Source organism: Diuraphis noxia, unplaced genomic scaffold, assembly GCF_037042655.1.
Source record: "Diuraphis noxia isolate RWA-SAM2 unplaced genomic scaffold, SU_Dnox_SAM2 contig0003, whole genome shotgun sequence".
Classification (NCBI taxonomy): domain Eukaryota; kingdom Metazoa; phylum Arthropoda; class Insecta; order Hemiptera; family Aphididae; genus Diuraphis; species Diuraphis noxia.
Window position 1 is genome coordinate 45,123,660 of NW_028301713.1, and position 58,120 is coordinate 45,181,779.

General features: G+C 26.5%; 2 protein-coding genes across 2 annotated transcripts; one reads left to right on the forward strand and one right to left on the reverse strand.

Moving 5' to 3' along the window:
* The first annotated feature begins 18,463 nt into the window (after positions 1-18,463).
* Positions 18,464-29,511, forward strand: LOC107164952 (uncharacterized). Its single transcript, XM_089222018.1, has 12 exons — positions 18,464-18,706; positions 20,252-20,532; positions 21,102-21,700; positions 21,801-22,023; positions 22,091-22,310; positions 23,848-24,121; positions 25,756-25,771; positions 25,965-26,240; positions 26,581-27,179; positions 27,276-27,498; positions 27,566-27,785; positions 28,367-29,511. The coding sequence occupies exons 2-12, from the start codon at positions 20,292-20,294 to the stop codon at positions 28,644-28,646; spliced, it is 3,171 nt and encodes a 1,056-aa protein (XP_089078144.1). The 5' UTR covers positions 18,464-18,706; positions 20,252-20,291; the 3' UTR covers positions 28,647-29,511.
* A 9,257-nt stretch (positions 29,512-38,768) lies between these two features.
* Positions 38,769-52,354, reverse strand: LOC107164949 (nose resistant to fluoxetine protein 6-like). Its single transcript, XM_089223406.1, has 15 exons — positions 52,343-52,354; positions 52,231-52,301; positions 51,029-52,047; positions 43,556-43,794; positions 42,524-42,741; positions 42,359-42,456; positions 42,080-42,261; positions 41,849-42,006; positions 41,593-41,761; positions 41,329-41,522; positions 40,649-40,790; positions 40,218-40,407; positions 40,003-40,148; positions 39,663-39,780; positions 38,769-39,180 (listed from the first exon to the last, which is right to left on the reverse strand). Exons 1-15 carry the CDS (start codon positions 52,352-52,354, stop codon positions 39,101-39,103), a joined length of 3,036 nt encoding a protein of 1,011 aa, XP_089079532.1. The 3' UTR covers positions 38,769-39,100.
* Between the last annotated feature and the right edge of the window lie 5,766 nt (positions 52,355-58,120).

Genomic DNA, 58,120 nt, shown 5'->3' on the forward strand with positions numbered 1-58,120 from the left:
TGCTATTTTAAATAAGTTAATTAAAATTAGTTCGATTAAGAACATTTATTAGGTCTAGATTTTGTTTTTGATAAGGCCCAAGCGTGGCGTCAAGATGGTGGGATATTCTGCAGTTTTTCATCCGATCTGGAGCGTATTTTAAACAGCCTGGAATGCGCTTAACGGATTTAACCTCCACAGAGAAGCTTATTATATTGGCACACATTGGCATACGAGGGAGTACTTCCGTCCTTTTGCAGTAATCCATGAGTGATTTTTATGTATCCTCTGCATAGCATACGTTAATACAAGTTGTTCCTTCCATTTGAGGATATATGATTTTGCCATTGATCTATTTCTTTAATAATGTGTGTATTATATTTTGTATAGTCAATGTATATAAATATATTTCAATATTTGTAGTGAAAAAACGACGCTTTTGAGCATTTGTATGCAGCTAATGAAAAGTCATGAAAATAAAAGGAATAAAAACAAAACGACTGTTTTCATCTAAGAATCTAGAGATTTTATTTTTTTTTATTAAATTATATGAAATTCAATAAAATAATGCATGAAAGTAGGTAATATTTTTTTAAATACAATATTTTTTACGCTTTATGTATTATAAGTAGGGATAAGTGTAAATCATTAAAATAAATATTATAATATACTTATACTACTTTTTAGACATTTTGTGCATATTTTAATACTAATAAAAATATATAATGGTTAAATAGAATGCCGATTTATTAATTAAAATAGTATTAATAGTAGATACTTACAAAACGTATATTATTAATATTAATATTTTTTCAATATTCATTACATACATATTATGTTTAACTCAAAATTAGAGTTTTTCCATTATGAAAACAAAATATAATACTATAAAATGACAAGTATAGGTATGTATATTATAAATAATTTTATAAATATTTTATTTTTATTACAAACATATTATGCAATATATACATCGATATCATTATAGGATATTGAAAACGTATTAATATTAGATTAAATTTGTACACGAGGGCGCTGTCACTGTAGAATTGCAATTTACTCTAATCTACTGGCCATAATATTATATTATGATATACGCTGTACATAATTTAATATATCATTGATATTTGCATTATTTATGAAACTTATTGTATCTTCCAAAATAACAAAATAAAATTCCTTATTATGAAATGTTGCAATTGCTAGTTAGTAGCTGTAGCTGCTAAACATTAAAGAAAATGTAAATATGCTTCATGTTCTATGATACAAACAACATACTTTTATTTTAATTATAGCAAATTGTACCTATAACGTAAAAATGGAAGCAATAATGTTTTTTTTTATTTTCTTATATGTTATTTTTGTTCTGCCTTGCATTATTCTATTATTAAATAAACGATTAGAATAATACAATTAATAAAATGTTAAGTGCGTTCTATCATCGATATCATAGGACGTCACATAATTTGGGTTCAATAGTTTAAATTTTAAAGTACCTAATTCGAGTCTTTAAATGTAAATTTTATATTTTAATACTCAGTATCAGTCATCAGAATATCAGATAGAATATTTGAATATTTAGTTGAGAAACAATATTTAAATCGAAAGAAAATAGTATTATGTTAGATCATTGTCGATATTTAAAATGCACTAGTATGCTATTGAATTTAAGTAAAATTATTAAGTACAGTAAATTACGTAGGTACCTATATTACTATCAATAATACGCTAGACTAGACATTCTATTATAGGTTTTAGAAACGCATGTACAATAATTTACGTAGATTGATTACAACAATTTATTTTTTCGTTTTAACATAAATTGTTTTTTTTTATTAGTTTTTACGTACTTATTATACTACTATTGTTACAAATTCAAACTTATGATGATAAATTTCATGAAACATTTTTACAGTTTTTACTGTAGGCATTCCGTGAAAACATTTACCTACCTGGCTACCTATACCAAAATAGATTTAATAGATTAATTATATTATTATTTAATGAGTGTTCATTAGTTATTGTATATGGTGAAGATAAAGTTAAAGTTGAAGACTTTAGTGTCATAGTCATAGTGTCTAGATAATAAGTTGAAATTTTGTAATAGCATTACTTTTATGAATTGTCATCACTCATCATTGTTGTTTTTCAATTAATTCTATAGACATATGCTTGTATATTTTACTACGTTTATAGGTTTTTTAAAATGAAAATGAAACCATGGTAAAATATTTGCATGGTAGTCTTTCAGTGTATGTTAAATACCGTAAAAAATTGTTTTTAGTATGTATTCAATTTGATAGGTATCTCAACACAAGTAGGTATTATATCTATTCTTAAAAATGCAATTATTCAATATTTTAATATTTTAATAAATGCATAATTTAAGCATCATGATATGTTAGATGTGTTTATAAAATAAACCTGCAGTAATAGCTACGTATTATTCACATTCTGCCAGCACATATACATGTATATGGTCAGTTTTATTTTTTAAAACAAACATTTTTGCATTTAATGTATAACAATATAATCCATCTCAAAAGTTATGGCCGATTATTATTGATAACATTTTAAAGAATCCAGAGCCTGATATTACTATGTAACCCTATATTATTATAGTAAAGTATTCAAAAACAAAATTTCATAGGAGTTTTAACTTACTGTATTATGGAATTATAAACAGCAGCTTCGATATGTTATCACATCTTACTTTCTGAAATATGTTAATGCTATAAGATCCTAATACAAAAATTAAAATTAGAGACATTTGTTTACCTCTGTTTATCTGTGTAGAATATATTAATATATATATATATATGTTATTTGTATATAATTGCTTCTTTACTCTACTTTAATGTTTTTGTTTAAATAACATAAAACATCTATATGGATGTCAGTGTGCCTCGAAAGCTAGGAAGCACAACATTAATTATAATGTGGGGGGAGGGATGATTAAATATATGTGTGCCAGTGTACCCTAGAACGGTTAAAGAAAACACTTAAGCGTATGTATTAATGACACGAAACAAGCCATTACATAGTAAATAACATTTATTGCAGGGAATTATAATTATAAATTATTATTTATTTTTAATTTATACACGTTTTGTAAAGAGAACATATTATTATTATTATTATTATTATTATTTTTATTGCTACAGTATCCACATCATAGTTATTAGCTTATAACATACTAACACCTAACGAAAATTTCTATCCTGATGTAATGTATGTACGATTTATAATTGAGTATATGACAGTTATAAAATAATTTTTTTACTTTTTGAAAAAAAAAATATTTACAGTGTCAAAAATATTACAATATTTAAAGGAAGAATTGTGTATAAGCCTTGATTTACTTTTATGAAGGGATGGATGAGATGCCAATTATATGGGTTCATATATAATATATAATCTTGCTTTAAATAAATACAAATGTAATATGAAATATAATTTTTATTATTCTATAATAGACATCACTCATCGACAATAATAATAAAATTACATTTGAGAAAAATTGTTTTCAGTGAATAGGTTTCATAGCGTCGTGTGAGAATTTTTAGTAGTTGAATTATTTATCTATAATAAATAACATATACAATTTAAAATAAAATAATAATAATCATAATGTTGATTACCGTTTGGTTATAGCAAAATTAAGTTTCCAGTTGTGTAATGCATCTAATTAATATTGTTTAGTAGATACTAAAATCTGTTCAAATATTACAATGCATAGAATTTTTATTCCCCGATATGATTTAAAATATTAAATAATTACAAATAAAAATAACGTAAATGCATTAGAGATGAACAACTGTTCAAGTAGTTTCTTTTATTTTACATAATATACTACATATACCCGCTGCTCCAATATTTTTCCTTCACATAAACAGTTGTTCGATATTTGTTGCTAATTTAGTACTGCATATCGACTATTTACCGTAGGTATATTTATTATAAACGTTGCTGAGAGAAAAATGGAGATTGATTGACAGGATATTCTGTATTGAACGTTCCAATTCGACTGTTGTTTTTTCGCTACCGGAGAGTCTGTTAGGAAGAAAAAAGGTTCAAAACCCATTATAAAAATTTAATTTTACATCACCCAAAGTGTGGAGGTGGTAGCATTTTTTTTTTACAACCGTTGCTCAGTCAAGTCGGTTAACACCCATTTCGCTTAGCAGAAAAAAAAATACATCCTCGAAAATGTATTTTCCTTGTTGGGTGGGCAATTTTATATACGTGTCAAAGACTAAGTTACAGGTTTCAATGCGCGTAAGTATAGAAAAAAAGTACGTGTAACGACATCGGTTGGTATTTCTTTTGATGACTAAGGAGAAGCGATCATTAAAGTTACGTCTCCGATTTCAGACGTTATATAGGTACACGAGTGTATTTTAGTTTTTTTTGCATTCAATCAGGACACAGTATATTGTTCATTAGGGAACACACACAAAAAAGAAAAAAATACTTTTCATCCGTATCAAAATAATATATTATACCGTTTCAGCTGTGCTGGGTTGAAAATTTTGCAGCCTGTTATAACAAATATGATATATATGCGTTATACTTGTATAATATATACCTAGGTAAGATTATAAACGTATTATTGCTTCAACAAACATGTAAAATTAAATTTTAAAGAACTGCTGGGAAGTGACTGATACTGATGTGAACCATAGATTTTATTACTGGAATTTTGTTTTGCATAAATCCATTTACCTAAATTTTTTATGAATGCCTGAAGTTTATATTTTGAGAATATTGTACATAAGGATATATAATAACAATTTATCCTCTTATTATTTTTGTTCTTTTGTTACAATTCAAAAAATATAAACTGTAAAAACTTAATACATTCCACTATTATTTAAATTAATTTTTTTTGCACATTTTAAACACTTTTAATTTTAAGATATTTATAAGTGTTTGACATTTTTTTTTGTGCTTATACAATTTTTATAGATTCAATCGATAAGTTTAATAATTTAATACAAAATTTCATATTATAATAATTTTTCTTATATCAATTTAAAAATATTATAAATAGTTAGTCACGCATTTTTTAAAATTAAGATTTGAAGTTTAAATTTTGATGGTATTGGATATTCAATCGAAGTATGATGATCTTAATTATTTTTTAATAATTCAAAAGTGTTATTCGTGTGAAATTGAAGCTTTTCAAATATTCCTATATTTTATTATTAAATCTAGTGGCGTGCCCAAGGGGGAGTAAGTGGTTATATCCCATATTGAGCTATAAATCCCCTCATTTGTGTCTTTGGTACTACCCCCTAAATTCTTTTATATGTATTATTACTTATAACATCTCCCTCCCATTGGAATTTTCTGGTCATACGAATTGTTTTACCCAATGAAATTATCAATATATTTAGATTAATTTTAAGCTATTTATATTATGTACGTATTTTAGCATTAAACAGTAAATCGATAATCGATAATCGATATTGATTAAACAGTTAATAACAGTATATTACATTATAATTTTATAATAGTAATATGTGAATACATAATTAATAAAATTAGTATTCGGAATCGCTCAAAGTATCATATTATACTTTAATATTATTATAAGAAACAAATAGTTTCGCCTTAATAACATTTTAAATAATAATGTAATATTAAAATAACTATAAAATATACATGATGGGTATAAAAATAATTAAATATCATTATGTTTAAAATACATTATTTTGATAAGATTATGTCATGTCGTTTAATTTCTTTAATTTCATTACAATAATAACTTGGTAATACGCCAAACTATTTTTTTGAAACGAGAACATTTTTATTATATTTAAATCTATTATTCTTTTTAATATGATTTGACACTGTGCAAAAACAGTGTCGTGTTGCGTGGCGTCACTATTTTATTTATCGGACCGTGGACCGTGTCCAATTCTTAAAAAAAAGTACAACTAACCTCTGTCTGTCTTATTTTAGATTTCTAAACATAAGTAGTTTAGAACAACTTATATCCCCGCCGTACCCGTAAATTGTATATCGAGTTATAGTTTACTGAGTCATATTAAATTATATTTAGAAACTAGAAATTTAACGTGGTCGCAGAGTGCCTTTTCCTAACTTGTTTTTTGTCTAAACCAGTCAATCAATCATGAGTGGAGTGTAAATTTTTTGTTGAATACGAAATGGCGTGCGTGAAACTAGACTGAAGGGTTGATACGTACTGTTAAGGGATTGATAATATCATTACTGTTGAGTTTATATTAAATTATTATTTACATTAATTGGATTACACAATTTAAGCGGTTTCCCTATAGCGACAAGTGACGGCGGTGGTGGCGGTGGTGGACGATGGCATACTAAGCGAAACATTTCATCTGTAATTTGGCCATTGATTGTACCTATGTGTTAACTGTACAGTACTCATTCGATCCGTTTGGATTTAATACCACATAGCTATTAACGATGATTGCCACGGATTATATGTGTTGATGGCATATATCGTTCGGCTCGTGTATAAATAATATTCACTTAAAATTTAATATTATGCAGCTGTAGGTCTGGAGCAACTACATTATCATTATTGCGATACCTACGTCTAATGACTGCGAGACTGAATATGCGAAATAATTAAATTGCAGTATTAGTTATAATATATTATGGTGTATCTAAGAAGTTTGAAATCTCTGCACATTTACAGTACGAATCTGCACATATGATACATGTGATGACATGCGACATATATGAACTCAATTTAATTGAATCGACGATAAATTTAATGTATTATCTGTTATCGTTGCACGTGTCGTATCGTGACTACAAAATATGTATGGATAATGTTTAAAAACTTTTTTGATTTCAATGTACATATTATATACATATACATGTATACGCACACATACCTATTTCGATGGATTGATGAGTGGGTTGGTGGAGTGATGGTGAGGGAAGTGTTTGGAAAAGTATAGTCGAGGCCTCGAGGGGGGATGGATAAGTGATATCAGGGAGAAGACAGACGTGTCATGGGGTAACGATTGTCGGTTAGGTGTGAAGAAACCCCAAGATGGGGCGCTTCTCGGGGGGCTAACTATACGCGTGTCGTGGCTCTGAGCAATTAAACACCATCGCGTGGTCTTCCGGGTGGCTGTGAAACTTCCGCTAATAACACGATAACGGATAAAATACAATGTGTAATGTTTGAAATTCACCTTTTATAGTACACATTATACTTTATTATAGTGTGACTACATATAGAGTCGAGTTTGTGTAGGGAAATTGTGTAAGTTATAACGTTGTGTGATCGTGAAATCACGACGCCGCGCCGCAGACAATTTTTTACTTTAAAACTTCATTTGGTAGGTTTTATAAGTAATAGGCATACCTACCTAAAATGTATAATATACGTTTTAACCTAAGCTGCTAACGTACTTGTTTTACATTGTACTTTGTCGGATAGACACAAAGAGTTAACAATTTTTTTAAAGATGCTTTTTGTCATTCATTTTGACAAAAATTACCTAATTTAAAAGTGTACTAAATATATATATATATATTAGTAAAATATGTCAGTATTTATATATTTCATATATTATATACTTATTTACCATCGTGTAATTTAGCACGCCGCTGATTGACATATATACATAATACATACAGAGCTCATATTTGTTATTTTTGTATTGTTTTATTTTTGTGTTGTAAGTAAGTTATATAATTATATAGATTAGGTAAAATTTGATATCGGCTCACCGGTGTGTAAATCCAACACTGACGCGGATTCCGAATTCCGAAAGTAGTTCGTTCTACGGTTTCAACCAAGGAACCAGCATTATTATTCGAGAGTTGCGAATCGCCACTTTTTATTTATATCATTTATTGTAACTAATTTATAGACAAGATATGATAATTTGTAATTCTATTATCTTCGTTGTTGTGTGTGTCAATATTATTTTTTAAATAGCTATAGAACTAGCTGGCTAGTCTGCCGTGCTCCACAATCTGTGAGTTTTTATATTATTATTTTGTTACCTTATACAGAGTGTCCCGTGTGGATATATCCGTTAGCCATAGAGTGGGACTCGCCACCCGGATAAAAACCAGTTTTTCACCGTTTTATCCATAAATTACAAAATTATTAAAAATCACGAGATTAATGACGAATGGTTAACATTTTCAGAAAAATGAATTCTATAAAATACATGTATAGATCTTGTCTATGCGAGAGTCTAATAGAAAAAAACAGATTTATTACATATTTATTATTTCAGGAGATATCGCAATGGGTAAATCCTCGTGGTACTCCTTGTATATTGTTGAACCAGAAGGATCATATGGATCAGTTGGTTCCAGGTCAAAATATCTCCGACAAAATATCTCCGATTTAAAATATCTCCTGTTAAAAATATCTCCCATGAAAATATTTTAATATTTAAAAAAGGGGGTCAAGTGGATGTCGCTGTGCTGTACAGTAGGTTACAAGTAGTTCACTGTAATGGATGGTATTAAATTTGAATCCAATTATATAATATCATTGTATACGAAAAACCTATGATATTACTAAGTATTTACTATTTGATGATATTATTGTGAATAAAGTAATTTATATATTATAACGTATTTACATGGAGCCTTGTTTTGAATTTTCAATCCTTAACTATAAAAGTCGAATATCTTATACATTTTTAACTACAAAATAATTTGAAATTTGAAACATTTTGTCAAAATTTGAACTTTAAATGCTTATAAAAAAAAAATTGTGCCTATGTATTTTAAATATTTTACATACATCAAATTATAATTTAAGGTTGTGGACGATTGAGTTATGTAATAAAATTAAACAAAATTAAATAAATTAAGTAGGTAATTAATATAATAAAAATTAAAAAAATTAAATTATAGATAATACAAATTGGTCAGTGTGACAGTGTAATATTGTGATTAGTTATTATTGCCTATGGGATGATTTTCTAAACATTATTACTAGAAAATATACTTACTTCGGTAATCACTTTAGACATAAACATATTTTCATGGGAGATATTTTCTTTAAAAACATTTTTAACAGAAGATATTTTGTACTGGAGATATTTTGACCGGTCACAAGAATATTCTTTTGATAAGTGTTGTTTTAATCTTATTCTATAAATATTGCATTGCGTCTTTTTCTAATAGCTCAATATGCACCGTCCACTATCCAGTGATCTATACGAGTACACGACTACACTATAGTTTGGTAGTCTAATATATATAATTTTTTATTTTTAAATCATGTCATTATTGACACAAGTCGCTAAGGTAAAAGTTTATTTAACAATGAGTGATTAGAAAACAATAATTTATCATAAACTATCGATGTATAACTTTAGGAGTGTGTATTACTTATACAAAGTATTTTTTTTATTATTAAGTATTTTATCATTTATATAAAAACATTTAATAACTCAATAACCTCACAGAATTGTTGTTTTTTCTTTAATACAAAGTTTTGTGAAAATTATGATGCTACTTCCTAACCAAATCTTTGGAGCCACCTCTGACAAATAGGTACACACCTCACACATCTCTACATCACAAAGCTCACTAGTATTTGTTCCGACGAACCCAACCAATTCTAGCTGTGCTATAACACCACCACACACACACCACAGGTAGGTCGATGTGTGATAAGGTGCGTTTATAAGCATTTTGGTGCCCAGCGCACAGGCTACTATCGTTGGTTCCCGGCCCCGACAAATGCAAACATCATATTATTTTAAGATAAAAAAATAAATGTCATTTCCGGTTTATCCACGTATGACGTATTTAACTATTTAAGTACTATTATTGATTAACAAACTTAATTTATGTAATATTTATTACCATAATAACACACGCACATCCAACATACCCATATAATATCGTTTATCCATTTATTATTATTACATTTTTATAAAACATGTATGAAATATTTTATATATATATTTTTTAAATTTAAATTGTAATTTGTAGGATCTTCATTGTATACCTGTATAGGTACCAGACAGTAAGACTAGTCGATTTTTAGATGAATATTAATCAATCATATCATGAAAGATTAATTCTTCAATGTCAGTTGATCATGTGTGTAGTTTTTAACACAATTTTATGCATTATATATAAAATTTATCAGCGATGGAAAACATACAATTTTCAAATGGAGAAATTATAAAGAAGAATATTATTAGATATATAATTTATTATTATGCTGCATGTAATAATATAACCTACCTAAATAAAAAATAATCGATTACTTGCAGATACTTAAAATGTAAGCCTCAGCATATGCATATTGTTTTTTATAATAAATATTTTAAATTAGTAAGTTATTAACATGGTAGCCATATGAAAATATTCAACTCTAAATTTTGTAACGGAGTCGCCGGAAGCGAACATTTTACCCTTGTAATACATCTAGACACACACACATGCAGAGGCTCCATTACTTGTAAATACTCGTCCAAAAATTATATATCGGCTTTAGAAAAACGGTTAACTTTAACAGCATCACATATCTTATACAATTTAGCAGGGCTCATTTTAAAATGAATAATAAGAAATTTCATAGCATTAAACCAGGGATTCTAACAGGTATCATTAGGAGTCTTTAAGTATACATCCAAATTGGTTTTAACCATGTCGGCTATTTTACTAGAACGGTTCTGTTTGTTCCAAATAGCTTGACATTTTGCAAATGTAGATGCTAAAATACTAAAATCCTAAAAAAAAAATATTATTATACTATTAAAGTATTCCGAATATTGTATTTGGAATACTTTCGAAGGTATTCTGAATACTGCATAAAATACTTTTAGGAAAAGTATTCTGAATACCTAAATAGTATTCCGAATATTACCCAAGACTGAAAACTAATAGCACTTTCCTCGCTCGAAATGTATGTGGTATATATATGAGATTAATATACGAGATTGATACAAATAAAAATACCACAAACCCGGACATATTATGTAGTTTTGCTAAAGATTGCAGTAGGTACTGGGTACAGTACATCTTTTGTGTAGGTACTTCCTATATATAATATACCGCTTTCAAAATCGATTATTTTGTAAAGGAAATTGCCTTTGATTTGGTGCAATTCTCCATCAGTGAACCATTTAACTACTCCAAGAATAATAGTTAGATTCAATTTTTTTCGTTTGTTGAAATAATATTCTCAAAATTCATATCAGGAATCATCATTATTGACAGTTCAGATACAACTTTGAGTTAAGTACATTTTATTCAAATCAATTTTAATTGATATTATATCATCGTTAACACTCTCAATACCTACCATATTAAAAAGTTGGTAAGTGTATAGTGAGTAACGATCTGCTGTACAGTTTGTGTTAAAAGAATCATTGTAATGGATGTGTTAGATTTGAATTAAATTGTATATAATCATTGTATACGAAAAACGATTCTGAGCAAAAGCGGGGTTTGTCGATCTGTAACATTAGTATAAGAATATTTAATGATGTTATTGTGATTAAACTAATTTATTTTAATATTATACAGTCATTAGTACCTACTGCAGTAAGTTAAATTTATTTTTGCCAAAAAAATTTAATTTGAAAATTTAATTGTTTTTATTAAATATAATACACTCTTAAAGTTTCAAGTATCAATGAATAACATTTTTAAATTACAACAATGTAACTTTTATCGTTATTCTTGGGTTTAATATCTATGTAATTTCGTTCAAATTGAACTTAGAATTCTATGAAAAAGTTTTGTATTTTATAATGTTTTTAGATTTTTTTGGTTAATGTATGAAATATTTATTAAAATCTCTGTCATAGATTTTGAGTTCTTAGCTATGAAAATTAAAAATTTTATGGTTTATTATCCTAAAAAATAGTTTAAAATTTTTCGAGATTTTGATAAGTTTTGTCAACATTTGGACATTAAATACTTAAAAAAAAAAATCAAGCCTATAGATCTTTAATATTTATTAATAACTTTTAAAGACTCTTATAAGGAACTTTGTTTTTTAAAATTATTTGGCTTGATAAATAACATTTAATTGACATTAATTTTTAAATGTCTATCAATACTCAAATCGAGTCAAAATATTTTGAAAATTTAATCATGTATAGAAAATGAAATAAAAAACTTTTGATAGAATTTTCAGGTACCTAAACTTAATAGTATTTAAATAATAACTAATAAGAAAATAATAATAATAAGAAGAAAATAATAATAATAATAATAAGAAAATCGTTTTATGAGAGGTTGTTAATTTACGATTTAATATCCAGCGTATAACTTCAAACGCTAGTAAAAAAATAATTTGACTTCTAGTAAACTTTTTTTTGTAATCGTAGGATAACTTGAGGTCAATATTGTATACAATTTTCAAATTTTATGCATAAATGAACAATTTCTATGAATTTATAACTCAAAATAATTTGCCAATTTTCTTGATTTTTATGAATTTCGTCAAAATGTTTATTCAGACGCTCATAAAAAATTATTGTAGATCTACGCTCAAATTTTTTTTTTAATTTCCATTAAAAATGTCTTTATATTTTCAAGTTTTTTGATCAGGTGAAAATTTTTTATCGACAATAATTAAGAAAAACTAATAAAACTTACATTTTATGATACCTGTAAAATGTAAATAGATCAAAAAGAATTATAATATTTTGAAAATTTTACAGTAAATGCTAATACAAACATTCAACAAACATTTCATGTTACGCTAAAGAACAAAATTAATTTTTTTGAAAACTGGTTTTGCATAAAAACCTCAGTTTTTCTTCAACTATATTTGTACCTATACTTTGATCTCCAAAGTACCAACTAGATTCAACTCCCTTCCAAAAGAGATGCTGTTGAAGAAAATCGAAAGGCACTCTCTCAAAAATGATGGCATATATGTACAAAATAAACACAAATTGTTAAATCAATATATTTATTACTTCGCTCAGAATTTATAGCAGAATATAGGTAGGTAATGACAATATTGTTTTAGTGTATAATAAATGATAAATAACAAATAATATGATTGCAGTGAAATGAGTAATGGCGTTGTCATTTTAATTATTTCTGTCAGCGTATCTACATTGAAATAACATTTGAGAGAACGTATTTTCACTATAAGTGTCTAATTTTAATTGTTGGCACGGAACGTGAATTCTAAAACCCGATAATTACTTCAATAGTGTTTTTTATTTTATTGTTTTTAGAATAAATAAAAACCGCCACGCGTTGCATTAACAAAACTTAGTTGAAATATTATATTTTTGTATAATATTTGACTCTTTGAACGTTAATTGATCGTGTTTTAATAATGAACGGATCACGCAAAACTACGAATACTGGCAGTCGACAATCGATTCAAATTTATTTTAAAATATATTTGCCTACTTTTAGATTATATGTTATTGATATCTCTAATAAGGTAGATACAAATATGGATGCTATAAAATAGGTAACTGAAATAATACCAAGGTGACAAAATATTTTATTATGTTACTAACGCCGTCTAACATTATAATATATGACTTTATTTTTAAAGTTAATAAATATGATTGATAAAAAAAAAGTTTTTGAAGTTGAAATAACACAATTTTTTTATTTTATTAGAAATAAACAATCTATAATACAAGTATATTGTACATATACATGTACATAAGCTTATGTGCTATAAGAGCAGACAGGACGTGATAAATTGATTAAGAAGCCGCCCACTGGCAACACTTAGCATGAATTATTATTAATTTATATAATATATTTTGTTTTTTAATTATTGATGGTTGGAATTGTATGTATATAATATATATATATTGTATATTTTAACTTGATAATTGTAGGAGGTCACGACACCTAGAACACAATTAAATATATTAATATGTATGTTACATCAATATTTATTATTTATCTATAGACACTATTGAAACAATATTTCATCAAACGTTCACTATAGTTTTTAAAGATAAGCTTTGGAGTTTAAATATATTTTTCAAATAAAGTAATTAAAAAAAAATACATTCAAAATCTCAATCTCAACTGACCTAAATTCACTCGGACTATAAGCCTTGGTAATGCATCTTAAAAGCATTCAGTATTGTTGAGAATATATAAAATTAAATAATAATGGATAATTACTAGTTACTACTTAGTATTCTTAATTTAATTATTATAATTATTTTTTTTTTAATTTACTAAGATATAAACTGAATGTTTTCGTAGTTTAAAAGACTTATGTATAAAATATAATGTTTATAGAACATACTTGGTTTTATACTTAAAGATTTCACTTCTATTCAGAAGTCAAAAATTAGTTTATGTCCCTACTAAACTTTTGATCAAAAACCATTTGGGTTTTTATTGACCTTAGAACTGAATTATTTATGTTGAAGTCTGTGCAATAATTTAGTTGTATTGGCCAGAAAACTTTTTTGCTAAGGTGAGTAGAAACTCATAAACATAATCGACTTTTCCCATTTTTAGACCAACCCAGAGGTTTATTTTTTTAATCAATATATCGTTTTGTCATCAAGAATAACTTTTATTTCTTTTTTTATCTTTAAATTTCCATATATTTAGGATAGTTTTATTTTATCAGTTTCAACTTTCAGATATTTTAAGCATTTTAAGAAGGTTAAAATCTATTCAATACATTTATAACATAGCTCCCACATACTATATTATATTATTATGCATTATTTTCATTGCACGTCATCAGACAACAGATTTAAATTAAATTATAAATATTCAAATTAGCTTATATATTTGCAGTATAACAATGAAATCCTAGTTTACAATAATTTATTTTATTTCTAATCATTTAATTATCTATTTGTTTTGGTACGATAGTGATAAAATGTTTAATTTTATTTAATTTATAGATTGATAAATAAAAACGAGTGGTAGCTGTAGGCCCTTCGAAAACGTATTATTTTTTATTTTTTTGAAAATAGTGACTAAATACTAAAATATTGCAAAATAAGTAATATTTATGCCCATTTTTCTAATTAAAATTGTGTTTGGTTTTTTTGTTATAGACTTTTCATAGTAAGTTGTTCTATATGGACTATGATTTAAAAAAATCAATTAAAATCAATTTTTGTTGCTATATGATTTTTATTGCACAGTTGTGGTTTTTTTAGTATCTAAGAACTAAGAATTGATCTATTGGTAATTAATTTAAGATTGACCAGTAATAAGTAATATTATCGACACCAATTGTTAAAATCAGTATTTTTCTAACTCATTAAACAGTAAAATAATACACCTAAAATATGTGTGTAAGTAAATAACTACTTGTTATTCAAGAAATTAATTATTAGTGTCAACGTCTATTGAACTACGATACTTTAATGTAATTGGCTAGGAAATAATATTAATATAAACATGATTTTAAGATAAATATTTTTTATTTTTAGTTATCATAGTATCTAATAACAACACTTATGAACCTTTTTAAGGTCTTCTTAGTACAATTATAAAAAGAATTAAATGTTCAAAATTATAATTTATTTGGCGAATATTTTCACTAAAATATGAATTACATATGAACATTTATTACCAATATTATGCTAAACGCGTTCAGTGGCGTACACATGGGGGAGAAGAATTAGATGAATACAATAAATTTTAAAATTATTGTGATGTATGCATATATATGTACATATAATTTTTTTTATAGCCCCCTCTCATTGAAAATATTTATGAACGTCACTGAACACGTATGCGTGATATTATTAAATAACCACATTATAAAAAATGTTGGAAAAATCAGATTATTATTATTATTATTATTATTAATAACCATAAATAATTTGGTATACAAATACACTTTCACTTTATTTTAGCTGTTAAAATAATTAACAGAAGTAATAATGTAAATTTTAAATACTTATATGATTATCTCAAATTTTTATTAACACAAAATCAAAGTTGCATTTTATTTGTTTTGATTTGACTAAACATACTAATAATATCTTTTTCTATTTAAAATATTATTATTGTTGTCGCGTTAGAATTAAATAGTTAAAATAAATACCTAGTCATGCAAAAACTATAGAAATTTCAATTCTGAAGACTAGTTAGGTATAAATAGAAATTGTGTTAATTCGAATATTATAATCATGTTTCATTATTTTAAATTAATTTAAATGTTTGAACAAAATTTTATTATTTTGAAATTATTTGAGTAATTATAAAGTATGTATAATAATAGTTTATAAGTATTTATATGTTCTATATAAATAATTTAAATGATGTTATTCAACTTACAAAAGCTAAGTGCTTAATCATTAAAGTGATTATCGTTAACACGTTTTACCATCTTATCATATAATAAGTACATTGTTTAAATAATCAATGAATAGGTAAAATGATACATAAATACCTGTTAGTTATCACTGTTTTAATAGATGCCTTAGCTAATGCGATGAATAAACATATTGAAATATATACACAAAAATTATAGAATTCATTCGCTCTGCTGTATTTTCATTGACTCGATCGCTGATCGCCATTGTATCAATCACTGTATCTAGAAGTGGATGAATTCAATTTGAATTTATTGCTAAACAATTTCATACGGATACGATTCTGAATAGAGAGGTTTAATTCCTCATTATAAGCATCTAAATCTAATGATATTTTTTAATTTACTTATGTTATTATCAGTAGCATAGAAGGTTGAAATAACTTTGTGTCTAAAATATCACATAATATAATGTTAGGTCAATAATATTTAATTATATAATGTTATATAATAGTCGTTACCTAACTTATAACTTTTAAGTCAATTTATACGTTTAGTAGAATAATGTAAATATAAGGTTACAGGTTCGTGGTATAAATATTTTAAAAATATTTTGAAAATGTCAATTTAATATTAAATAATAACATAAGAATTGGCGAGAAGTTTCAAGTTTTTAGGATTAATATTTTTTGAATTACAAAAAAATAACTAAATTAGTTAGACGAATAAGAGTTTTATTTTGTTCAGTATCCTATTTTTTCAAAATTTAAATTTAAATGTTTTTGGAACTATTTACCTCTCAACGAAAAAACTAAATAATATTTTCTAGAAGAAATCAAAGACAAATTTTAAAATGCAAAATCCTGTAAATAAACTTCATTACTGCTTATTCAATAGTCATAATATATTATAATAGTAAATTATAATCATACAATTTCAATGATTTACCATTATTTTTTATACCGGTAAAGGTCAATGCTCTATAAATATTTTACATTTTCCCTGCCTTATTAACAAGGTACCAATAAATAACATGACTATATGACATACCACTGATCATACACAATATGTGCATACATTTTGTTTCCATCTGTTTTTGTCAGTGATCGTTATCTTTTTATTTTAATAGGTACTATGACTAATACTGAATTATAAGTTTGAAAATTGTATATTATATGTGAACAATGTACTTACCTACATAGATTTTTATTCATCATGCTCACTATTATAAAGACAATTTGTTTACCTTTTACTGAAGTATCGTTTTGTAAGTATTTTTTTAATTTTTCTAATATTATAGTGTATATCTGTAGGATATTATGTATATTTTTATACTGGTTAGATTAACTTTTATGTTAGGTTAAATAATACAAGTTAGGGAGTACCTATATCCTTATCGCCTGTCGGGTCAATATAAAGGAATAATCAATAAATACATTATTTATACATTATATATATATATATATATATTATATACAATAAATACATTTTTTTTAAATACTTTTTTCCCTTTTGTATTCAACTACTTTGTAAAATTTGCAACATGTTTCATATTGATTCATAAAATCAAAATAATATAAAAATATAATATTAAATGTAGCTACTAGATTTTGAGCAATCATTATTTACTATAAGATAACTAAGTACTTTTAAATCGAATTTAAATGAATCTCAAGGTGATCATATTTTCCATTGAAAACTTGTATTTTTTTAAACTATACTATGTTAATGTCCACGTTTGGCTAAAAATATATACATCAGTACACTATACGCGTATCTTTTTAAATCAAATAATGTTGCGTATTATATTTATTTTATGTTTAGGCATGATTGTTATCTATTTATATATAATAAATTCAAAATATAACTATTTAAATGTCATAATAATAACTTATGGCCGTACACATTCAACATTCAACAACATTATTACTGAATACTGCAATTAATAGTTAAGTAAAATTCATTAATAAAATTCAGTTTAAATATACATGCAATGTAGTACTGGGATATAGTTAGTATCGACTACCAATGCAATAGAATAAATGGAATAGTCTGTGTAAGTTTATTTTATATTTGAAAGTTGGTAGTTTTGTATAGCATCTGCACCGCCGTCATAAAAGCAAACTAATTGAGTCGAATTTAAACTCTTTTTACACATACTAATACTTCTGGTTGATACATGTATAAGGACCTAACGTAATAGTAGAATTTTAGCCTTGAACTGCTATATAGTAAATAGTAATAACTGCATCAGTGAGTATCATACAAAAGCACAAGAGAGATGTTCGTTATACGATCAGTAACATTGCTATAACCATGTGATTTGATTTGTGATTATAATTTTTTTAATTCGTTTTTACAAAAATTAATTAATGAAATGTTGCAATATTTTGTTTTTGTTTTTAAATACGTGTATGGTTAAATACGCAGTATATTTTACGTGTATTAAGTATATAATATCATAGAATAAAGTGTATTCAAACAATCTACAGAACCATAAAAGTAAAATAAATGTTTGTGTTATCTATTTTCTATTATTAAACACGATACGCGTATTAGGTGTCGAAATAAAGTGAATGTTTAATTTTTAGTTTTTATTTTCTAGAAATAGTATTTTAATATTATTTGTTCTATTTTCCATAATATTATTCATTAATTTCAATATTAATTCAAATTATGTAGCAGAATAAGACTAAAAGAAAATGTCTTTTATAATTATTTATATTAGTTAAAATTTCTATGTGTATTATGTATTTATTTAAATGTTCTGGGAAATACTGGTGTTCCGTCAGGATTTATCCATCGCGATATCTCCCGAAATAATAGAGATTTATCAAAATCCTGGTTTTTTAATAAGATTCACAGGGACAATAACTACAATTATTTCATGTTCTAATTTATTTTAATGTTTTAGTAAAAAAGTTTAAAAAAATAATTTTTTATCAATTTCCAAAAAAATTTACTAAAGCCATTTTTTAGGGTTTATTTTGCTTGAAATATTGATGTTTCTAAATTTTATTTTCATAAATTTCCTGATTTTTAATTTTTTTTTTAGTTTCGAGAAAAATTGTAAATTATTTAACACCGTACTGTTATCTCTTATCAAACATGTTCTTGTACGGCCGGCCGAACACTTTTAGTATGCCTAGTTATAATCATATTTTATTTTTTCAAAACTAGAAATAATATTAAAAACCATGAAATTAATGAAAATACAATTTTGGAACGTCAATATTTAAAAAAAAACATATATATTTTAAATTTTTTACCAAAACATTAAACTAAATTCATATTTGAAAAAGTTGTAAATAGTTGTACTTTTTATTCCTGCGAGTTTTATTATAAAACTAGAATTTTAATACCTTTCGTTATTTCGAGAGATATCACAATGGGCAAATCCTTGCGGGACACTCTGTATATTCTTTTTAAAATATGAAATACAAAATATAAGTTGCTATTAAAAAAATTAAATTGAATATATTAAGTAAATTATTTATTCAGGAAGTATAGTTTTAAATATTCTTAATAGTTTTTATACTTGTTAAGAAAATTGAAAATTGTAATGCTTTAAGTCGTTTTTGAGAAACGTCAGCAAGATTGGTTTTAAATTTAGACCTGTTTATATACGACATTTTTCAATTAAAAAAATAATAGCAATAATAATAACGGATTGTTTTGATTGCACAAAACTGTATTTTGATTATTCAAATTATTCGTATTATGATATTTGATACTAAATTTACTTAAAATAAGTTGTTCAGTCCAATGTCAATGAATTCAAGTTTATAATTTTTTAAATAAACCAAGAAGATATCCGAGATTATTTCTTTTTACGCCGATATGAGATTGTGTGCAATGGGACATTGATAAACATCTCATAAATATACCTATTCAGTATAATATAAAGGATTTTCCTTGTTTTTGTTATTGTTCATAGTATTTTAAATTACATACTATTAATAAATATTCTATGCGTTTTCTATAAGTTATTAGGTAGGTACTCAATAATAACATTAATAAATATTCATGTGGTTATAATATTTTCAGGTTACACATGAAAACTGAGAATATAAAATAAAGCACTATTATGAAATACATTACGATATTGGTAATTTTATTAAACTTTTATGTACGTGCAATAAAAAGTTCAAATATACTTGTTTTTGTGCCATCACCATGGAAAAGTCATATTACTTCTTTCCAACCATTATTCTTGGAGTTAGCAAACCGTGGTCATAATATAACAGTGGTATCAAAATTTATAGTTAAAGATCCACCACCTACATATACACAATTGATTCCTTCTTATGAATTTGATATTGATGGAAGTAAGTTAAATGTATTTTCAAGGCCATCATATCTACATGTGTTTTTTCCGTCTTACTAATGCATCATAGTATATTTTAAGTTCAGAAGGATCTGTTTTATTTTATTATTTTTAATATTACATTAAATTCAAAAGTAAAAATATTAACCAAAGTTTCATTAGCTTTTATACAATTTTTATTTAGAAGCAAGTTCTCATAACTTAAAGTTTATAGTTTTCATTTATATTTTAAAATCTTTTTAATTGGTTTAAAAAATCAAAATATTATAAAAATTCTTCGCCAGGCCTTAGAATAATATATTATCACTCACTATTAAATTTTTATAATAAGCAGATTTACATTAATATTAAAAATAACAAAGTAAAATTAATTTTCTGAGCATTGAATTTGCATTGCTATGTGTTATAGGCTATTATAGCAGTAAGACAGAGTCAACAAAATTCATAGAAATATTTAATTAATGCCTAATATTTATATTGATTATTAATAATGATAAAATATTATTGATAATTACTTGATATTTTTACTAAATATTAATTTTGTATATTCTTTAAATAATTGATTTTTAGGATCGGATTTCTTAATGCGAGATCGGAGCATTCATTACTCATTTTTCGAAGATCCAATAACACGTAGCACAATATTAGTCGACACAACATATATGTTTTTATCTGACCCAAAAGTGCAGAAATTTATTAGATATGATCAATCAGCGTTTGATTTAGTCATCATTGAATCATTTTTTCAAGAGTGCACTGTAGCGCTGGGTCATAAATACCAAGCACCAGTAATTTCAATCGTTCCAGTAACTCCTTGGGTAAGCGTATCTCGATGGACAGCAAATCCTACAGATTTTTCATACATTAAGGATTTTATGCTGGATGGAGGTAAGTCAATGACTTTCTGGGAACGATTCACTAATTGCTATATTGGGTTTTACTGTCTATTTGTTGAACTCATTACGTATATTCCGAAATTGGAAAATATAATGGATACTTATTTCCAATACCCTGGATATGAAAACCGGCCTACAATGTCAGAGATGCTGAAGAACATATCGCTCAGTTTAATTGACTCTGATTCAACAATTTTTAGTCCACGACCATATATTCCAAGTTTTATTGAAGTATCTGGTATCCATATTAAACCTAAAACGCAAATGGACGAGGTATTGATTATTTTTTTATTCCAGTATTTATTTTTTTGACTACCAAGCAATGATAATTTATTGTTTTTATACAAAACATGGAATTTTTCGTATAATATAGAGACTACAAGACTTTATGGACAAAGCTAATACCGGTGTTATCTATTTCAATTTTGGTACAATATTGAATGTGACAAGTATACCTAAACTGTCTCTGCGCAGTTTGATTAATGTATTAGGCCGATTAGAACAAAAAATTGTGTTTAGATGGATTAATAATGACACTAAAAAATTTCCAGCAAATTTTTATGTCAATTCTTGGCTCCCACAAAGAGAAATCCTAAGTATAATTTTATTTTAAAATAATAATATTTAGTAAAGACTTGACGTTTTTAATATAATTTATTTTAGATCATCCAAATTGTAAAATTTTTATTACTCATGGAGGAGTTCATGGAATTATAGAGACAATAGATGCTGGGATTCCAATTATTGGATTTCCTGTTTTCGGGGACCAGTTTCAAAATGTTAGAATCAGTCAAGAAAATGGGATTGGTATTATGAGTAATATTTTTACGATGACAGAAGAGACATTTGAAAAAGATATAAAGCTTATAATCAATAATAAGAAGTGAGTAATTGTAAATCAAATATAACTTTATTGTTAAGTAAAAATACATTTTTTAAATAGAAAGGAAGTGACACGGAAGACATTGAAAATTTTTGAACTTTTCAATTTATACAATCATAATTTATTGATTTAACCTTTGGTTATAAATTACGATAGAATTTTTAATTTACGGCTTAAGCACTTTTGAATCAGTAACATACTCCAAAGACTTTAATAGACTAACTTTATACATTTGAAGTTGAACAAAGATTGTATTTTTAGAAAGTTTATTTTTAAATTTTTCTGTAATACCTATTCGATAAAATTAAAAAATATATATATATATATAATAATAATAGTAATAAAGATAAATATTGAAGAAATGAAACAAACTACCGTTTAAAAATTTCTCGATTTAATTAACAACATATAATGATGAGCTATAGGTATTACAAAAGAAGTGAATGATTGAAGTGGTGTCTATGATTGTAAAACAATGTCTTAGAAATCCTCTCCAATTTATTTATTTTAACTTATTATCATTTCATTAAACCACTATAACTTAACCTAACCTTTGGTATCATTTTTGTTGCCAAAATTCTATTGATTAAAAAAAAAAAAAAGAAAATGTCTAATAGGTATTTATAAATAGCTTAAAAAATATAAAATATTTTTAAAATTGTATGAAATACAAAAACTAATTTTGCATAAAATTTCTTATTTTTTCTTAATCTATTTTTTTGTTTTTCCTAGCGTTTTTGAAAATGTTTGCATGAGTTTTTAATATTCAATCTTCAAAAGTACCAACTAGATTCAATCTTATATTAGAAACAATAGAAACCATAAATTTGAAAATCGAAGTTTTTCCTACTATTTTTTGTCTATCCATACACAAAAAATAAAGTAATAACAATAATCATAAAAATACAACATCCATTTTATAATAAAGACATTTATTGCTCCACCCAGAATCCAAAAAAATATACAATTTTACGAAAAACTGATATTTGTGGTGTATATTAAATAATATAGCGTTAAAAATTTTTAAATCTGTCACTTTGAAAGAATGAAAATTTGTTTATAATTAAAAACTTACTATTATAAAAATACACGAACACACACGCACACAAATATATATTAAAGTGTTGAATTTTAAATAGTATTAAATAATAATTTGTTAAATTATAAATATTATAAATTCAATGTTTTAATTAATAAATATTTGAATAAAATAATACTCCCCAACCGGGCATGGCAGAAACCCACGGGTGCCCACTCAAAATTCTGCCAAAAACCCACGAGTTAAAACCTTACAGTACCTTCCCCTACAGTTCCCCAGGCTAATGACCTCAGTTGTCGAAGCCCTAATCATAAAAAAAAATTAAAAAAATAATACTCACGTTTAAAAATATTTAATAGTACGATATTACATATTGTATCTATGCTATATTATAAAAAGCTTAAGAGTTATATTTATAAATATTAAATATATTATGATTTCTGCTTTAAAAATGTAAATTTTTTGTAAAATTGTTTTTACTATAAAATGTTATTAAAGGTTTTCTGAAAATGTTAAAAGAATGTCTTCCATATTCCATGATCGATCGATGTCAGCTATGGATACGGCGGTATATTGGGTAGAATACGTAATCAGAAATAAAGGAGCTCATCATTTACGTTCTACTGCAGTAGGTTTAACGTGGTACCAGTATTATTTATTAGACGTTATTACATTTTTTATTATAGTTTTATTGTTTTTTATTTGTATTTGCTATTTTCTTACTAAACGGATTATGAGTGTAATGTTTAATTTGTTCACTAAACCAAAAATAAATTAACGTTTTGTGAGATTATAAATTATTTGTCTTACATGATTTCATATTATAATATATTATCACTTGTTTATGACGTTTAAAAAATATCACAAAATATAGTAGCTAGGTATAACTTATAAGGTGACAATTTTATTGTAATAATTTGCAGATGTATACTAACTATAAATAACTAATAACTAGAAAGTTCTAGTTCTAACCAAAATCATCTAATGTTATACATTTGTACATTGTAATAGTATTCTTATAGATATAAACATATTATGTATTTTGTAAGTTTGGTTGAAACGTGTTTCAAGATTATATTACTACTTTACTATGTGTGATACTACCTAGTTAGTAGTTACTCTCAGATGTTCACAGATCTCGGTGGCCTTCAAATTAACCAGGCCACCGATGTTTTTTTTTCTTTTCAAAATTCAATTACCCATATAATATACTTATATATTATTCTATTACCGAAAAGTTAAAATATAAATTAATAATTATAATACAGAAAAAAGGAATTATATGATTTTAACTTCAGGCCTACTTTTTGTTAGGGCTTGCCATTAATTGCGTCAATCCATACATGCATGAATTAGTTTTTAAAATTTTCGAAACAGGTATCGATATCATATTATTTATTATCTGTAGTTTTTTGATAGAAATAGTAAGTATTTCGTTTTATGTTTATTCGGTATGGCTTAATAAAAAAAATTTTAAATTTTAAACGAAAATATATTTCAAGGTCATACGTATTTTAGATTTTGATGTGGCATCTGACCTACTATTGTTCTTATGTTAGTAACAGTCTTCGCACTACTGCTACTTTGATAACATCTCATTTATGTTCATATTTTCAAGTTCTTACTGTTTAATTTGAATTGTTGGCTTATTGACTGATATATGCTGTTTACAATCATTAAATCAGTTATGTTTTAGCTTAAGACATATGATTTATTTTACAATTTTTGCACGTAAGTAAATAAATTATTATTAAAATCAAATTTAATTAACAAATTATATTTTCTGAAAAGATCAGATTTATATGAATAAGTACTTACGTATTTTTTTTTCTTAATAAAGACAAATAATTTTTATCCAGAAAGTTAAGTATAGTTAAAATGAAATAAAACATTATAAATAAATTAATGATTATTTTAATTTGTTTTTATCGTTTAATTCTTCGTAATCTATTATTCTTTAGAAAGTAAAGTCAAGGTGGATTTATATTATTATATTATTATCCACCTTGAGTAAAGTATAAGCGTAAAACACTAAAACCAATTATCACATAGATAGATCCTGTCTATTGTCTACGGTAAAAATTTGAATGATAACAAAATTATCATTTATCTTTTTAAATGTTTTATTCAATCTGTTGCAAAGAAGAAGAACAACAGTAAGTAAAAGATTGCAATAAAAAAATAAATAAATGAATAAATAGATAAGGATTAAGGATAACAGAGCGTAGAAGCCTCCCAGTTGAGGTACTACAATAAATTATTTATTGTTTAAATATTTAAATAATTTTTCAAAAACGATTATTTTTGTAATAATTTAACATGTGACTTATCTTATAGTAATCTGTTATACACTTTGACTTTTTATAAACTATCATTATTATAAATGCTAATTTTGGTTTCTTTTAGGTCATTTACGAACCACGTTGGTTTATCTACGTTTTAAATGAGATGGTTAGATTAGTATAAAATATGAAAACGAATATTAAAATAACAGAACACCTTATTGTCCAAAGTCTAATATTATAAAACAATTTTTTAATTGTTATTTATTTTATTTTACTAGGTAAATTATGATTAAAAAATAAATAAATATGTTATCTTATCATTAAATGTAGATTATCAGAGAACAATTTGGAAGCATAAAATAAACATGAAATTTATTCCGGTATTGGTACTTATATCATTTTATTTTACTCCTGAAATAAAGTCTTCAAACATATTGGTTTTTGTTCCATCACCTTGGAAGAGTCATATCGTGTCATTTAAACCATTGTTTTTGGAATTGGCACATCGAGGCCATAATGTAACAGTGGTATCAAAATTTTTTGTAAAAAATCCACCAGTTAATTTTACACAAATTGTTCCCAAATATGAATTGGATTTTGAATCAGGTAATTAAAAAAAATTGAAACTAATAAAAGTATAAATTTAAAACATAACATTAATAAATAGAACAGTAGATTGTAATTTATTTACGATCAATGAACTATTTAAGATGATACATTTATTTTAAATAATTAATACATTAGAAATTTAGAACAAATATATTTTGTTTCACACTTATAAGCGTATATTTTTAAATGGCAATATTTAATGGCTGATACTCGACAATATTGAATACACCCTTATCACTACCTATTTTCTGTTTATCGTCAATAATAATATAAGTTTTATAAAATTATTTTATGAATGCTATTCATTTATTTTAATTTGTATGTATTTTTATTTTAGTAACAGATCTCGTGTTGCAAGAAAGTAAAAAATATCTATATTTTTTTAAGGAATTATATATGCGAAATGGAATTGGTATTAATATCACTGAAACTTATGTATCATCTCCAGAGGTACAAAAGTTTATCAAAGAAGATCAAACCCAGTTTGATTTGGTGATCATAGAATCGTTTTTCCAAGAATGTACCGTTGCATTGGGTCATAAATATGGTGCTCCAGTTGTTAGTATTGTTCCAGTAGCACCTTGGGTATCCGTTTCTCGCCATGCTGCCAATCCTTCAGATTTTTCTTATATTAAGGATTTTAAATTAAACGCTGGAGTATCAATTGATTTCAAAAATCGATTGATTAATACTTTATTTGGTTTATACGGTCTGTTTATCGAGCCAATTACATATATTCCACAGTTAGAAAAGTTAATGGATACGTATTTTCAATATCCTGGATTTGAAACCAGGCCATCGATGACAGAGATGCTCGAAAATATATCACTTAGCTTAATTGACTCTGATGTAGCGATTCTTAGTCCAAGACCTTACGTACCAAATTTCATCGAAATTCCTGGTATTCACATACAACATGTAAATAAATTGAGTAAGGTACCTACTGTATTTTTATTTGAGTGTATGATTAATTGACGAAAGGCTATTAACTTTACGAATTTTATTTTATTAAATATTTTTCATGTGCCACAGACTTTACAGAATTTCATGAACACAGCTAACGCAGGTGTTGTGTACTTAAATTTCGGTACTATATTAAATGTGTCTAGACTACCAGAACATTCACTAAAAGTTTTGGTAAATGTTTTGGGCCGACTAGAACAAAAAGTTTTGTTCAAATGGAATAATAACGACACCCAAGGATTTCCAGATAATTTTTACGTTGACTCTTGGTTTCCACAGTTAGAAATTCTGAGTAATAATTTATGTGACATTTTAAATCATTAAGGTGTTTTTAATTGTTGATATATTATTAATTTTAGGGCATCCAAATTGCAAGCTTTTTATTACGCATGGGGGAATTCATGGTATAATGGAAACAATAGATGCTGGAATTCCGTTCATCGGGTTTCCTGTTTTTGGGGATCAGTTCCAAAATTTATTGATTAGCCAGAAAAATGGCTTTGGGATTATGAGTAATATTCATACATTGAATGAAGAAACATTCGAGAGAGACGTTAAGTTAATATTAAATGAAATGAGGCAAGTATACTACGAATTTTAATATACAACAGCTTACAGTTTATAAATAGTTACAATTTATATAATTGTGGACAAGTTAGTTAAAATAATTGTAACTGTCTGGTTATAAATTATTTATATAGATAATATTATATGGAGATATATGAACTTGGTTAAAAAAAATTATAAGTAGCTGGTTTTTAATATTTTCAAGGATAATAGTTAATTTTGTTCAACACTCATCTTCATTCAAAATGCATGTATTACCTACTTACCAAATAATCAACTAGATTTATAATTTATTTATAATATTTCTTGATACAATTATCCATAAAACAACTTATTAAGAAAATTTTATTGATCGAGAAAATTTATGGAAAATACCTAAATTAGAAAAATTCAAAAACTTAAAATCCTTATAAAAGTTGTTTAAAAATAGTCCAACTACTTTGAAAATTAAATTATTTTAATAATATATTGATTAATACTTGTATGATGCTTCAATTTATAATATTAAAAAAATGTCTTTGGCCTTGGTCAAAAACTAGTGTTGAATAAATCTTACAGCTCATCTCATACAATTTTATTTTAAATAACTTTAGGTTTACAGAAAATGCAAAAAGAATGTCTACGATATTTCGTGATAGGCCGATGTCAGCACTTGATACGGCTGTTTATTGGGTAGAGTACGTTATTAGGCATAAAGGGGCACATCATTTACGAACTGCAGCAGTGAAATTAAAATGGTATCAATATTTGTTAATAGACGTTATTCTATTTATTATTACAACTTTATTATTAATAATATATATTTGTTATTTTATTATTAAATGTATAATGAGATCAATTCTTAAATTGTTCATTAAACAGAAAACAGATTAACAACTAGCAAAATCATTAAATATTCAATGAAAATATATTTTCTCACTTTATGCTATAATTTACTGAGGCTGTCTACATACAATAAACATTTTTGTTGAATTATAATTTTTATATTATATACGTAAAATTATTGAACGACAGTTTCATAATCTATAAACAATAGTCACTAAAGTTAAAAAAAAAATCTATTTACTTAAGTTGTGAATTACACATTATTTATTGAACGATTATTATTACTGTATAAAAGTAATAAATTAGTAATATATATGTATGTATAAAATGTGTTGTTTTATATTTTTATATAGTATTTTATTTAATATAACTGTCTATAAATATTTGGTAATTTATTTTGTACATTGTATACATAAGCTATATTTTGTTATAATTTATAATATAATACTATAATGTGATATTTCTTTTTTCGATCATTTTAATGTTGTTACTCATATAGTTGTATTGTAGTTTTTTAAAGAAATGTGAGTAAGCTTAGTTCTAATTTAATTTTGACATTTTTTTAGTACACCAAACTTCATTTAGAAGTTGTTTTTTTTAAACAAAATACCTACATTTATTTTCAGATAGAATGACGCATTTTAATGTTATTCAACACTCAGTCTCACAGGTTTTTTATTAAATAAATAAATTTAATTTTCAATTCAACATGGTACTCACTACCCATATAGTCCCATACTCAATATTCAAAAACCTTTTATATTTGTTTTAAATTTACTCAGCATTATATTTTTTTATTATAAGCACTAAGCAATTAATAACATACTGACTGAGATTTCTAATTTTCTATGTTATGTTCTAAAAGAAAATATCAAATTATATCAATAAAATAATGAATTTTGTTATAAAATTATATTATTGGTGACCATTGTGAAGGCATATTTATATAAAAAAAATCCTCTTCAAATTAATTTGTTGAATGTCATCATCACATGAATATCTTTGAATAAATTAAATGATTAATAAATAATATTAAAGCGACCAATTATCATTAAAAAATAAATGACTATTTTTAGATACTTATAACCGATGAATAACTATTGACATTGATTAGTTATAATTAATAAGCAATACTGTGCATCCTTTATTGGATGAATAAAAATGTACCTACAAGTTGATACTAAATATTATGAATTCAGAAATTTTACATACATGCAAAGTAGATTTATTAAGTTACAACTATCATTTGCCATAAATTAAAATTAAAAAATAAATATTGTTCTCAATACCTACCTCGAAAATATTTCTTTAATTTTAGATTCTGAGCGGAACGAGGAATGTATTGATTTACCATGATGTGTGTTTTTGTTTTATTTAATTATTATTTTTTTTTATGTCTTCCATCACGTTTTGGGCTTTTTTAAATGTATAATTTTAACTTTGGAAGAAGTTGTACTAATAAATATTAATTATTTAAACTGTTTGACAAAATGTTAGTTCCAGATTTATTTCGAAGCCATTTTAGTTTTGGGTATGATGACATGTAACGGAGTACGACATAAAACGGTCCTTTTCAGGACCTCTAACAACTAAAAACCACATTCAACACATATTAAACGCAGTTCCAAACGGCAGGTTTTACATAGTAGTTTCAACGGTATGACAAGGAAAAACCGCACTGAGCTAGTGACAGCCATCAGGCAACGATACGATGATGAATCGTCATGCCAAAAACCTACAAACAATCAGGGAACAACTTTAATGATCCAAATGGGGGGGGATGATATCAGTTCTCCTACAACCAATAAGAATTGACTACATCAGTATGGCCAACTTTAAGAAACCAAAATCTGAATTTAATTTAGGTAGAAACTAGGTACGGCTATAAAATAAATATTGTCTAACTTATTTTAACTTTTTTAAAGTGATTTTGTTGTTTTTTCATTTAACTGTTTCTATACATGACGACTAGCCCAATAAATAGTTAAATAATCTAATATTTAGATATAATGTATATATTATATTTCATAGTATGAACATAGTTTTTGACATTAGTTATTTTTTAACATTGATTATAAATACTATATTATAATATAATAAAAATAATATAATTATAGTATTTATAATCAATGTTATTAATAATTTTATTAATTTTATTTTTATAATTCTAATTATATTAATTGAACATATTCCAGGGGAACTAGAAACAAATGGTATTATATTTGAATAAAAATAAATAATTATGCAATTAATAGTGAATAATTTATAGAAAGAATTGTATTCTTTAGAATATTATGCTCAACAATTTACCATGAAAGTCTTCCTCGTCGTCACTATTATTAAGTAGAATATTCTCTTGGGGAACTAAAAAATAAATATAATTTTATTTAAATGATAAATTAATCAAAGGAAAATAAATATATACTTTGTAGAGCATAATAAAATATAATATATTATATTATAATTGAAATATTAAATGTTAAATAATTTATAGGTACTATTATAAATTAGAATAATAACAGTGATTACGAGTACAATAATACGATATTTCTATATATCCATTTTTAATAAAACAGAGGTTGATATCGTTGAACTTCCGCCTACTAAATTCTTATCTATCTGTAGGAGAACTGTATGTCCCCGCCAAATGGGTATATATACCAGTAGATTTCAAAAACTCTTCACTCTTCAATTTCATCTCTAATCGTCAATAAGTCATCAAGAACTTGCAACACAGACGACTGGAGACCAGAAGAACAACCTACACCGACTCTACAGCTCAAGTTCAAATCGCCGAGCAAACCATCGTCGAGGCAAAGCGAACGCAGCGTGACCAGAATCAGCCGACCAATAATAGTCGGGGAACGAAGACCATCGAACCGGCAACAACAAATTCGACGACGTTGAGCACCCGGGACGACGATTGAAACCGCCGGACCGAACGTCATACAACACAATATACACGATTGCTGTCATCGACCCCGCTCTCTCCCTCACTGACCACTCGCTAAAGTACCGTCGACCCGAGCTCCTTTCCGTCAAGTAGTAGCCGCTTGTACAAGTTACGCGCTACTGGTGGAGGACTCCTTCCCATCTTGTAATTCTGTATATTATTATCTCACACCCATTATATGTGATAGGACCGATATCGTCGGTCGAACACGAGCTCTCACTGCGTCAGTCCGCTTGTGTAAGTCTGGCTGACGCATCCGTGAATTTCACTCCTCCCATATATTGTACAAATATTAAATAATATATTACTTGTATAAATAAAATATCAGCCGTTAAATCCTAAAACCAAGGTATATTTATTTCTACAAGGAACGGTTGGTAATTAAACTTATAAGTTTGGTATACCACACCGTATCAGACATGATAGTATATTGACATAAATGAGCAATAAATAATTAAAATAAATAGCAACAATTTTGGCATCGTTTTCAAATTCAATAATTTATCATATACGTTATATGTTATAAATAAATATATATATATTGATAATACTCAAATATTCAATGAGTCGAGATGAGTAGTTATTCAATATTCGGTTTCTGTGTCTTATTCAGAATTTTCAATGAAATCAATTTAATATGGACAAACGCTCTGTTTAATGTTGCAGTAGCTACAAGATTTTATGGAAAGAGCTGACTCGGAAGTTTTGCGCTTCAATTTTGGGACTGTGTGTAATGATGCACGTGACTAGCTTACCAAAAAAGGTTTATAAAATATGTATCAAACCGATTGAAACAGTTGTTCGTATTCAAATGGTTTATCAACGACACAAAGCTAATTTTAAACAAGTATTTTAAGATAATATTTTCACTTCTTCATGGTTCTCACTTGTTAAGGCACGAAATAATTTTTAGTAGAAGTTATACCACCTGACGTATGAAATACGTCTTGTCAAGTCATAATAGTTTTCAGGTATTAATTTATTTTAGGATTTTGGAACACCAAAAATATGAGATCTGTTGTATAACTCAGGTGGGATCTGTGATGCACAGTTATGTCATGAAACCAATAAATGCTAACATTTCAACTATCAGTTTTGATAGATATATTAATTGTATAATCAAAAGTAATATTATACAAGCTGAAGATATGTTCAAAGAAATAACGTGAAGCTTATAGGACAAACCTAACCGCTGTATTTTTTTTTGTGAAAATATTTTCTTACTATAGATTTTTTTTTCATAAGAAAATTATACAATCTGTATCCAACGTGAAATGTAAATTTTGTTTTGAAACATCGCAGAGCTGTTCGATCTAAGTTGAAATTCTTATACCGTTCCAATTTTTTTTTTAAGTATCGTATAGGTAATTGTAATCTGTTATTATGTAACACTATTTAACGCAATATAATAGATAGGTTATAACCAAAAATACATGTGATAAAATATTAATCATGGAATAAATTTAAAATACGTGGGAAAAGCAAGACAAACATTGGTATAATACTCTGTACTATATATTTTACAGGTTTACTTCCTACTTACCATCTATTTTAATATTATTTTAAATAAATATAAATATGCATCAATATGTATCCACATGTTGTATAGATTGTGTATTTTAAATTGTAAAATAAAAAAAAAAATAAAAAAAATATGTATCCACAATCCATGAAAGGCATAATACAGGAATGCTGCAGTAAGTACTCTAAACGATCACGAATATATTCTAAAATGTATTAGCTTATAATCATAAATTATAATGAAAGTTTTATGAATCCGGATAAAATGTACACGAGGTCATAGAAAATATTATATACTAATATATTATATGCAAAAAAATCTTTATAATATTATTTAATTACATAGTCACATAAACCAAAATAATATCATGTCACTTGAATATTTTCATATTTATCAGGTTTAGATTTAAGAACAAAACAACTTTGAAGTTTAGAGTATAATTTTTGTTAATAGAAAATAATTTTTTAACCAAAAAGTAGTTGTTTATAAACAGCTGTTTCTACTCGTTCAACCACCAACTAGTGTTCGTTATTGTAATAGCATATTAATAACGATTACATTTTGATTGAATGATTTTTACTTATAATAATAAATAATTCCTCAAAAAATATACCTATTAAACTTTCAAACGTAATGTCTTAACATTCTTATATTTATTACTTTTACGGAAAACTGATAAATAGTAGAATACTAAAATGATAGTTACAAATTTACGACTATCATTTAAAGTTTAAACTTTGATTTTAGACTTAAGTAAGTATGTAAAATGTTTGTATATTGTATATTATTGTATATTGTATACAGAAAAATAAAATAATGATTCGAAAAGTTTATTCAGTATTCTTAATATATACCTTTATAAATTAGTCGAATAATTTATTTTATATCTTCAATCTTGAAAATATTGTACACGACATAATTTATGTGAAGATTATATTTTGTTTTAGCTTCAATATCTATACCAATTTTATTACAGTTAATGTATTTTTGATATTTATTTAGCTAAAATATATTGGTTAAGTTGTTATAAATAGAGTCAATATATTATAATTCAGGTTTGTATGTTTATTTGTGTGCTTATGGTTTTAGAAAATATACAAATCATTCAATAGTTATTTGTTTTACAATAACGATAATTTAAGTATATTTTTTTGCATAGTTTTGAATATTTCAATTAATTTATGGCACCTATTGAGATATTTCAACATATTTTACTTTTGAAATGTTCATATGCGGTGGAATTCCAAGAGTTGATTAACATGGTTGGTTTTAACATGAATATGTGTCTAAAAAATATAATTTTGTGCATCTGCCATTGGATTTTGGCATACCTATTTAATCAATAATAATTTTTAAAGTGTTTTAAAATACAAAATAATAGAGTGAAAAAGTATTTTATTTATTTATTTCTATTTCTATTAGAATTTTCTAGACATAATCTAAATTAAAAATATTTTGGCTCTCTTTAAAATATTTAATTTTAAACTGGTTATGCTTAATATGCGTTTGATATTTTTAATTGCTTTATTTTCTTTATGTCGATTAACATTTTTTTCCTGATATAAATAGCTAATATAATGTTTCTCGTGGCTACCCTTACAGATTCTTAAATTAAAAATACGCGAACATTTATTAATTTTTTTTTGTATCTGTTATCATTTATCAGTCATCGAAATATAGAAGCAGCAAGAATTTCTGTCTAATTTTGATAGGTAAATTTAGATTTTAGTACTTTGAGTGGATTAAAAATAAAAAAGTTGGGTTTTTAAAACTTATTTTACTGCTTTGAATTTAAATTTTTGTAATAACTCTTTAGTCATTTCCTATGTTTTTAAACATTTGGGTGATTTTAATTTATTTTGATTGTACTATTATAAAATTAATTTACTGTAAAATACAATTATGTTACAAACAAGGGAAATAGTTGACGTCAATATTTGTCGTTCTAGGAATTGACGTTACGATTAACTCAATTAATTTGCAAATTGCAAGTACCTTTATTAGATGCAATTCATTACAGTTCAACTAATTTCAGTAATTATTTATTTATTAAGTGGTTTTATCTACCTACTTTCCTAATTGTATCGCTTTTAATACAAAATACTTGTTTTTTAAAAACGTTCATACGATACGAACAAGAGGAGAAAAAACATAAACACCGCCATTAACGAGCTGAGTGTGCGATATGAAATGACGTAATATTTTAGAGTGTGTTGATTTTACAATTTAAAGATTTGTAGGTACCTATATTATAAATATATATTTTTTTATAATTTATTAGTTTTAGTGATTTAACAGATATTGATAGTGTCCAAAATATAATATGTATGTATTACATACATTGAGTAGTCTGAAATAAAAGATTACTCATTTTCTAATACCTAATAGATATATCACTGATAGAATTAACAGAGTTTTTTCATCCCAATGACTGGCAATGAGAACAAAATATATATTCACTGTCCATAGGTATAGGTTATAATATGTGGAACGATTTTCCATAGCTACATGATAATGGAGATATCGCGAATAAAATTAAAACTTTTGGCTGTTTCAGAGATTTCATATTATATTGTGCAGCAGCGTAATCAATAATCATAATTTTTGTATGGGAGCGTTCAAACGTTTATAAAAAATAGGGTTTTTAAGATATTTAAAATGCCCACTAAAAAGGTCATTAGTGTACCTATGAAGAAACTGTGAAACTTGACCCCCACCTTTAATAGTATAAAAGTTATATCTGTCATGTTTATTTACGCCTGTGTTAATGCATTCATACATAAATGTACTAAGGATTGTAATAAAACATCTACCTATTCAATTAAGTAGGTACTTAATTTAGATTATTTTTTTAAATTCTATGATAAAATAATTTAAATAGGTTAGGTTAGGAATATATATATAAAAAAAAAAAACAATATAACAAAATTTACATTTTAAACTTTAAATACTAGGTATATTATTTTTATTTTTAATTAGAATAAAACAGACGGATACATTATTTTATTCTGATATAGTGATATGTATCATATATAGATATCTGTTTAATTTCGTAAAATTATTTTTTGTTAAAATATTAGCTTGGAAATTGGATTAAATACATATTCAATTACTGTTCATAATATTATAGAAAGTACACAAAATGTAAAAAAAATCTACTCGACTCACTGTAGGATTAAATGGTATATTTCTGTTCAAACGACCATCGTAACTACTTTACGAAGTAAATAAATATAATATTAAAGTAGGTTATTCAACAATCCTATTTAATATTAGTCACTTTTTTATTTCGATTGAAATGTGTATCTACTTTTTATAAAGGTACATTTAAATTGTACATTATTTGATTTAGAAACAATATTACCAAAAGAAGTTTAAAACATTACTTTACACTACAATACAAGTTTATTAAATTCGCATTTTTAAAGTACAGATAAATTATCTTTTGATTTATTATCTTTGAATGCTGGTTTTTTTAATAGGTAATGTTGAAAATGTCAAAAGTGAGTTTCAAGAAATGAAAAAATAATTCTATGTAAACGATACAAAGTCTGGTTTTGGAGTGACATTTTTATTATTATTATTATTCATGGTTAAGCATCAAAAACTATGATTATTAGCTTACAACGATATAGTTATTATTTAAATAACAACTGATACATAGAATTTACTAGATTGCGTTATACACATCAATATGTTTGAGAAATGAAATAATTCTATGGCTGATATCGTAAATGAGGCACAGAGCTTCGAAGAGGCTGTCTGGAATTCCAAGGTTACTTCTGGTTTCCATGTGGTTACACATTTTACATTATATAATGTCGTAATACGCTTTTATGCATTAAAAATGTACTGTTTAAAATAATGGTATGACCTAAATGTACAAAATGATTGAAAAAATGAGTAGTCATGAAATGTTTTATGCTGTTTTTAAAAAGCATTTTAATTTGTAAATGTTTACGGTTCTTAAGATATATATTTTTATTTTATTTTGCTATTTCCATCCTGACCATAATTTTATTTAAAGTAATTTTGCGCAATGTAAACTATTTTCAATTTCATATATACAGACATATTTTAAATATTCTTTTAAAGAATTTTTATAACAATATATCAAATGTATTATTAAATAATCAATTATTATTCTATGCAGTTATATTATATTAGTAAGTAATAATAAACTTAATGTTTGTAATCTGTACCTATTGGTTGAATTATTCTGAAATGTATCTATATTTGTAAAAAAATTGATTTTGATAGATTTGCTGAGAATGTGATAAAATAATACAGTTATTGACATAACATTTTGGTGATTATTTGTTTTATTGATGTATAGATATTCAATAAATTATTCAAACAATTTATAATTATTTTTTGTAAAAATGATAGAAATTGTATAAACTAGACAGAATAAAATGAAATATAAATACAAATTGTATTTATTTTTTATTTTATAACTTGTTCTTATAGATAAATAATTTTAATTCAAAAAGTCGAAAATCATTTTATAAATATCTAAAATATCTCAACGGTTTTAACTTGCAATTTTTTTTTCAGAAACTTATATTAATGTTTCAAGTACCTACTTACTGTTCATTTTTCAAAACATTGATTGAAGATTTCTTGTAGGTAAGTAGTATGTGAACATGAAGAATGATTTCAGGTATCCGTAGGTGGATAAATCAGTCAACACTCGGGGCCATGTATTTTCATTTGGCCCAAGCCTTATCATGACAAGTATGCTATCAGCACTAGCACTATATGTGAAAAAGGGGTATGATAACTGATTTTCACTACAATCACTGTGAGAAGCCGGGAGACATAGTAGAATATATTTTGTTCAATTGTTCGTATTGGCGCGAGATGGAGCTATGGATCGATCGGAAACTACGGCTCGAGGATGTCCCAGATATCATTCTAGGTCCGGAGTAAGAGATCCTTTCAAATGATACGTAGAGTAGACGACCGAGTGAGATGTTAACGAAAATGCAGAAGCTGGTGGTAGTGGGGATAGTGGGGACGAAACTCGGGCAGAAGAAGGTTTGAGAGCGTGTCAGACTGGCAAGAGATGGACGATTATGGTAAATGTGGTGTGATTCAGTGGGCAGCTATTCAGTTTGGCTAGAGACCCCCACTTATGTATAATATTTGAAGTTGTCGAATAAATGATACGGGACCGGTTGGTATTATTGTGATAAACAGTTCTCATCAGGTCCTTAATTTTTAAACGGGAGTGGAAAGGTAGTTCAATTATGTTGTATTAGATATTTCAATATATTTTTATAATATGATATGATATTTTATTATATTTTAACAGTAATAAGCAATAGGTAATTCATTATATCTATGCACAATTTTAAACAAAAGTAATAAATTTAAACTTATGGAGATTAGCTCAGTTATGTTGATTACTTTAAATATTATTTAGTAATATTTATTATTGTATGATTTTATAATATTAATTTCATTCAAAAGTGTTTATATTGAAAAATCTAACATGACGCATATAATATTATGCAGGTATATAATTACATTATTGTTTCATAATTTAGCAGCATATTAGAAGCTATAATATCAACTGAGATAGACAAAGTATAAAACTTTGTTTTTATTAGCGTCTAAGCTCTTTGATATATGAATACTAATTATATATTTAAATTTTCAAGTTATTATTTTAAAATAACATAAAGAACTATATTGGTACTTAAATATATATTTAACAGCTAAAACTGATTTATTTTACCAAATACATCATAACAGTACCTACGCTCAAGGTTAGGTAATTCCAATTACAAGTATTTGCTAAGATCGAAAATGATAAATATTATGACAGTTTTGGCTAGACATACATCACACATTTTAACTGATACTTATCCTAAATAATTTTAAATAATGTTTATTGGTATAAAGCCTAATAAATATATAAATAATTATCTTTTAAATTGCTACAACAAAATATACAAAATACATGAAACATATAGTCATCTAAGGAATAAATTACCAATACTAGATAATAATATATTAACGCTATGCTTGTACCACACAGATTTCAGATCTGTTTTTAGTTTTATCAATTGGTAGTTGTGGTTTTGGCTTTGAAAATGCATCTAGAACAACAATAAAACAATATCTTTATCATAATATTTAGCGATAGATACATGAAGATATTAAAAAGAAAATAACAGAAAGTCAATATTCCTTAGGTATAATATGATTCAAGTGTAGGCCGTTATATTGTGATGTTTTATATAATATTATGCAATATGTGTCTGTATGTTATTTAGGTATATAATCTATACAAATATACTTATAATGTAAATACCTAAAATAAAAAAAATGTAATATTGTTTTGATTTGGTGTATTTACAATCTATACATACAGCGTATAATAAGTAATAGTGTGGTGACTTCAAAAGAAAAAGAAAAAAAATAACATTAATTACAGAAAAGGACGGCTCCCAGCAGTGCCACCTGACAAGAAGTTAGGGTTTGAGTTTATTTAATTTATTTTTTATAATTAGGGTTTTTAATTTTTTTTTTTTTTTTTATATTATGGTTATAACTTCAAATTATATTTTAATAATCTTACCTCCAACAAATATTTTCATAACATTTTTCTGAACTCTATCAAATGGCGATTCAATCATTACATTGATAGCAAATGCGTACATGATGGCCACCGTGGTGTCAGCACAAAATCTCCAAAACTGTAATAAAATCGTACAAATAATTTTTTGCTTCGGAATAAGACTAGCATTATAATACCTACGTTAAATATAAAAATGATTTGTTTTGTATTTCAAATACATTTTTGGAATAAAAAATATTAAAGAATACTAAGGAGCTAATGTCAATAGTATTTTTTTTTAATAAGACGTTTTATAAAAACTTGGTATCATGTATACCTTTTATTATTTTATTGTAATTACCATTAATGTTAAGCTTTGGTATGTAGGTGTCTGGATGGCTCCAATCGTTTGGAGTTGAATGATTTCTTGGTACATGTAAATGCAAAAAACTAATTTTCCTAGAACATGGAAAACTCGATGACCTAAAAAGCCGCTGATGCAAACCCCTTCATACACAGACAACAAAAAGTAAAAATTGTGTTAATTACGTATATTTTAAGATTTAAATAGAATACCAAATCCGGAGAGTCCGTGACCAATAATCCCATAGGAGATAAGAATAGACCACACAAGTCGTCCGAGTGTAAAGTATATTGCGTGCTCGTAATTTACATATCGGTGTCCTAATGTAAAGAATGTTCCAGAACTCAAGTATATAATATTGCCAATCATAAGAACAACTGGAGCCCAAAAAATACGACTTTTCTATAAATTAAAAAAAAGTTTAAAGTTAATGTACAATAATAGTTAAAGTACCTAATGTGCATAAACAAATTATGTATGCAAAATATTTATTTCTAAAATTATATTTTATCAAATGGCAATAAATTAATATAGTTAAATATAGAAACAAAATAGTACAGTTAAATTATTTAATAAGTTTTTGAACTAATACTAATCTTGAATTCAATTAAGTATGAAATATAATCATTAAGCTCTTTATTACCAATGACAACTTGTAATCGGCTTCCTTTAACCTCGTGTACATGTATCCTGCCAAGATTCCAATAAAGTAAGTCATTGACCTCATATGGCTTTTAATATAAACTTCAGTGTAGAATCTTTCTTTACTGAGATCTTTAAGATTTCTATAATATAGAAATGATTTATGTTATGCATGTAAATATAATTTGAATTAAATATTAAAATTGGCGCAAATAATAATTTTTTCAAAAAACTTTGAATTAAAATCCCTTATTTCCTGTTTAAATAAAATGGCGTAAAATAAATAAATGAATAGAAAATGTTTTATAAATTCTTTATCAATTAATATAATATGACGTTGTACAGATAGTTATTTAAAATAATTAATTTTTATATTTAAAAAATAAGTTATGTCGTTTCCAGAAAATATAAGAGATAGTAATTATTATATTTAAGATTTCGTACGTATTAATATTAAAACATCAACAATAATAATAATTATATGAATTCTGTAAATCAAAGTAAATACAATTTATTTGAACATATTATGTATCCATCAACAACTTTTATTCAAATAATTGCTTAATGAACTAAAACATATGGTATTCAATTGGGATAATTCTAGGTATTCAGGAAAATGAGTAGATAATTGATTTAAATTTAATATCAGATCAAATCATTTTGATTATTATTACTGCTTACTGTGGAGTAATATCAGCCGTTCCCCGGTGATTTTCATTTATTATTATATAGGCAGGAATTACTGTTGACAAAGTCAAACACGCTCCAAGTATCATCAGCCCTTGTTTCCTCCACTTCCAAATTGCATAAGTGAGTAATGTGCCAACTATGAAGAAGTGCATATCGCAAGCTAAATACCATGCGGGTATGATACACTTTAAACATACCATTAGAAAATATTGATGAAAAATAGTGTAAATAATATATTATATATTTTGTAATTACCAATTCATCAGTGTGAACGTAATTGTTGATAAAAAGTACGTTTGTCCACCAGTTGTTTTGACACCTTTCTGATTCCTTGTACACAATCATCCTCCAATAAGGACCACTATTTAAATATGGAAGTATGAAAATATATGTGATTATTAGTGTTCCGTACACTGGAAATATTCTGAAATAAAGAATGCTTAATATTTTTTCTACTAATTAACGGAATATCATCCGGACAATTATATAGCTATCGGTATTTACAACGTACCTCAACCATCTATAAATCATTATGGGTATAAAGTTCAAATGTTTTTTTTCTGTAAGTTGTTTAGTTATTAGATAGAAAGTGAGAAATCCACTAATTACAAAGAATGTTTCCAAAAATATGGTGCATTTAAAATAGCCCAACCAGAAATTGTGAACCATCTAAACAAAAAACACGTTGTGAAAAAATAATTGTTGCTTGATATTAATGCTTTGTGCGTTGAATTGCACATACCCAATGAGTGAAATTGGGATTTGATTGTGGGTTTCCAAGCTCAATAAACCACCTATGACCAATTATGACCTGTAGAATTGCACATACTTTAAATCCGTTTATAATTGAAAATTCTTCGGTCTCCGACGGTTTCATAAGTCTTTCCAAGTTTGAGATAAGTGAAAATGGTTTCATGATTTTTTCTAATAAAATATAAAAATATGACTGTAGAGTAAATAAAAAATAATATTTAAAAAAATAATAAACGGTAATTACAAAAATGAAATCACTTGAACTTACTCATTGGTCCATGTTCAGATTTTGGTCGGTAATGTAAAAAAATAAAATCATATAAGGTTCCTACGACGACAAGCAGTCCGATCATCACGTACAGTGCACTACAAAAGTAAAAAATAACTGTGAAAATTACACTGAAGAATATAAAAGTATTATTTTTAATCGTACCAGACAAAGAAGAAACCCGCAGTAAATTTATACAAATTTTCTTTGGAAGTGTGCAACAATGGGTCAATGGTCACATTACCTTCCAATCCATGACGGTTCATTTCTGGTATTAATACGTTATTCACGATCTTTTGGACGTCTTCTGATTGACAAGTATCTGGTAAACACACGCCCCATTGAAACTTGTGCCTTTGTACATAAGCCTCTTGCACGTTGTGCTAAAGAAAAAAAAATGACTTTAAACGAAAAACTTTTAAATTTAAATTAGACGATTACAATACGCCACATAAATTGAAGTTAAATACGTAAAACTAAAAAGTATCTAAAAATTAAATAATAAAATAAAATTTTGTATAATACATTAATACGCGCGATGTGATGAGGAAATAGGTTATAATTGCCACAAAAATAATAATAGCCCAATAAAAATACACCCACAGACAATTAGTCTATAAGAAAAATAGTCAAAAATACATTGTTCTTTTTAATAAATTATTTTAAACAATAAATGGTAATAAAAGAATAAAAAATTACAACTACAAAATCAATATGAAATGCTTAATTTTTAATTAGAATATCAGCTATGCCAATCCTATTTATTATAACTTAATGTTGAACAAACTATAAACGAGTTTTTTTTCTATCAGACTTGGGAACGAAAATTGAAATGAATAAAAATACAGTATAAAGCTAAAGTTATTAATGGATATTAAAAAAAAAATTGGTTTAATATTTTATTTTCAAAAGATTTTTCTAAGTCTTAGTAAGTCTTCTTGTTCATTACCTTATTTTACTTTTACTTTTTCTTTTATTATTATTATTATTATTTTTCTTTTGGCCATTTTTTCATGACCCTTTTAGCTTTATGTCTTGGACTCAGCTTATAGACAATTCACATTTTGGCCATTGTTAAACATTAAGAAAACTTATATAGCTATATATACTACATACTATATAAACTTAAACAAAAACGTTAACTATTTTAAGTGTTGGTTAATATATTTTGTAAATCAAACAATATTTGTTACTTGCCTTCAGTGCTTCCCATGTCGATGCATCTTGGTCAAATGGTTCGTAATCTTTCAAGTGGTCGTTATTATAGAATCCAGGGTATACTTGAATACTTGGTTGAAAATTAATATCTACTAATGAGTATCCACCAGATATATCGAGATTTTTAGATTTTGTTTCAATGCATTGATCGAAATTACCGAAACTAAATGTGTTTGCGTCTACAAGTCCTTCAGGACCTTTTGATGTGGCGTCTAACACTGAAATGCAATAAATGACGACATAAATATTTTTATGTATAAAAGGAAGGCTTCCAACAGTGCCACCTGACAAGAAATTAGGGTTTTAGTTTTTTAGTATTCCTTAGTTAAATTTTTTTTTTTTGTAATAATTTAATTATAATTGAAAATATAAGCATTTTATTGAACCATAGAGATAATTGTTATACTTATAATATAGATATTAAATAATAAATAGTAAAATTATTTAACAGTAAACATTAATTACTTATAAAAATAATAGTTTTGGTTTCAACCACAAAATGTGTAGTCCACTACCCATTTTTTTTAAACTGTAAATGCTTATCGTTTAAAAATCATTCGATATTAAGCATTGATATTTTTAGAAAAGTATTCAATTTTAAATTATGAAATTAAAAAAAATATATTACCATTTAAATATTCAAAGTTAACATTACGAAGTTCACTAACAAACATGAAAGTGAAAAAAATTAAACACACATATCCGGCCATAAACAAAGGTCTCATACCCATCCTTTCAATAGAAAATTTTCAAATGAATAAATATAATATTTTTTTGAAATTATGAATGTCCATTTTTAAAAATGTTCGTAATTTAAATTACGTTTTTAATACAGTTGATTGTATAATCGTAGGAACTTTAACGGCGTTTATTTTTTTTTTTAACTTGTGACATTTGATAGTTTTTATTTTATTTGTAATAAAACTGTAAGAAAACACTAAGCAGTTAAAAATACAGTGAAGATTGGTTTTTTTAAATAAAATATAAATTCTGTTATAAATAAACCGATTGTTTATTTAATGCATTTTCTACACATGTGCTTTTCTAAATATTCATAAAATAATAGTTTAATACATACTTTTTGATGCACTGTTATATGAATAAATATCAAATCATTGTAATATTTAGTAGGAGATATCGGGACTGGGTTTGATCGCAACTTGTAACACATTCTTAATACAAACATTTTAAATAAAATACGTAATTTATATTCTGAGCGGAGGGATGAAAGTATTGATTTTTTAATGATGAATGTTTTATTTTTATATCTTTATACACAGTCAATAGTCAAAAAATAAATAAAAAATTGGTGCACAGTTTTTTTTATAGACATTTTAATTTTAAATTTAAACAAAATGAGATATTTTAACCAAAAACAACGATTTTAGGTATTTTTTTGTAATTTAAAAATATTTTTTGTAGTAGCTTGAAGATAATATGAAAGGTGTATAATACAATATTTAATTCACACAATTACATTTTTAAATGAGAGGTATGCATTCTTTTTTCGTTTATAATGATTTTACAACATTGGATTGAAATTTAACACATCCATTATATTGATCCACCTGACACTTAAATTACAGCAGAATAGTATACACTTGCCTAACTGTATTAGACATACAAATGACGTGTTGTTATTCGTTATTTTTTTTGAATATGTTTGTCAAAGGATATTAATTTGCAAATAATGCAAATTGAGTCTTTTCCTAGTGCTCAATCTAATAACTTTATTTCTATTTTTTTTTTCGATATCGAATGATCATAAAAATAAGTTTTATATTTTTTGATTCAATTCCATTATGATTGGTTGCTAACAATACGTCTTATATCGTTAGTAACACAAGTGTTTTCATGATATAAGAATCAAAATCACATAATTCAATCAGCTGTTATTTTTTTTATTCAATTTTTGAATTTTATTTAATTATATTCCTTCAAAAGGTTAAATAATATTTAAGTAGGTATCTCCTTTATTTAATATTACAAAAAAATTTGTGATACAAATGTTCCTGTATCAAAATCTAATAATTATTCTATAACATTTTTTTTTATCCACTTTAATTTTATTGCTTTTAAAACTTAAACTTATACGCATTACACAATGTATCCAAATGGTTTAATGTACTTATCATATGTATTATATAATTGTTATGTATGATCTAAAATTTGTCCGATATTCAACAATTACTAACTATTGTACACTGTAGGAACATAGAACGGATATAGTATTATTTTTTTAGAGTTATTTATGATTTTATTAGTTTAATAACTGTATTAAAATGCAACCAAACAAATTATAAATAAATTATGGTGACATGGTGTAAGTAGGTACTTGTAACTATGAATAAGATATATTGTTTTAATTAAATGTACCTAATTATAAAATGTATGATACAAAAAAAAAAAGCGGGTAAATGGATGTCACTCTGTTGTACATTAGGTGGTGGGGTGGACCTCTGACTAGGGTAGGTTAGATTTGAATTCAATGATAGGTATCATTGTATACGAAAAACGATTCTGAACGGAGATGAATGATGATTTGTCAGTCTAGGATATATTATATTTAAATAATGTCATATATTCTATTTTGACACAAATATATAATTTTTCAATTAGGACACATTTTGAATAAGGCATGGTTAATCAATTTTTCCAAAAACATTGCATGTAGTTATCATAATTCATAATACCTTATATTATCATAGATATGCATATACCTGATTTCATAAAAATTTAAAACTCAAACGCTCAAAACATTTTTCCTATAATGACGCTTCAAGTTTACTCTATAGCTATTTGAAGAAAAACTTATGTAAAACTTAGTGTTGCATTTTTTAACCTTAGATATAAATACAAACAATTTTATGAATTTTGAACTACAAAATAATTTGCAAATATTCATGGTTTTGACGAATTTTTGTCAATATTTGAACTTCAAATGATAATAAAAAAAAATTGTGACTATATATTCTTATAATTTTTTAATCACTATAAGAATAACTTATGAGAAACTTTGTAGTGAATTTTAAAGTATTTTGATGGGGCCAAAAAAATGTTATCGACATTTCAAAAAAAAATTTTCAGAAAAATTTAAAATTTCAGTTGTATATAAATACCTTGAAAACTGTTGGAAAATGTTTACTTTTGACCTCTATAATGCACCAAGGATATTCACTTTTCCATCGGAAACGACCTCCAAAGTTTGAAATTGAAACATTATTTCGACTAGTTATGCTGTACACAGACATAAAAAAAAAAAAAAAAAAAAAAAAAAAACGCACATCATTGTAAAATCAATACATTCATCACTTCGTTCAGAATCTAAAATGCACGATATAATAACATAATAATTATTAACGACGAATTAGATATTGTGTTATATAGTATTATTTTATTTTTCTCTACGAGTTTATGTATTTATTTTTAAATAATATGGGCACTTAATACGAGGTTGAGTTAATTATTTTTAGAGAAATATCTGATAACTATAGCCAGTTAGATGACAGCAGTGTTCTAGTTCAGAGTGCTCTTACTTTTATCAAATTGATGCAAAATATTATTATACTGGAAAACGTATATTTTTAACATGGATTTTAACTTAGATATTTTATTAGGTACTTATATATATATATAACTAATTTGCATTCAACTTTTTCTTTAAAGTAATACAAGTAAATATCTTAGTTTTTTTTTATGATCTAATATTCAAATAATTTAAAATGTTTCTTTCAAATCGCGACAAGTTTAATTTAGTTATTGATTTCGATTTACATGACAGTGTAGTTAATGCTCGTAATTAGTAATTACTTTTATGTATAGAGTTCACAAAATTATTTCTGTTTTTTTTTCACAAATAGTAGTTATTTAATTAAATCTTAAATGCAATTGTATATATAAAATACAATAGCATAATAAAAATTCATCAAATCCGTATATTGCATACAATTAAAAACTTTTGTGATATTTTGTACAATGAGTTTTTAGTGAAACATATAAATACAGTTAAACTGTTTCAAAGAAATATTTGTTATTTTATAAATTGATTTATGATCTAATACATTTAGAATGTTATAAACATTAACACAATTTTTTTTAAATTGTCAATTAGGTAGGGGCTAATAACTGATGAATATCAAAAAAAAAAAAAAATACTCAAACCGGAAAATTAAAATCAAATTATGGAACTTCGTATCACATTTGTAGAAAAATTCTCACTTTTAGGTGGCTAGAGATAGGTGTAAGACTGCCATTAGGTTTAGGTTATAATGCAAAATATAAAATCTTCAAAGTGTTAAAGAGATTCTGAAAACTTGTTGAGTGATCACTTGAGATCCTTATAGACAGTTTGTTTCACGTATATTAAATGTAAATTGAATTATTATCATAAAATATCACAGGGAAATATATTTTTTTTTTTTTTTTTTTGTATATTTTGTTTTATTATACAATCTGTAAATATATTTTTACAATGAGTATAAGTGTTGATAAGTAATAGAATAAAAATAAAATAAAATAAAATAAAAGGGACTGATGACTTGAGTGAAGAATCCATCCAGCGATGGAACTTCTTGAGATTGTGGATGGGTTTTATTCAGTCAGGAGATCCCGACACCATTTGCGTTTTAAACGTCTTCCAGGGTCACCTGGGATTCTGGGAGTAAATAAGTTTGAGATTAGAGGATTGCGGTGGTTGAAGAGATTTGAATGGAATCGTTTATACAGAGTTTTGGCTACATGTTGTACTGTTGGAATAGAGAGGTCATTATGGAGTGTATCATTTGAGACATAGAAGGGTGCTTTGGTAATTTGTCGAAGGCATTTTGATTGAAATGTTTGAATTCTCTTTATATTCGATGGTTTGGCCGAACCCCAGAGTTGTATACCATATGACCATATGGGTTTTAGTAGTAGTTTGTATAGAAGTACTTTGTTGCTAAGATTGATGTGTTTAGATGTTAGAAGGAAACGTAGTTGACGGGATCGGTTATTCAGTGCGATACGTTTGGTGTGGATGTGATGGGCCCAGGTTAGTCGACGGTCCAAGTGGAGGCCGAGATATCGGACATTTTGTGTGGATGGGATGGGTAAGTCATTAAGTGTTATGGTAGGGCAGTTCCTTGGTCTTAAAGTGAAAGTGCAGTGGGTGGATTTTGACTCGTTTATCTTGATTCCCCAATCTTTATACCAGGTTTGGAGTAGATTTAAGTGGATTTGTACGAGGTTGGACGCTATTTCTGGTTCTGAGTGAAGTGCCATAATGGCTTTATCATCGGCAAAATCGCCTGTGATCGTATGGTTAGTTGTGGGTTGATCGGAAATGTATAGGTTAAATAAAAGTGGGGCTGCTACGGCACCTTGGGGAACTCCAGCATGGATGGGATTTATTTCAGATAAGGCTGAACCAGAGCGCACAGCAAAGTGTCTGTCTTCAAGGTATGACTTGAATAATAGATAGTAGTAAGGTGGGAAGATAGATTTCAGTTTGAAAAGGAGGCCTTGGTGCCACACTTTATCAAAGGCCTGAGCCATGTCTAGAAATGCAGCAGTACATATTTGTTTTTTTTCCAGAGAGAATGAAATTTTATCTACTAAGCGGTGGACTTGATGTATAGTGCTGTGATTGGTACGGAAGCCAAACTGGTTGTTTGGAGTATTTGATTCGATAACTGGGATAATACGTTTTAGGATAAGTTTTTCGAAAATTTTTGAGAAGAGTGGGAGTAGGCTAATAGGTCTGTAGGAACTAGGGATATCAGGAGGTTTATTTGGCTTTGGTATCATCACTATTATCGAGAATTTCCATAAAGTGGGGAAATAAGTTAGTCTTATCATAGAGTTGTATATATGAGTTAATAATAGTATAACTTTTTTAGGTAATTGAGAAGCTACTTCAGCAGTTATTAGGTCAAAGCCTGGGGTTTTTTTTCGAGCAGATTTGTCTATGGTATATTTTACTTCACTTGGTCGTATGTGTTTGGGAGGTAGATCCATTGGTAATGGACAGAGTAAAAAGTGATTTACTTTGTGAATTTGACTAGTGGAGAGAATATCGGCGTGTGGTTTAAATGTAGAGTCCAGATGGTGACGGAATATATTAGATTTTTCAGTGTCGTTTATTGCCCACGTTCCATCTGCTTTTCTTAAAGGTGGAACTGGAGGTTGACTACGGAGTATTTTCCTGGTAGTTTCCCAAAGTGAATTGTCACTTGAGGAAAGGGATATTAGATGTTTTGCGAAGTTTTCAGACCTAATTTGGGCAAGGTGTCTTTTGAGTTTATTTGTGAGATTATTGAATATACGTTTGTCGGATGGGTATCTTGTTCTCTGCCAAGTTGCTCGGGCTTTTCGTTTTTCTACTATTAAAGATCTAGTAAAGAGAGGGAGGTTTTTGGTGGTGTTTTTGGAGGTAGGAGGGGATGAGCAAGACCATGCCGTTTCTTGAATGGATTTTGTGAGAAAGTTCACTGCTTCGTCAATATCATTGGGAGATTTTAGACTTATGTTCAGGTTTATTTTGTTCTCAAGTGAAGATCTGAAGGTTATCCAGTCCATAGTGCCTTGGGTTAGTGTAGGTTTGTTTGGTTTATTTGGAGGCATAGAGTCGATTGTAAGGAGAACCGATGAGTGATCAGAGCAAAGGTCGTCTAGGTTGGTAACTATGCTATGAAGATTGTTTGGTATTCTGGTTAAAAATATGTCAAGAATGTCTGGGTTTTTTCTTGGGGATGTGGGCCAGTATGTTGGTGAGCGCGGAGCATGTATTTTATAGTTCCGTGATTGCGCTAAGACGTTAATGATATTTCCGCGAGGGTTATTTGTGCGGCAGCCCCATTGTGTATTTTTAGCATTTATGTCACCCCCGACTATGAATTTTTGGCCAAGAGAGTTGAAGAAGTTTTCATATTGAATTTTGGTGATTAAGTGGCGTGGTGGGCTATACACTGCATAAATGTTTATGGGAATGTTGTCGAGTGTTGTGGAGATACCACAGGACTGCAAGTGATCTGTTTGGTATGGTGGTAGGGGGTAGAATAGTAAGGTTGATCTTATTATGATAGCAGCTCCTGCGTGAGCAGTGCCATCTGGATGATTGGTTTTAAGAATATTAAAGCCTGGGAGATTGATGTGTGATGAATGTGTGAAATGCGTTTCAGAGATTAAAGCGATATCTATTCTATTATTTTGTAGGATAGTTAGTAACTCGTCTCTGCGGTTTTTTAGACCATTTGAGTTCCATGTTAGGATGAGGAGGGACTTTGAGGTTATTTTATTAGTTGGCATTTTTATTAGAAATAAGACTTGAAATAAGAGTAGTGAGAAGAGAGATAAGAGGATTTATGATTGATTTAAATTCTTCTATGAATTTTGAAAAAGATAATTCATTGTTATTAGTTGGAGATGGGATATTATTGAGAGGAGGGTGACCCTCTGTTACATTAGCATACGTACGTTGATTTGGCAGGTGTTCATTATTTGATTGTTGGTGGTGGGGCTGGTGTGTAGTTTTGAAGCTGAATGGCTGCTGGAGGTTTGATTTTTTACTTGAGATGTTGGAGCGTCTTTGGGATAGTTGTTTGTAGATAGTGCACCCTCTGTAGTTAGCAGGGTGTGCTCCTTCACAAAGGGCACATTTTGCTGGGAGGTCTGGAGATTTTACACAGGAAGAAGTAGGGTGATCGCTTCCACATTTTACACACTTTGGGTTGTGTGCGCAGTATGTTCTAGTGTGGCCATATGATTGGCAGTTTTGACATTGAGGGATTTGGCGTTTTTTATGAGGTTCTTCTATTTTTATTTTCGTGTGGAGCAGACTAGTGATGGAGAAAATATCACTGTCACTTCCTTGTGGATCGAGGTCGACGAAAAACAGGGGAAGTGGTATTTTTGTTTGGGCGTGTTTAATATTAATCACGCTTCTGACAGAATGCCCTACCTCTTCAATTGCTGATGCTATGTCAGTTACTGGGGTGGAGGGATGTAGATTTCTGATGACTATTCTGAGTGGTTTGTCAGCTTGGTGTTGATACGTGTGAAATTGCGCGTTGATTCCTTTTAAGAAGTGGATTAGTTTTCTATAATTGTCAGGATTATTTGTTTGAATTTTCAGGTAATTTGAAGTAGATTTACACGAGAAGCTATTTGGACCAATTTCTTCGATAAAGCTGTTCCTTAATTGGAAAAAGTCGATTACGCCTTTGATAAAAATAGGCGGAGGCAAAATTTCTTTTGGTGCATCGTTTGTAGTATTTGTTTGCGCCGGATTTTGATGGTCAAGCGATTCGACGGTATCGGTGTCGTCGGCGATAATAGGTTCGGAATCGTCTTGTGCGAGAATGGAATAGCGGTTGGGGGTAACGAATTTCTTTGATTTATTTATGTTCCTTGTTGTAGGTGATTGTGGCGGTGAATTAGATAACGAGCGCTTTTTCGTTTTTGTTTCATTATTCCTGTCCGTTGGTTTAACAATCCTATTAGCAACAATTTTAATTGGGGATACGGTCTGGTTGTTTATCTGCGGCATTGTTACGCTATCTTATCGACAGTCCAAAGGTCACCGAGCGAGCGGTGCCTGTGGCTGTGTCGTAGTGTGTGTGACGAGAATAATTTTTATATTATTTATTATTTTTAGTTAATATATTTTATTATATTACCCTGTTGGTATGATGTTGTTGTAGGGTGCATCCGAAAATGGTGAGGATTTTGAGTGACGTATAATCTGACACTAGATAGAATGTTCTCCGTTTGTTTTTGATGTACAGATACGAGGATAACCATCGAGCGTCGGAGAAATGCGTGCGCACAGTCGGACTGTCCACGCGGGAGTGAGGGAAATATATGATTATATAGATTGTTCATAATAAAAAATATGGATAAATGGGTTCCGTTTTGCTGTATAACATTTGTTAATCAATACATGTGATATATATTTGAATTCAATGATAAATCATCGTATATGAAAAATGATTCTGAGCAGAGACGTTGTACCATCCTAGCTTATATACATGTATAAATAATCAAATTTAATAATTAAAAAAAAATACAAATCGATATGTCTCATTGCTATAAATAGCATAACTTTTTTGATAAAGTTAGATAAATTTAATGAGAATCTTCTATTAAAATTTAATATGTTTAATAAATTTATATTTGAAATATAATATTAAAATTTAAGGGTTCATGATGGATTTTATCTAAATTGGAACTTTAAATGCATATATAAAATAATCGTGCCTATGTATCTTTAAATCGTTTGAACTACTGGATTTTAAATCTTTTTTTACGTTGTGAAAATGTTTGTAACGACAAAAATTAATTTACAAAATTTGAAAAATTTTCAAGGCTATAATAGTACAAAAAAGTTGAAATATTTCAAAAATGTTATCATACTTATAAAATGCTAATATAAGTATTGAAAATATTAAGTGTCTTAAGTAATTAGTTTTTGAATTATACCAAAAAAATAAAATAGATTTTTTTTTAAATCGAGTTTGCATAAGAAATTCCACTTTTTATCGATATTTTTTTAAAACTACTACGAATTTTAATTTTAACCTCAATTTATTTGTGCTCAAAATTACTAACTAGATTAATTTTTCAATCAGAAAAGATATTGAATTTGAAAGCCATGAATTTTTACGTAAATAATTTTCAGAAAAAAACACACATCATTGTAAATACAACAAATTCATTTGCCATCAGGACTTAATATAATATATTTATTATATTTATTTTACTTACTATTTATTATACCAATAATCTACATAATACCACCTAGTCATAATATGTGTTATTTTATATAAAATGTCTACTGATTTTCATAACTTAAATATTTTAATCTCATTTCTTCGATTGTCATAGCTTAATATTTTTATTTTACTAGGTATATTGAAAATAAATTTAGGTATACAGTTTATGAATTGTTACAAATATTTATTACAGAATCGACCACCCACCTCACACATGGACACCTCATGAAGAACCAACCACCGTCAGAATGCACCACGTAATGCGGAGTAACCATCTCAGTCAAACACTTGATGACAGAATGAAGAAGAAGAGAAAAACTAAATATACCAACCAACTTATACGAATTAATGGGACCCGACTGTCAACCCGAAAAAATCATGTCATTCCTCAGGACAACCAAAATAGATAAATACATTTAAGTAGAATAAATATAGTCAACAGCCCTTAGTATTGTAATTAAATTGTCACCTAAAACATGTAAGTTTTAAGTAATAGTATAATGTAAATTATGTATAAAGCTAATGGCCCATGTCGCCGAAGCTATAAAGATCAATAAAAAAAAAAATTATTGACACCTCAAATTAAACATATTTTAGTTTCTTTAAAGTTATTTAGTTTTGATCATTTTTGTACTTCTGAATTTCTGTTTATTGTTTTTTAATTTTAAATATTTATTCGTTATGAATATTAATTTTTTAACTAACATTATTCATACATTAAAATATATAATATTTATTTTTTAAAGAAAAATGGATGTTTTGGATAAATCTATAAACTCGATCTAAATTTATTTGTTTACTAACTATTTGTACTAATGTACATTGTAATTAACATGTTATAATTATTTTGACAGAATATTGTGTTTATATAAAATCACTTACTTCGAAATGCCCACATTGTCAAGTTCTGCATGTGTATGTTGTATAGTCTCATGTCATTGGCACATTTTAAATTTGTTTGTGGAGCCAACCAAGGAGCACCATATAAGACGTTTGAGATAATCTGACCCAACAAAAGTGGTCTTCCAGAAAACATTTTGATGGTATCTTTCTGTCGGGAAAGTTCAAGGCTCCTAGATTTGGAAATTTTTATCCTCTGTATCCATGGGTTTTCAGCAACTTTGTTACCTATGGTTAAAAACTCAGCTGGCTGCGTAGTTTTTGTGACTGACTCATTTTTTACGACGTATGAAACCTCCAAATCTGGTTTTTCAGTGTTCGTGGAATCATTTACATCATATGAAACTTCTGTTTGGGATTGTACGTAGAAATTGATTGGGTCTAATGGATTATCTGTCTGAGAAGGTAAGTTTTCGATGCTTAGTTCACCATCCACCTTTATTGAATCATCTGCTGTAAAGAGTTTTTCAATAATCGGCTCTTCTTCGAGGTTTAGTATTGAACTGGTTTCATTCACTTCTTGGCCAAGTATCGATGGTACCGTGGTGAATATGTTATCATCCGAAAGAGTTATTGCTGATACTAATTCAGCTTTACTGTCTTGATCTGCAGAAGAAAGTGAAAATTCCGATGCCGAAATATTTTTTATGAAACATGACAGATGTAGAACCAAAACTATTAAATTAACCACAGATGAAAATGATGAGACGCGGAAATGCATATTTGCTTATCCCACGCACCTTTTTAATTTTACTTCTAGTGTACAACAACAATGAGCTTTAATCTGACGTTAAGCCTTATTAATATGCGTAATATATTACGTTGATATTTGCAGGACAGGTTTTTGAAGCTGTCACGACTCGTTCAGGTAGACACTACAACTGGTTTGTGTCGTTGTTATATACGTACTGACAAACGGAAATACATACAACGAGACATTGCTGGCAAGTTTAGACAACACGATAGCCTTAACATACGTTCAATTGGTTGCAGTTACGTTTATAAGTTTTGGTCTCATCAAAACAAGATTACTTTTCAAGTTCATGAGATGATATTATATCCTGTACATGTATGACATTGCAGTTTGTTTATAATTTGCCTACAAAAATAATAATATATTATTTTCAATATGCAAAAATGTACTTTTTTTTTAGCGAAATCAGTAAGATTGAATTGTTTTAATTGTTAATCGTTTTAAAATCATTTCCATTAAATTGAATTATCGTAACGTTGAATATCGTATCGTTGAATATCGTAACTTAGCTTTATACGATTCACGAGTACTAACCAAACTTGTGAACATAATATGTCATATTAAATTATACATGTACTATACAGTTTAAACTTTAAAATCAATAGAATTGTGTAATAAATACTAATAATATTGGTAAAGGCCATATTTTATAATTTATTGAAAACTTCAAAAACAATGGTTATTTGCCAATTATAATAATTTTGGTTTTTTTCTGATCTTTTGTATTGTTATCTGTAAAATTCTATTATTATTATAAAAGTTATTAAGTCTTAAAATTTCGTATGGTTATAAATTAGTCGGGTACCTATGTTGTTTTATTTTTTCCCTATTCATATTAAATATTACGTTAATATGAATATATATTAGGGATATTATGTTGATATAATATAAGTATATAAAAAAATTTACAAATGATTTTCAAACTATTACAATTTATAATTAAAAATTATGTTTATATTTGAATTGTTATCATTCTTTTGTGAAATATTATAGAATACTAAAATATATATTGTATGTAGGTATTTATATTTAAAATTTTTATGGAATGATATAGATTAAAAATATTTTGATAAATACGTAGGTACCAATGTATTAAATAAAACGTAATGATGAAGTAACATTATACATTTTCCAACATATTTTAATTTATGATTTACAATTATTAATGTTTTTTGATCTAAGCTGAATGTGTGTATTGTGATTTATTATGCAGTAGAAAATAAAGTACATACATTTTTATTTAACACAATATAAACATTTTATTACACAAGAGAAAATAATAAATAACAATTTGTTTACTCTAAAACATATATTTAAATTATCTTGTAATAATTGTAAATAGTTTAAAAAAATTAATATTAAATATCTTATAGTTTAATTTATAAATAATTAATATAATACATAATATGTCGACCACAATAACGATTATTTATTCAGATCTACTACCCAAACGATATCTTTAAAATAGGTAATCCACTAAATTGTTTGCATATTAGTGTATAGTGTTCTATATTCTACATAATATAAATATTATTTACGTAATTTATTCATAATCGTGTTCAAATTCAAATATTATCTCACAACTCTTATTATAATATTGTGACCAAATTACATAAGTGTTATCAAGTGATAAGTATATACTACACATATCTTACGGTATTTTAATTTTGGGTTGTTTTCATGAGGTATGACACTTCAAACTAAACTGTTAAATCTATAATGAACTAAATTAGGTGTAAGACGTGAGTATAACAATAATATTTGATTTTGATTAAAGGGTACAATTTTTCAAATTATTATTGTAATCTAGGATGATAAATTATAGTATAAGCCATAAGGTACATTAAACATAAAAAAAATATAACATCCTAATAGTTACGATGAAATATTGGAATGAAAATTTCTAGATTGGGATTTACTATTACAGTTGGTCGTATTCCATAGATATACTATATTATAGATAATATACATAATATATAATATTAGAATAGAATTATCAATCATATTTATGGATGAAATTTTTATAGTAAAATGTGCAATAATAAATAGTCAGACATAATAGAGACCAGACGGCACTCGTCTTTCTTTCGTTATAAATCACCATATTCGAAAAATTATTCAGAAAGAATATAAATTTAATAAATTCTTATTGGAAATTTCTAACATTTTTAATGATCATAAAAATAATTGATGAATTAAAATATTTTTAAATTTAAAGGAAATAATATAATAATTATCATAATATGAAAAACTCTTATTTTTATTACAATTTATTTTACCTAATTATTTTAAAATACGAGAGCTATTAGCTTTGATAAATAACATAATTTAATTTTGATTGGATTGTTAAATACATATGATAATTTAATTGTGATGTTATAAAATTTTTTAAAATTTCAAAATTTATTCAACTTCTGAATCTAATTAAAAAAAAGTTTAAAGTTTGAACATTAATATACATAAATTATATTATTTATTCACATTTATTATTTTATTTAAACTTTAATTTAACTGCTGATTATTATTATGTATTACATGTAGAGCATTTAGATATACTTATAAATTATTAATATATTGATATAAAATAAAAACTGATTTACGTACCGTCTTAATTTTCTATGAGATATTAAAAACCCATTAGCTTCGGAGAATCGTGGGAATAAAGAAATGGTTTTGTATTATTACGTTAATATTTTATTGTTATATTCAAACTTAAAATACCAAAACAGTGTATTTTATATGATTAAATATGGATATTCCTTCGAGTCTACTACTTAATTGACTAATAAGCAATAAATGAAAATGATTTATTTTTAATGCGCTGGTCACAAAACCAATCAACTCATAATCCAATTTCAGTAACCATAAGTACTACCGTAGGTGAGGGTAATCATAAAGAATGTGATGAAGGTTAAGCAGTGATCAACAAACAGTAATCATTTGATTTTTCAAATGACTATAGATAAGTATATGTATACCTATCTAGTAGGTAATGAATAATGTAAAAAAGTATATATATATAGTTAAAAATATATTTTATAAACTCAAAAATCCTCAAAAGGTATGTTGTAAAACTCAATGCATATTATATTATATAAGGTTATACTGTATCAAAGATGATATCTAACATGAGGTATGACA

What these genes read in the sequence shown, in the direction of transcription:
- LOC107164952 (XM_089222018.1), top strand. Translation starts at nt 20,292, where the DNA reads ATGAAATACATTACGATATTGGTAATTTTATTAAACTTTTATGTACGT. An exon ending in CTTATAATCAATAATAAGAA is followed by an intron (nt 22,311 to 23,847) that starts GTGAGTAATTGT and finishes ATGTTATTAAAG; the next exon opens with GTTTTCTGAAAATGTTAAAA. An exon ending in TTAATATTAAATGAAATGAG is followed by an intron (nt 27,786 to 28,366) that starts GCAAGTATACTA and finishes AAATAACTTTAG; the next exon opens with GTTTACAGAAAATGCAAAAA.
- LOC107164949 (XM_089223406.1), bottom strand. An exon ending in CGACATGGGAAGCACTGAAG is followed by an intron (nt 42,742 to 43,555) that starts GCAAGTAACAAA and finishes TTTTTTCTTTAG; the next exon opens with CACAACGTGCAAGAGGCTTA. An exon ending in ACCAAAGCTTAACATTAATG is followed by an intron (nt 39,781 to 40,002) that starts GTAATTACAATA and finishes ATTTTATTACAG; the next exon opens with TTTTGGAGATTTTGTGCTGA.